General features: G+C 32.1%; 1 protein-coding gene and 3 long non-coding RNA genes across 4 annotated transcripts; all 4 read right to left on the bottom strand.

Annotated features, from left to right (window-relative positions):
• Positions 1 to 9,217: 9,217 nt before the first annotated feature.
• On the bottom strand, positions 9,218 to 31,580 carry LOC143057913 (uncharacterized). Its single transcript, XR_012972858.1, has 6 exons — positions 31,288 to 31,580; positions 26,540 to 26,728; positions 22,220 to 22,390; positions 20,837 to 20,946; positions 17,232 to 17,322; positions 9,218 to 9,592 (listed from the first exon to the last, which is right to left on the bottom strand). It is a non-coding gene; the product is annotated as an uncharacterized LOC143057913 (long non-coding RNA).
• Positions 31,581 to 33,901: 2,321 nt separating this feature from the next.
• Positions 33,902 to 35,076, bottom strand: LOC143055869 (uncharacterized). The gene is made up of 2 exons (XR_012972152.1): positions 34,858 to 35,076; positions 33,902 to 34,044 (listed from the first exon to the last, which is right to left on the bottom strand). It is a non-coding gene; the product is annotated as an uncharacterized LOC143055869 (long non-coding RNA).
• Positions 35,077 to 49,727: 14,651 nt separating this feature from the next.
• Positions 49,728 to 53,764, bottom strand: LOC143056609 (uncharacterized). The gene is made up of 2 exons (XM_076229722.1): positions 53,722 to 53,764; positions 49,728 to 51,942 (listed from the first exon to the last, which is right to left on the bottom strand). The coding sequence occupies exon 2, from the start codon at positions 51,938 to 51,940 to the stop codon at positions 49,928 to 49,930; it is 2,013 nt and encodes a 670-aa protein (XP_076085837.1). The 5' UTR covers positions 51,941 to 51,942; positions 53,722 to 53,764; the 3' UTR covers positions 49,728 to 49,927.
• Positions 53,765 to 67,417: 13,653 nt separating this feature from the next.
• On the bottom strand, positions 67,418 to 70,172 carry LOC143057914 (uncharacterized). Its single transcript, XR_012972859.1, has 4 exons — positions 70,050 to 70,172; positions 69,569 to 69,667; positions 68,419 to 68,618; positions 67,418 to 67,973 (listed from the first exon to the last, which is right to left on the bottom strand). It is a non-coding gene; the product is annotated as an uncharacterized LOC143057914 (long non-coding RNA).
• Positions 70,173 to 72,089: the final 1,917 nt, after the last annotated feature.

The following is a 72,089-nucleotide window of genomic DNA, read 5'->3' on the forward strand; positions in this document are numbered from 1 at the left end:
TTTTTTGGTTAATAGTATGAATGTGTATTGCCATGTTGTATGAACATGTAGTATGAATGACTTTTCTTATGCAAATTTTATAGAATAAATAATCAAAACAACAACTTATGCATCTTTATTAACAATATATACAGTAAAAAAATATGTGAACTCGTCATACACGCAGGGACGTAGACAAAAGAAATGAGCAGTGCCTTCTCCTATTATAAAAAAGTGCCCTGCCCTCCACTGGCACCCTGCCCCTTTTGAATTCTAGCTGGAGCACTGTTTAAAAGATTGTTTATTTCTTTGTGTAAGAAAAGTAGAGCACACCCGAATATTAAATCCAAACACTTGCAATTGGAATTTTCTAGGTCTGTTTGATTTCATATTTAAAGTAAAAAAAAATTTTAATCATCGTTTTACCTGTATAAAAAAGGATTTTGTGGATCGAAACAGTCAACAAACCTTTATTTTACTTTCAATGTTGACATTGTTTTCCATTTGATAGATAAACGCGACTAGTTTATGCGTAGCTCATCTTTAGCTAAGGGGTATATTTGTTCCACTTAACAGACATTCCACTCAAACCTTTGTTATTCTATACCATTTATTTCATTTCGAATATCTACCGTAATATTTATTCCAGAAGCAATAATAACGTTAATTGGCCCGATATCCTGGTACATTTGGGGGAAAAAACTGTGGTTGATTTGTACTTTTCATAACACGATCTAAACATTTAATTCTAAAAATAAATACTATCCTTTAAATATAACTGCGTAAAATGAACAGAAATGTGTTGTCGGGGAATTTAATTCTTTAATTAATTGCATGTTTTAGTCTTTACTTTATTTATATTACCCAGCAGTTGTGAACGGAATTAACGTGGTTAACATTTGACACACATTATTGCTCAAATAGACAAGGGCCAGTCTTTACAGTTACGTTTGAACTTTTGTCAATGTTGACGACCTTACTGCGACCTACAGTTAAAGAACAGTCATCAATGCGCTGCTCTATTGGTTTTAGTGTTTGTCATGACCATGTCATGAATAAGTACACATATCCTTTCTTTATGTTTGATTATGTGTGCATTTTCTCGTTTGAATTGTTTTACATTGTCATATCGGGGCCTTTTATAGCTGACTATGCGGTATGGGCTTCACTCATTGTTGAAGGCTGTACGGTGACCTATAGTTGTTAATGGCTGTGTCATTTTGGTCTCTTGTTGACAGTTGTCTCATTGGCAATCATACCACATCTTCTTTTTTATACTTGAAGGCAAATGTTTAGCAAAAGTAAATATGACGTATTCAAATGCATCAAGATTCTTTATCAAAAACGAAGAAGAAGCAGAAGAATTAGTTGTTAGTGGCTTTGAACTAGCTGTCAGTTAACTGCAAGTACTCTCAGATATGTACCTAATATATTTTTGTTGTTGTGATGTACAAGTACCCGGCCACGTCTACTTGTATTTTTGTCAATCTGATGAGTTAAGCTTTTTTCAACTGATTTTTATAGTTCGTTCTTATGTTGTACTGTTATACAACTGTTCCAGGTTAGGGGAGGGTTGGGATCCCGCCTACATGTTTAACCCCGCCACATTATGTATGTATGTGCCTGTCCCAAGTCATGAGCCTGTAATTCAGTGGTTGTCGTTTGTTTATGTGTTACATATTTGTTTTTCGTTCATTTTTTGAATATTAATAAAGCCGTTAATTTTCTCGAACTATTTAACATTGTCATTTCAGGGCCTTTTATAGCTGACTACGCGGTGTTGGCTTTTCTCATTATTGAAGGCCGTACGGTGACCAATACTGTGAAAGTACTTTTATTCGTGGGGTACCAATTTTCGTGGTTTTCGTGGATGACTTTATCAACGAATTTAAGTGTCCAACGAAATAAAACAATCATTGACTTGTCCAAATCAAGACATGGAGATTCCTATGTACGTTTGACTAGTGTTATGATCTAGATAATATATGACTAACGCCAAATTTGAGAATACTATAATAGCAGTCACAGGGCAAACGCACTATTAACTACAAGTGAATGCAGGATAATACCCATTTAATCTTTAATAACCTAAACTGTACATCTTTTCATCTTTTAATTCTCATTAAAAATATTTTTGATCGATGAAAGTCAGATTTCCGGTATTGATATGCTAATATGATAAAGTGTTAATTTTATATCCTCAGAGTTCTCGTACATAAGGGAAATAATAATTTCATACTGGGCTTGATTTTGATAAGAATTATTTTACAATTCAAGATACGTTTATGGCATTTGTTTATATTACTGTTTTCTCTAAGTGACATGTTTATGGCCTAATTTACACAGTTGATGGTCTTTAATCTGTTGATCACTTTATCTTGGGTTAATTAGTGTTGTCACTACGATTTATACGGGTCAATGTTTACTTTGCAATTTCCTCCAAGGTCAATGTTTACTTTGCAATGTCCTTCAATCAAGACTAATTGTAACCTTCGTTTGTAAAGGCTTTTGATCAATTATTAATTTTTTTTCTAGAAATCTTAAATCCACGAATTTTAAAACCCACGAACATGTAAATATTGCTGAAACCACGAAAATTGATACCCACGAATTAAAGTACTTTCACAGTAGTTGTTAATTGCTGTGTCATTTTGGTCTCTTGTGAAAGCTTTAAAGGGCCAAAAAATTACTAGTGTAAAAAAATGCATACAAGGAAAAACCAACAGTCTAACTTTTGTAAAAAACGAAAAACGAGAAACACTGGTGAACCGCACTAACAAACGATAACTTCTAAACAATAGGCTCCTTTTTTATTTAAAACAAGGTTGTTGATAGTTTGTATCATAATGATATTTTTACACTAATAAGTTGTAATGGTAAGTTGATACTAGGATAAGCATACATTATTTGAAAAATCCTTTAAAACATAAATATTAGGGACCAGCTTAACGTAGCACAATACAATTTTTTTTTTACTTCCAATCACTAACCTTTGAAATGCTATAACTTTCTCATGAATGCATAGAAAATAATAAAAGAGGTATATATAGATAGATAAAAGATTCTAATATGACGTGCTTCTTTAGCTTTGTAAACAACACTGTGATAAAATTCTCGATAAAATATACTTAGCGCAGACTCAGAGATATACATAATAATGGCTGTTACAATATACTTCCCACGTAAATCTACATGTATTAGAACCTATTTGCAGACCCTTTGCCGATTTTATTGTTTTAAAAAGTGCAATTAAAAAAAGACAAAATAACTTTTATTCTTATTCGTATGCATAATAAAAAGAAGTAATGCACAAGAGCTCGGTGAAATCACCAAAATAAAAATTAAATAAAATTCCGCGAAAGTCTATTAATCTTTTTGGCGCATTTAAGTCATTTCAAAACATGACGTCATACAAATGAAACCGCTAAAGTTGAAAGTTTTCTTTTACGTGAACCATCGGAATTCGTATGATATTGTATTAAAACTGATTTTTGAGGTAGGTTTTGTTTTATTTTCTATTCTATTGCATTATTTGCATATTTACTCATTTCAGCAAGTCAACATGGCGGCTCCTTAGTTACAAAATGTCTACTTCGGATTTGACGGAAGCTTACGAACAAAACATGTAAATTAAAAATGGCAAATGTTGGGTTTGAGAATTTAAAGAATTAAAAAGTTTTTTTCTAGCAGTTATTCACGAAATAACCTACGCAAGCTACATATTTATAAAGATATTTGAGCTTTATCTAACAGGGAGTAAAAAAGAACAGCCACACACACAGCATACCCACACTCGCTTCAGTTTTTTAATGACCGTATTTGTCCTATTAGAATCGAAATAATTCATGGAAGCCATAGATTGTTGAAAATTTACACATGGCCTGGGCCGTGATATTTGAATTTTATCCTGAGCGTTATTTCTTAATTAATCTTTTAAATGAATGCAATATTTTTTATTATGCAATTATTATCTAATCAACTATTATGTAATTAGTGGCAAAATCTGGGTAAGTTCACTTGAATGAATTTAGCTCTATCATCTCTTTAACTGTACAGAAAATTTAACGAAATCTTAATCAACTCATCATGGGCTTCAAAAAGTTGTCTCAGATTGTGTCTATGGTATTCTATTCTCTCATAAATCCCTACTTAGTATTAACATCCTTACCACATAAAAGAAGATAATGTTTAATGTATAAAATTGGTTTTATACATTCTATCTGAAATCTGAGACACACTTTTGTAGATAATGGCCATAGGAACAACATATAATAAAATCAACCCTCTAGGGATACCTAAGCAGAAGCTAATTTCATTTGAAAGTGGAAATTTGGTAAAAAATATTTTAGACACAGTTAACATTATAATTGGTTACATGATTGTTGCATAAAACTCACATTGCATTAATTTGAAAGAGTAATCTGTTAGCTATCCAAAAATACCACTTTTACAAATTTTCAAGCATTATTAAGAAAGTTACAGCATTTAAAAACTTTAGAGTTGGAGTTATAAAATCTTTGTATTGTGCTACCTTAAGACCGCCTCCGGCTGCGGGATTTTCGAATGTTTTGGTGGCCCTGGACTGTTTTTAGCCTTTTGGTCTGGTTGTTGGCTCTTTGATACATTCCCTGGTTCCATTATGTATTCTATATTTAAGAATCAAAAACAGTGTTAAAACATTCTCCCCAAAATCTTAACTCTGGTGGATCCTGGTCTCATTGCCAATCATTCGTCATCTCTTATATTCTTCTTTTGTTTATCTAATAAAAGCAATGCCAGTTAACCCTGTAAATTTGGACCTTTAAGGGATTGTTAAATAAGAAACATCTCTGTTTAATGCAAAAGTTTTGCCATAACAGTTGATTGAAGCGTATGCGTTTTTGAGTTCTTAAATTTTCTTTAGATATAAACCGATTCACAGATACTGAGTGGAATTCTTTGGCTTTAGGCGATTATTTAAAACATTTGGTCATTGCAATTTAAAATATGAGGTTTGAAATATTCCTCTGATGTTTGGCATCAGAATAACCGTAAATTACTACCGATATGTGGTTTGTGAGAATATTATTGAAGTACTAATAGTACCAGAAAGATACTTTTTATTCAGGTATGATAATTAGATCAAGCAAAGATCCGTTTGTTGGTTTTTTTTTTGGGTGGGTGGTTTGAGGGGCGCAAATGTGAAGAAGTATAATGAAATTACTGATCATGATTACTTGTAAACTTATCTAGCTTTTTTGAATAGATAAACGCGACAAGTTTATGCGTAGCTCATCTCTAGCTAAGGGGTCTATTTGTTCCGTCTAACGGAAGTTCCACTCAAAACATTGTTATAAACAATGTCATAATATCTGTTCCTGTTGGAACACATATTCTATGCCATTTATTTCGTTACAAATATATACTGTAATATTTATTCCTGAAGAAATAATATTCCAGAATATTATTTCAATTCGGAACTTATATATAGATAAAGATTGATTAAGTATATATCGACTACTACATCACTCAATAAAACACTGACAAACCATGCTGGCAAAGGATTTCGTCCGGTTTGAAGTGATAAATATTTTTTACCAGTGAAATGACACTGACTATCAATAATTAAAAGAAAAATTGTAACGATTGTAAGTTTTGTCATTACCCAGTCCGATAAGACAATGCAGTAAACACAAAACACAATATCATATTCTATTTCATAAATTTTATGCCAGGATATCCGATATGCTAGCAAATCATTTGTTTCATCATTATCATCGAAATCGGTGACACAGGCAAAAAGTTCCATGTCTATGAACGATAGTGCAGTGAATATTACAATAGTTATAAATAATCCTTTTGAAACGTTCCCTGCAATATAAAAGTCATGGTAAAATACACACAGAGTTATGATGGCTGCTGCATTACACAAAAATCCAAGTGTAGCTCGAATGATAAAAACCCTTCTCTTCCAAATATTTTGAAGCTTGTGATTTTCTCTATCTCTAATATCTTCTTTATCTGACATGCTCTACTTTCTGGACAGGTATAAAAGTTTAACAACATGAAACAGGAATGAACATCCAAAGATCAACGTAAAATTCAAACATCATTTAATTTTAAATATTTTGGCCTCGAGCATCACTTAAGAAACATGTATTGTCAAATTGCGCATCTGGTGCAGGACAATTGGTACCGTTAATGTTATTATAGTACATTTTTCTTTTAGTTAGAAACCGCATAACTGATTACTACATCAAAAATTTATGATAGAAAATATCCGGAATCACATAATTTTACTCATTCAATATGTCATGTGCGCTCTATCAGGTAAACTGTTCATACAGGTTAGTTTGTAACATGTAAACAAAATTTGATATGATAAGAATAAAACGTTACAAAGTATATGCAATGTTCACAACAGTTCAAGCAACGCTAATCGAGCTGATATCCAGGTTTTTTCGAGAAAAAAAAATAATGTTGATTTGTACTTTTCATTACCCGATCAAAACATTTAATTCTAAAGATAAACACTATATATATACTTTAAATACAAATGCGTAAAATGAACACAGTTGTGTTATCGGTAAATTTATCTCTGAAATATTTGGTCACTTGCAAAATGTATAATGGTTTTTAAGATTTCTGAAAACACTTGCATTAAACGTTTTGTTTGTCTGTGGGTTTTTTTCAAATTAAGATCAGTTTCTTTAATGTTATTGAAATCAATTTAAAGATTAAGATTATAAGGAATTATGATCTATTTTAAACAATTGCACCTCAGCAGTGTTTAAATACATAGAACGAATTTTGAAATATTATAAACATTGTAATTCATTTTCATCATGTTCTGCTATAGATTAATAAAAACATCTTGCAAAATTTATGGACTCAAATTAGCTTACCGTGCAAGAGCTGTATAGCTAGCCATGGTCTATAAAAACTCCCATCGTCATTTACTCAATAGATTAATATACACATCCACTATGTGTAGTATTTCTGTGTGTATCAATCTAATGAGATAAGCCATTTCAACTGCTTTTTATAGTTCGTTCTTATGTTGTACTGTAACACAACTGTCCCAGGTTAGGGGAGGGTTGGGATCACGCTAACATGTTTAACCCCGCCATATTCTGTATGTATGTGCCTGTCCCAAGCCAGGAGCCTGTAATTCAGTGGTTGTCGTTTGTTGATGTGTTACATATTTGTTTTTCTTTATTTTGTGTACATTAATTAGGCCGTTAGTTTTCTCGTATGAATTGTTTTACATTTTTCATTTCGGGGTCTTTGCTCATTGTTGCCGTACGGTGACCTATAGTTGTTAATTTTTGTTTCATTTGGTCTCTTGTGGAGAGTTGTCTCATTGGTAATCATACCACATCTCTACCTACTTTGATTTTTTACAGCATACTTCTGCTGTGTTGAAGACCAATTGGTGGCCTGGTGCTATTTGCAGCCTTTTGGTATGGTTGGTGTCTCTTTGACACTTTTCTTGTTTCTGTTCTCTATTCTCTATGTATTAAACAAAAAATATTTAATTACAACAGTTTGGATAGTTAAGTATAAACATGAGCTAATTAAAAGGGTAAAATTGTTGTTACTTGTGCACAATGAAGATGAATATCAATTAAAATCATAAATACAGATTATTTTATGAACATGTAGTCTAACACAACAACTTTAAGGTGGTACATAACACTGCAGGGAGATAACTCAATTGAATTTCCAATAAAGTGTGTGGTTCGATTTGTTTTTGTCAAAGAGTCAAAGTGAATAGATTAATTTAGTCTCAGCTTTACACCTTCTGAATAATATTGCCCCTTACATCGCTTATTTTGAAATAGCCCAATATCTTAAAAAGTTCCCGGGAAACGGGATTAAATTATACTCAGGAAAAAATGACAAGTTGTTTGATTTTGATTGCAAACATATCCTTCTCTTTTATCAATACATTTTAGTTTTGGGTCAGTACCAAAAACCTATGATAAAATTAATGTTGCTCGTTTAATTTTTCACACAATGTCGACAAAATACTCACTTTGACCCTTTTACTCAATATACCAAAGGGACATTGAAACTCAAAAGAAAAGTCGAAAATAAACTGACAACACCATTGCAAAAAACAAAGCAAAAAGATCAAAAGACAAAGACAATTAAACGGATTAATACAAGCTATGTACAGTTTGTCTAAAAAATCCAATAAATTCATTTATATTTACATGACAATATATTTTTTATTATGACGAATATATATACATATATAAAAAAACTAGGCTCTTTAACAAGAAAAATCCAAAATATTCTAAAAAAAAACAAACTATACGCTGTTTATAACATACAGAGTCTTATTATAATTTAGTTACATATCCGACAATTTGATTTAGTTATGACAATCCCTGTAATGAATACAAATATAAAGAAAATAGCATTAAAGTTTTATTTTAAAATGTTATTATACAAAATGAAACATAATGTTAACAAACGTACACGCTGTACCTGGTTAGATACTTAGTCATATGAGATTTAAAAAAAAAAAAAACTGTCATAAATTTCTTCAGTTGCAATTTTTATACTTATGAAGAACATCCTGGAAAATATTTACACTGTATAGCAAGTATCTTAAAATTCGCCAACTATATTCGGTGTTACCACAAAAAATGCTGAGGAGCCGACTCGTATGAAATCGCCAAAACGTACCGGTTAACCCAGTTGATCTATAATAATTCTTGTACATCAGTTTTATAAGTTATCATTAACGGTCAGTACAACAGAAATAATAAAGAACATTCTTCATTTAGTGGTAGATAAAACCCCGAGACAAAATCATATTTATATGAAAAATTGGTAATTTTCTTAGTTAATATGCCCAAGCCGTAGGTAACCGTATAGTTTTCATTTGGGTTTGCTTAAGACTAAGTCGAGTAAATACCAAAGAAATGTATGCCGAATTGGCCACAATCGGCTTGAAAATTTTATTAAAAAGCATGTTTGAACTGTAAAAACTTTTATGTTGATATCTTACTTGACTGAACTTTGTGAAATAAATCCATGTGAAAATGGTCGTTTCCTCACAATTATCAATAACAATTGTTACAGATTTGTTGAATTCGATCAATTCTAATGATGAAAATTCACTTCTAAACCATGCAATAAGAAACAGGGAAATCCTGCAATCGCGATAGTGAGTTACTTTTATCAATAAGATGTGGTCGTCCTGCACATGCATGCCACTGACCGACGTAAAGCAACAAACAATCAATCAATCAATACTTGTATATGGTCACCATGTATTATGTTCTATTGTTTAACAAAGGCTTTTAACAGTTGACATCATGCTAATGTTGTATACAAGTATTGATAAAGGTAGAATAGAATGATCAACATTATTAGCGAAAATGGTTTCACAAATATGTCTTGCATATGAAATTCAGTTTCTTATTACAGTCGAAATCATCCCATTTATATTGGTGTTCTGGCCATAGGTCGACACAAATAAAATGACGATTTCCTGGATCATAAAATTTTGGTTCTCCAGGTGCCCATCTTGTGTAGTTCATAGTTTTGGTTCTTCCACCGGAAGTAAACCACATGTATCTGTACCGATTTCTTTTCCCGCCAATCCATACACTCGTTCCTAAAACATGAACAAAACAAGCCATCTTCAACAACGTTATCGAAGTTATTTCTCGTGGTGTAAGGTAGATAACTCGTGATGCATTCAAAGGCTGAGGTTGGCTTAAAATCGATGATTGATTTTAAAAGAAACCATTTAGCTTTCTAAAAGTACAATCCATAGAATTCACAAGGTTGGACAAAAAGGACCATTGATACAAAATTAAGAGGGGGTAATCAATAACAAAAAAAACTATAAAAATAAACAACATGATATGGTTGATAGAAAAACAACGCTACGACAAAAAAAAACAGTAAAAAAAATAGATTTAAAAACTAAAGAATGAGCAAAAGATTAACCTTAGGCAAAACTGGGTGTGAACTCAGGTAGTTATGGTTGTCGGCTTCTGTTCCAATAGTAGAAACGTTCATGTTGATAAACTTGTTTATAACATAGGATAGCTATATTGTAGATTGATATCATACGATAGGGTGGTTGTATATAGATATAGGAAGATGTGGTATTAGTGCCAATGAGACAACTCTCCGTCCAAGTCACAATTTATCAAAGTAAACTATAATAGGTCAAGACACGGTCTTCCCCACAACAATTCTTTTTTACTCGGTCTTCAAATCTTCGTATCGTGCAAGGTCAGGGAAGGACATGTTTTGATTTTAAAAGATAACAGAATTTTTGCATATTCTATCTTCTGATCTCGTCTGAATAACGAAATTATGAACGGCCTTTTTTGGGCAGAGGTTAACAATTACTTAGCAAATACACTTTGAAATGTTAAAGACGTGTTTTTGATAGAAAGCGCCTTTTTTAGAAATTGACGTGAAAATGAAAGACATAAGTAATAACCAAAATATTTGTCTGTCATTTAATTTGTTATCACATACAACCAAAAAGCATATCTTATTTAGTACTGAGGAAGCTTTTGATTTCATCAAATTGCCGCAATCACGTTTTTTGCTAATAAAACAACCAATCACACGTCAAACAAATATATTTGCCCAAAATATAATCATCTGCAAAAAAAAAGATAATGTTTAGACGTTTATGTTAAACAAAATGTATGTATTCATTTTCAAGTTAAAAAGAACCCAAATCTTAGAAATACTTAAATGTTTAAAGGAAATAATTCATGTGAGATTACTGATAAGTGCGAAATTTAGGGAGGGAACCATTGATATTTCTATATGTATTTTAATTGCCAGTTATTTCTTTTTTATTCCTTTTACACATTTAGTGCAAATGCAGTTTTTAAGAATTGCCTTGTTCTGTAAATATTCCGCTATGAACATTTTAAGCTGCATTTGATTTGAAATGAGGGTAATCTGGTTATAAAGGTTCATGGGATTTGTAGTAAAAAAAAATCATCAAAGAACCAAAAAGTGCTTTTTGTTTTAATTCTTATAACATTAAAAATTTTCATTATTGACCTTTGAGCTTCATATAACAAAAATTCATCGTACGAACTATTGACGACCGGGAAAAACAAAAAGGATATTTTTTAAAAGATATGTATTATAGCCGTATGTTAGTTAGGTGCATTAAAGTCGTTGATTAAGCGTCTTTGAAGAATGTCACTAGGTCAACAGATAAGAATGTGTAAATACACCTGTGAAAGTCAAACAGCAGAGACGGTTATAAATAGCCAGAAGAACTAAACAAATTCTAAACAATTTAAATTTGTCATTAATAATTGAAAAGGGCAGCTGTAAGAAATATATTTCAATTCAAATACTATGCTTTTAAATTGATGCTTATAACTGAAAAAAATAGTGCCAATATAAATTCAAACTGCAGGTGTTTTATACAAATTTCCTTTAATTTAGTTTCGATACATGCTTATAATATGTGTACGAGTTAGAATACAGAATGGAAAAAGAGACAATTACATGACTGAAAGAGGGACGAAAGATACCAGAGGGACAGTCAAACTGATAAATCGAAAATATACTGACAACGCCTGGCTAAAAATGAAACAAGACAAACAGACACACAATAGAACACATGACACAACATTAAAATCTATAGAATTGCCAACACGAACGCCACCAAAAACTAGGGGGATCTCAAGTGCTTCGGAAGGGTAAGCAGATCCTGATTGATATGTGGAGCAGCATCTGACTGAAATTTTAATGCTGAACATGTGTATACGTGCATTTAGTCTGTGATCATGTTATAATGTGTTTGCTCTTTTGATTTTGCTATTCGATTGGGGACTTTCCGTTTTGAATTTTACTTAAAGTTCGGTATTTTTGTTAGTTTACCTTTGTTATACGATAAGTGATAATAAGTACACAATAGGAAGGTTGCAAATACAAATAAAAATGAAAATATACGTTAAAAGAACATACTATATGGCGGCTTTATGTGCATACGATAAATGTGTAAATATACTAGGAGAATATTGAGGTTTTGAGTACACATGGTAGGAAGTTTGTTAGTACATAAGAAGAAAATGGAGATTGGGAGGACATATGATAAAACGTTTATTAGTACACAAGAAGGATATGGAGATTGTGGGTATTATGAGTATTTGCTGGTTCAAAAGTGGGATATGGAGGTTGGAAGTATGATGACTATGGATAATTGACCCCTAACGAGAGGGATTGTGCCTGATATTCATATGATGTAGACATAATCTATCAATCAGTTTCATTGACGTCTGGAGCTGGCATGTCAGTAACTGCTAGTAGTCTGTTGTCATTGATGTACTAATGTCATTTTGTTTATTTTCTTTTGTTACCTCTTCTGACATCGGACTCGTTCTTCTCTTTAACTGAATTTTATTGTGCGTATTGTTATGCGTTTACTTTTCTACATTGGCTAGTGGTATAGGGGAGGGTTGAGATATCCAAAACATGTTTAACCCCGCCGCATTTTTGCGCCCGTCCCAAGTCAGGAGTCTCCGGCCTTTGTTAGCCTTACATGATTTTTAATTTTAGTTTCTTGTGTATAATTCGGAGTTCAGTATGGCGTCCATTATAACTGTACTAGTAGAGACATTTGTTAAGGGGACAGCTGAAGGACGCCTCCGTGTGCGGGAGTTTTTCGCTGCAATGAAGACCTATTGGAGACCTTCTGCTGTTGTTTGTTTTATGGTCGGGTTGTTGTCTCTCTGACACATTCCCCATTTCCATTCTCAATTTCATTTATAGGGAGTTTGTTGGTTCACAAGTAGAATATGAAAGTTGTGAGTATGACGAGTATGGATAGGGAGTTTGTTGGTTCACAAGAAGGATATTGAGGTTGTGAGTATTGTTAAAACATTTTATATGGAGTTTGTTAGTACACAAGGAGGATATAGATGTCGTAAGTACGTATAATAGGGAATTTGTAAGTACCCAAGAAGGATGTAAAGGTTGTGAGTACAGATGATAAGGAGTGGTTGAGTACACAAGTAGTTAAAGAGGCTGTAAGATAGACAAAATAAAGGTTTACAGGTCCAGGAAAATGAAATAGAGACAGCAATAGATGCTAGAGGAAGGTTGTAAATACACTATAGGGATAGGTTTGTTGTTTGAACGTTGAATTGAAATATGCTTGGGAAGATGTCATTACATTCGAAATGGAGGTTGTAATTACATGCATTACGATGGCTGCAAGTACGTTGATATGGCAAATCTAGGTACGTATGTATGTCATTACATACGAAAGAGAAGTCATGATTGAATGATATATGGAGATTGTTAAAAGATATATAGAAGATGTAAGTACGTATGAATGCACAAGACGATGCCACTAGGTACGTGTGTATGTCATTACATACGAAAAGGAGGTTGTAATTGCATGCTATATGGAGAATGTTAGAAGATAGATAGAAGATGTCAGTACGTATGTATGCACAATATGGTGCCACTAGGTATGTGTGTTTGTCATTACATACGAAAAGGAGGTTTAAATTGCATGCTATATGAAGGTTGTTAGAAGATATATAGAAGATGTAAGAACGTATGTATGCACAATATGGTGCCACTAGGTACGTGTGTATGTCATTACATACGAAAAGGAGGTTGCAATTGCATGCTATATGGAGGATGTTAGAAGATAGATAGAAGATGTAAGTACGTATGTATGCACAATATGATGACACTAGGTACGTGTGTTTGTCACTACATACGAAAGGGAGGTTTAAATTGCATGCTATATGGAGGTTGTTAGAAGATATATAGAAGATGTAATTACTTAGGCATGCACAAGACGATGTCACTAGAGGCAGTCAATACAAATGATATGAATGTTGAAGATACACGAACAGAATATGAAAGGATACATATACAAACGATACCGAGGTTGCACATACACAAAGGAACTATTATATATAATGAACTGATTGACATGATTTAATGTTGTAAATAAGCTGTTACTTTTAAATAGATGTGTCATTTGTTAACAAGTAAGACAGGTGTCAACAGATCAGTGAATGTCACACAGCAAGTTTTAAAAGTTGTTATAGAACACATGAGAAAGTTATACAATACCGTCTGTTTTCCTCAAACGTGACCTACCGAATTATCGCAAGGTTTGTTTATATATATATATATATATATATATACGAGCAACGCAACTATTTACAAATAGAAAAGATACAATATTATCACCTATCAGAATATCAGTATTTGTGAAAGAAAAATATTGTTCTCAAAGCAATAAGACGTATATATCATGAAAGACAACAATACTTTGTAAACTGATAAGTGGGTTATTGAACCAAAACAGATAGTTAAAAAAATAAAGATCAGCTGGAAAAATGTCATTACAGATACTATGAGTTGCTGAGACTTTGAAATATAAGAAGTTGGTTTAAAAAAGAGGTACAAAAGATACCAGAGGGACAGTTATGAAGTTGGTTTAAAAAAGAGGGACAAAAGATACCAGAGGGACAGTCAAACTCAAAAATCGAAAATAAACTGACAACGCCATGGCGAAAAATAAAAAAACACAGACAAACAATAGTACACATGACACAACATAGAAAACTAAAGAATAATTAACGCAAATCCCACCAAAAAAAGGGTGATCTCAGGTATCCAGAATGGTAAGCAGATCCTGCTGCACATGTTGCACCCGTCGTGTTGCTCATGTTATCACTAATCCGGTAAATATTCCGGTAAATAGTCTAAACCTGCCAGTCAACTGTTAACCGATTATTAATGTGATACATTATCCGTCAGTTATCAACCGATCAATTCGCTGTAATGTATTACTCGGTCAAATGTTTATCCCGTGTTATCCAACGTCTTTAAACTAAAGGCTCTAAGGAGCCTGTATCGCTTACCTGATATTTTATTTACAATTGATGCATGAAATAATGTAACCGTTATACTGTTGCTTTAGTTTCAGAGATATAAAATAAAAAGCTGCATTTTACCCCAATGTTCTATTTTATGCAATGTCTGCCACATTTTTTAAAACAGATACTTGATGATGGTTGTGGCCAATTTTGGTTTAATTTGTCTCAGTTGTTTCAGAGGAAATTATTTTAAAAGATCACAAAAATTTACGAAAAATTGTTAAAATTTTTCTTTTAAGGGCAATACCTCCTTATGGGGACAATTGATCATTCTGGTCATTTGACTTATTTGTTGATCTTACTTTGCTGAACATTATTACTGTTTAAAGTTTATCTTTATCTATAATAATATTCAAGATAATAACCAAACAGCAAACTTTCCTTAAAGTTACCAATTCAGGGGCAGCAACCCAACAACAGGTTGTCTGATTCGTCTGAAAATTTCAGGACAGATAGACCTCTAACAGATACCTAATCTTACTTAGTTTCAAATTTATTCTGAGTGTTGTAGTTCCCGAGATATAAGCCAAAAACTGCATTTTACCCCTATGTTCTATTTTAGCTATGCCCGCAAAGTTGGTTGGCAGACGTGGTGATCGGACACATTTTGTTTAACTAGATACCTTTATGATGATTGTAACAAAGGTTGATTTAATTTGTCTCAGTAGTTTCAGATAAGATGATTTTAATGTTGTCAAAAACTTACGAGAACGTCGCAAGTGAATGCATCATCGATTGATATTTACTGTGAACGTTTTGTGTATATTTAAATATATTCAGCTATGTTGAAAGGCGTGTATAATGTCAAATTACGGAAAATATAAATTGTATTGTCTCAAAGAAAACTTGTAAGATTTTCGCAACTATTTTTGATTAATATGTGCAAACTGGGTACTCGGTGCAATTTGGTTATTGTGACGTTATCTATAATAATTTTCAAGATAATATCCAATAATCGCAAAATTTCCTTAAAATAACCAATTCAGGGGCATTTTACCCCTATGTTCTAGTTTTAGTCATGGTGGCAATCATCGAAACATTGGTTGATTGGGCCAGGTGAACTATCAAAATAGGAGAAACAATAATTAAATAAAAGCTGTTCTGCATAGGAGTATCATACAGTAACGTCGTAAGCATCAATAAGGGAAAAGCTGTAGCAGTATTAAAAGATGTTGGTTGAGACTGCAAACGAGAAAAGTGGTGTAAAAAGACATGACACCATTAAAGTTTAATTCAGCAAGATCGAGTTGATGCGGATAAATTTGAAATGAATATCTTTAGACTTTATGATTGTTAATTTTTATAAGTATTTTCTTTTCTTTCTTTCTTCATTTTACAAGAGTCAATAACATAATGTACCTGCTAGTATTTGTAAGAGCCTATCCAGTAGTATTCCAATTGGTCTTTATAATGTTTTGGTAAACACTGTCATTCATAGATTAATATAGTTACATGCATTATAAGATTATATGTTTTTCCGATGAATAGATTTTAACCCTTTTACTACTTTTTTTAATTCTTTAATGGTTATATGTCAAACCTTCTTAATTCCCCTGGTATTTGATCAGACAATAATAAAAGGCTTTCAGCTTTTGAATAAATAAAACATGGCAATTTTTAGAGATGCATAAATACTATGATATATCACGTATATACTAATGAAACTACAATCCAGCAACAAAATCACCAAAAACCTTCTTTATGACACCTTAGCTTCAACAATGGATCTTTTTCTTAAGCAAATAGCAAGTTCTAAATTGTCTCATGTTTGCAAATAAATAAAAATTAGTCTAAACGAGTAAGGCAAAACTCTGATACATTTACAATCAACACTTTACATTTGTTAATATAAAGATCAGAAGATGTGTTATGATTGCCGACTGGATAACACTTTATCAGCGACCTAATGACATAGAAGTTAAAAAAGTTCAGAATAAAATAATTCAACATTTAGTTATCTTAAAACAAATGAAATTTTATACTTATTTATGAATAGTTATCAAATTATTACATTGCAAAAGAAATATAAACATGTTCCAATTACTTTGTTCATATTGTTTATACAGTGAAACCTGTTTAAACCGAACCTCTTCGGGACTTAAGATTTTTTTCGGTTTTGGCCGATAATCGGTTTTATCAGGTTCACAAAGCATGCAATTTGATATGACGGTGCTTAAGAACATATTTAGTTTAGACAGGTTTTCGGTTTATGCAGGATTCGGTTTAGTCAGGTTTCACTGTATTTGATTTACAAATATAGTGTGATTTTTCTAACTAAGGCGAAGAATGCTTCAGTAAAAAAGCGTGCGAATACTTCATTAAAAAATCGTGTGAATGCTTTATTAAAATGCAAACCTGTATGCAAACGACTGTAATCAGCCAGCCATACTGCTTCAGTTTCTGAATAAATATCTGCAAGTGATCCACTCTGCATGTGGCATTGCGCCTACAAAAAAAACACTCTTAATTCAATTTTTTTTTTAGAAATGCAAATATTTCGGTAAACAGGGGAAACTTACACATGTGAAGGACAAGACACTTACTAGTATCTTATTGATACACCGTGTCTTAGTCTTTTTTTTTTCGTTTACAGTTCACGAATTTCTCTAAAGTTTTGTTGTTTAGATTGTATATTAAAAAGGATTCACGAGATTTGAACACAAGCAAATTACTAATGCAAATTTTTGCATTTACGAAAATTCAGGACAGGGGGCTGTTTTCATATTATCAGGTATAAAGATTTATAGCTTCATAATGAGAAAATTCTAAATATTTGTGGTATTTGTGTACATTTTGTTTTTATTTGGGAGGGATGGGGAGGATTCTTCTGATTCAGTCGTTCTGTAAAGTAATTTGAATACCAGAGTCAGAATCTTGTTAATTTTTGCTTAATCAGAAAGATCCAAACAAAGATATTTAGCTGTATATTAAAATATTTTCTTTTCAATGAACTAAGATTTAACGTGTTAAATTATTTGCATCCACGCTTTTCTCGATTACCGTTCGTCATGATCCTTTAAACATATCAATTTGAAAGCAAATGTCATGTACTATTCCAGTTTTTAAAACAAAAATGAACGAACATAGAATAGCCAAATCATCCTTATTTTATGAAATATGTTCATGTAACTTTCGAAAGTTTAAAAAAAACGTAAAATCACAAAAATACTGAACTCCGAGGAAAATTCAAAACGGAAATTCTCTTATCCAATAGTAAAATCAAAAGCTTTGTACTTGTTTGGCTTTATACATTTTTCGATATGAGCGTCACTCATGAGTCTTATGTAGACGAAACGCGCGTCTGGCGTACTAAATTATAATCCTGGTACCTTTGATAACTATTTACACCACTGGGTCGATGCCACTGCTGGTGGGCGTTTCTTCCACGAGGGTATCACCAGCCCAGTAGTCAGCACTTCGGTGGTGACATGAATATCAATTATGTGGTCATTTTTTATAAATTTCCTGTATACAAAACTTTGTATTTATCGTAAAACTAAGGATTTTCTTATCCCAGGAATAGATTACCTTAGCCATATTTGGCACAACTTTTTGGAATTTTGGATCCTCAATGCTCTTCAACTTTTTACTTGTTTGGCTTTATACATTTTTCGATATGAGCGTCACTGATGAGTCTTATGTAGACGAAACGCGCGTCTGGCGTACTAAATTATAATCCTGGTACCTTTGATAACTAATTAAACACATCAAGCGAATGGACAACAACTGTAATATCCTGAATTGGTACATGCATTTTTGTTGGGTGTGAAATTGTGGATGAACCTGGTTTTAAAGCTAGCTAAACCTCTCACTTGTACGACAGTCGCATTAAATAACATTATATTAACATCGATGCGTGAACAAAACAAACAGATATACTAGGTAAAAATATTAAAAATATAGCAGTCAACATTTTGTCACAGTCCTGACTACTAGAGTATATATATATATATATATATATAAAGTATGTCCGAACTTAACCGCTGGCTATAAAACTTACGAAAGTCATGGCATCAAACCACTGCTATAAACTAGAATAACACTTAAAAAAATTGGTTAGTCCAAAACGTTGAACATCTAACAGTTGTTACCTTTGTAAAAAAAGACCAAGAAAATGCACGTTAAATTGTTGTTTGAATTTTCAAGATCTTTAAGACAGAGATTTCATCTTCAATTTGGAAACGATATAAAAAGAAGTAGTTGTGGTTTGATAGCCAATGAGGAAAATATTTATTCGAAACGAAAGAAATTGGATATTGAATGATTCTATACCAGTTTTAAAATCACAACCTTTAAAACGAATGTATAGGATTATCACGTGTGCATTGATCTTTTCTATATAGTTATCAAAGGTATCAGGATTATAATTTATTACGCCAGACGCGAGTTTCGTCTTCATGCGACTAATCAGTGGCGCTCAGATCAAAATAGTTATAAAGCCAAACAAGTGCAAAGTTGAAGAGCATTGAGGACCCAAAATTCCAAAAAAATGTGCCTAATTCAGCTAAGGTAATCTATTCCTGGGATAAGAAAATTCTATATTAAATCTGCTCTATGAGCAAAATCGCCAAACACATTAAGATGTAATATACCGTCTGGGGAAAATCATATAATTTGAAATTTAAAGCTGTAAAATTGTTAATACTTGGTATCTGACATTTGTCTTCGTACCATGAATGAGGAAATCAGTAGAATACATGTATGTGTTCCAATTAGGCCAGAGCCGTTGCCACTGGACTATTATTGCCTAAGTGGTATTATCCGCGAATTAACAAGTTCTTTGTCCCGATATGAATTAAATCATACATTTTCTTTCTCTAAATTTCGATTGCATAAATTTGGTAAATACTTTCTTTCTATAACGCAATGTTTACTTGAGTCAATTTTACTTTTCAGTTTTAGCCCTTTTGATATTTCATATTTAAACTTTGAGACAGGTATTTATAGCTATACAGGGATTTTCCTCTACTGTTCCATGTTTATGTAGTGATAATGATTCACAACACCCTTTCTTCTCCAATTTTGTTGTAATCATGAAAAATAAACGTGTTCGTTGTTCACAAGATTTCTGTATTAAAACACTATGTGTGAATTCTTAATTAACACTTTATGATTTTAGTATTTGCGTACCGCCTCTCTGAATTTATCTTCATCATGACTGCTTACTCCAAAAATATTGAAACCTAATATTTCCTTCGGTTTTAGTTTGTGTGATATATGACTTTTGAACAACGGTATAATACTGTTGCCTGTATTTCTGTATAACTTCCCAAACACGTGGTGAGCTATATGATCACAGGGGGGGGGGGGGGAATAAAAGATAAACTTCAACTATGCCTAAGTAAATTTGAACATTACTTTTATTTGATAATTTTTCAATCTATCAACAAATAATTCAACTTCAAAACTCGTACCTTTCTTTATTAAAATGTATAGTATAGCTTTTATAGTATTACATGATCTAGGATGAACGTTATTGATATTTGCAAAATTTAATCCTTTTCGCTTTATGTTTAAGTGACGTAAACATCATTAAAACAATTATAATCAAAGTAATATTAAGGATAAAAAAACAGTGTATGGCAGGCAGTAGATATTAGAAATAGAAAATATCAACGTTCAACTAAGTGTCTGTCCTTATCTTAAAAATAGGAAGTTCATTCTCGTTCGTAGCACACCTTACAGACCTTTAGATTTATCACTTAACGGTTCAAAATATAGAAACCTAACGAGATATATGTAGGAAGCGAACGGACTTTGATACCAGAAAAACAACAAATATAAAAAAGAAAATGTGGTATGAATGCCAATGAGACAACTCTACACGAAAAACCAAAATGACACAGAAATTAAAACTATCAGTCACTATACGGCCTTCAAAAATAAGCAAAGACTACAACAACATGCAAATCTTTGTAAATACCTGTTCAAATGTTTATCATATGTGGTTCTAGAATTACCTGTGCACTATTCCATGACAAACGTTGTCTACTAAAACAAAAGCATGCACCAAAGTCGTCACGTCGCATCCAGCCTCCGGCGCAGTTCATACGGGTATCATATGTCAATCCTATAAACAATTAACAATGATTATGCGAATATATATAATTTGCTAGTTTGTGGAAAGTAACATTACTACGTTTAGAATTATTGTTCTGGTAATTGTTGTATTGCTAAAAAAAATTACCTAACTAAACAACACAAAACAAAAAGTTGTCATTTGTTTAGCCTATCACATGTACATACGTTTATGCATTGCAGATATACATTAAACTGATGACAAGTTTTATAATTGCAGTCTAAATATAAGCGTTAAATTTAGATATTTTTTTCACCAATATTATGACCTCACTATGGAATTGATTCCAACGACGAAAGCGCAAAACATAAGATTGAAATTTATAGACTTGCAAGTTAAATAATGCTGTTTAACTTTTTGATTTGTATATGACCTGATAAAAGAAGATTGTTATCGAAATATTGACCTATGTACTGAATATTTGTATGACTCTAGTATTTAGAGTAACTCAAATATGTATGTTGATCTTTTGTGAAAAAAAAAATTTATACACATAATAATGTGTCGAACATACATGTGTTTAACGTTCAAGCAGTAAAAAGAAAGTTTCCAATTGATATTAAGTGATATCGATTTTAAATCTAAATTCGTTATTCTTTTGTCCAAAATTAAGGCACAGTATTTAGCCAATTATTTAACTCATTATTCATAAGATCACTGCCATGTAAATGAAGAATTATATATTTCAAATGATTTCGCGTAATGTTAGCACAAGAAATGTTTTAGATTCATTCAGAGAAATACTGGCAAATCATTAGTAGCGAAAGGTAAATAAAGAGATATGGTGTGATGGCAATAAGTAACTATCCCCATAGGCAAAACGGTGTAGATGTTAGCAACTGTAGGTCACCACATGGCCCTCAACAATGAGCAAATTCCATACCGCATAGCATGATATTAAAGGCACTGAAATAACAGTATGTAAAACAGTTCAAATGAGAAAATCGTAAACGCTTGACTCATTAACAAAATGAGTCAGTTGAAACACAAATATAACACACATTGACAAACGACAATTTCAGGGTTTACAGGGCAGAGAATAAAGGACAAAATAAAGAGAATAAGGGAAATAAAATTAGTAATTCAAAAACCGAGGCAAACAAATAAAAAAGACAAAAAATAACGTGTTAAAGAGCAGATAACAATTGCAGAAGAAAATAAAGAGCAGAAAAAACCTGCATCAATAGTAAATTAATACTGAAATAAAGACCCCCTTCCAGAAGGTTTTGTTTTATCTCTAAAGATTTTTAATTATGATAATAACCTGGACAACAGCTGGGTTGTAAGCAATTTATGTGATCAAAACTTTTTCCTGTGCAGTTTTTTCCGCCATATTGAGGATGTGGATTAGAACATTGCCGATGACGTAGACGGGTACCAACACCACACGTGACACTACATGGTTCCTGCATCCAAACACTCCATTTTCCATCAACTGGAAATATACACCGCGAATTTAGATATTTAACGAATTGCAAATTTTCTATAGGAATGTATGCAGACTTCGCCCAAGGGTATCACCAGCCCAGTAGTCAACACTTCGGTGTTGACATGAATATCAATAATGTGGTCATTTTCATAAATTTTCTGTTTACAAAACTTTAAATTTTTCGAAAAACTAAGGATATTCTTATCCCAGGCATAGATTACCTTAGTCGTATATGGCATAACTTTTTGGAATTTTGGATCCTGAATGCTCTTCAACTTTGTACTTGTTTGGCTTTATAACTATTTTGATCTGAGCAGCACTGGTGAGTCTTATGTAGACGAAACGCGTGTCTTGCGTACTAAATTATAATCCTGGTACCTTTAATAACTTTTTGCCAAAATCACGAAATTAAATATCCACGAATATGCAAGTTTTCCTCAAACCACGAAAATTAGTACCCACGAAAATAAATGAATCCAAAGTACAAGTTTACACCTGTAGGAATCTGCAAAACTTTACAAATCATCCAGGGTGCGGTATGAATCATTAATTCGTTTCAAAATCTAGATTTTTGATAATTTCGCTGTTTAAAAACAACATTCAAATACGATTTTACAGTAAATTGAAGATTTGTTGTTCACGGAAAAGATAAATAATAATTTTGGTACACGCGTTAAAAAAAAGATAACCAAAAGAGTACTTGTAGTTGACTGTAGTCAAATAAATAGTGTTCTTTAAATTAGAATGTTGTGAATTATATAAATCAACCACGGAAGCTTTGATGGTCCCATCTAAGCGTGCTCGCCTCAGTGTTGGAATAGTTCAATTGTGAATTAAAACTTTGAAAACTGGTTTGATTTAAGTATATGTCATTTAAGAGATAGGGCAAAAACTGGACGGCTCGTAGTAAGAAAACTGATTCTAGTTAGGTTGACATTGTCGGACTGTTTTCTAAACTTTCCTCATGTACTAACAAGTGAAAAATTCGACTCAGTATGTTGGTCAAGTAAAAGAAGGCCACGTCCACTTGTAGTTGTGTCCATCTGATGAGTTAAGCCTTTTTCAACTGATTTTTATAGGTCGTTCTTATGTTGTACTGTTCTACCACTGTCCCAGGTTAGAAGGTGGGATGGGATCCCGCTAACATGTTTAACCCCGCCACATTATGTATGTATGTATGTGCCTGTCCCAAGAAGGAGCCTCTAATTCAGTGGTTGTCGTTTGTTTATGTTCTACATATTTGTTTTTCGTTCATTTTTTGTACATAAATAAGGCCGTTTGTTTTCTCGGTTGAATTGTTTTACATTGTAACTTCGGGGCCTTTTATAGCTGACTATGTGGTATGAGCTTTTCTCATTGTTGAAGGCCGTACAGTGACCCAGTTGTTAATTTCTGTGACATGTTGGTCTCTGGTGGAGAGTTGTCTCATTGGCAATCATACCACATCTTCTTTTTTATATTCATGTTCATGCAATTTTAACATCTCCTCAGCGAATATGCATCGAAGCTGCCGTTTGATTTTAAACAGTCATCCATCATCTCCATCAGATAACCCCACAAAAATAAAATGTTTTGGGTTATCATTCAATTGATCTAAACGTTTTTTTTTTTTTACAAATCCGTAAAACTGGTACCTGAAACAACATGTTCGGTTTGGTTTGCTTTGGTTTTTTTTATTTGTTCATATTTAACTCTTGTTGCTTAAGTTCTTCATTAATCTGTCATTTTTATCAACAAATGACATTTATACACCTTATCGCTATTTGTCCGCCATTGCTGGATATCACACAGGTTCCCGTAAAATTTTTACGTCATAAAACAAAATGTCTGACGCCACAATGAAAAAGTGATTGTTGTATGCGTCAAAAGTTCAAGCGGCCGGGTCAGCCGGGATTAGCGATAAGTTGTATTGCTGCAACGTAAACACCTTAGTAATGTATCAAAAGAAACCAGGTCGCCAAAATTCATATAAAACTATCTTAAACTGCTTTTGTTGTAGAAAACAAAAGCGCATTGACTATAAGCAGAAAATATGTTAGTTATTGAAATGGTTCAAGTATTGTTTGTTCGTCATTATAATTATCTAACGGCTAAAATCAATAGATTCCTTTCATGATATTCATAATTACTGTTGCTACTGACACAAATCTGAGTACAGTGCGTCAGCATCGAGTTTTAATTCACTGATGTCCAAATACGACCACACCGCGTTATGTTTTTATATCATTTCTATTTAATATAATTTGTTTTTAAAAACAAAAAGTTAAAAAGAATTTTGTTTTTTTACAAGTCTTCAACTTGCGATAACGAAAAAAAAAATGTGACCAGATCAGTTTTTTTTTTTATTATGACAAACTGTAATAGACTATTTTATACAGTTACTAAATATTTCTGGAAGCAATGAAGGTGTGTGTGGTAGATATAAAAAAAATTGTTTTAATACTAAACATAACATTGCAGTTTTTTTCTTTCTATTCATAATTTTATGTTAAGATGTTTTGATTAATGAGGTTCACTTTGACATGCTGGTTCAAGTAGTGTTAGTTTGGGGGCCAGCCGAAGAACGCTGTTGTGGGAATTTCTACCTGCATTGAAGACCTATTGGTGACCTTCTGCTATTTTCTGTTCTATGGTCGGGTTGGTTGTTACTCTTTGACACATATCCCATTTCCATTCTCAATTGTATTCTCATTTTAACTGACATTGACTGTGCATCGCTTGAACCAAGTCAGGAATATGACAGTTATTGTCCATCATTCGTTTAGTGTGTGTTATCTTTTCATTTTGCCATTTGATTAGGGACTTTCCGTCTTGAATTTTCCTCGGAGTTCAATATTTTTCTGATTTTACTTTTCACTTTTTGAAGGTAAATTTCAAATTGTTGAAAATAGTTTCTGTTTTACACAATAATGGAACTAGCTTTATTAAATACATGAAGATAAAGTACTTTCGTTAAATTTGAAAAATTTGAAAAAAATATAAAAACATGTTATCATTCCCATTTCTGGGTAAATTCATCAAAAAAAGGAAACATAAATAACATAGCATCGTCGTTTTTTAAATTTTTCAGCAGCGACTAGTTTGATTAACAAATTGTGAAAAGTAAAATCACAAAGAAATACTGAGCTCCGAAGAAAATTCAAAGGAAAAGTCCCTAATCAAATGGCAAAATTAAAAGCTCAAACACATTAAACAAATGGACAACAATTGTCAAATTTCTGAATTGGTATAGGCATTTTTTAAAGTAGAAAATGGTGAGTTAAATCTGGTTTTATAGCTAGCTAGACCTCTCACTTGTATGAGTTATCCTTTCTTGCATTGTTGGTTTTAAAGATATTAACCCTGGATGTTTACTTTCTGGAATTGAATTCTAAGTTTGTACTTCTATGTAATGAAGTTTCTTGTTTAGTTTTAAATTGTCATGCTTACACAAATATTGTTACATGAGGATGTTCGTGGTAAATATATAAGTAAAGAATCATCTGAATAGTCTAAACAATAAATTATCATTAGTCATTGAACGCATGATCTTCTACTACCAAGCCGAGTACGTTACAACGAAACCACCTACATGTAATATAATGAAACTCAATTGTGAAAAATGAAGTTAATATCAAGCAATGACATATTTGTGCATGTGTGGTTGATTTTGACAATTACACGTTTTATCAAAATAGCAGGAAACATTGTTCTTTTGGTTCTTTTTCATGTATTTTGCATAGTAATGTTTTCGCTGTTCAAAATAGCAAATAGAGCGGTTCATTGAAACATTCAGTAGTGCACAAAAATATTATCAGCACATAGGGGATGGTGCTTTATCAAGATAACAAGGTCCTTGTAAATCATTAGATCAGGCAAAAAACTTCCAAGGATATTAAAAAACGGATTGGATTCGATATACAATTAATTGACCCCATCAAATATTAACATTATAGAAATCATATACCTCGCCAAGTGCTGTCTTGATTTATCGTGTTGTTTTGTTTCTTAATATAGAATATGTGTTTACGTAAGAGTGATAGTCTACAAAATTAAAGCGTGTTTTTTGTTGACGTCCGTATGTTGACCTCTTTATGTCTTTTGTTCTTTTGTTGTTGTTTGGTCGCTGTCTCCATGACGTACATGTTCACCTTAAACCTTTTTATTCTTACTTACCGGAACAGTGTTCACTAATACAATGTCTTTTTAAAATTTCAGTTTCATTATCTACACAATGAACATTTTGTGGGCATATACTGGTTCTGATCCCTTCCTGTACACCAATACCACATGTCTTTGAGCACGATCCCCATTGCCAGTCACTAAATTTAATTTCTATGCCATCAATATCTTTTAATGGAGCAGCTAAAAAAGTGTGAACGTTTGAAAGATATTTTTTTTTTATATATATTCTCAATTAAACATTTAGTTAATATTATGTTGTGTCCCTAAAAAAATACATATAAGTTTCCTGAAACATACAATCTTTGTTCTTTTGTGTTTGATGGCTAGTTGGATCCTGCGTTTTGCATTTTCGCCAGTCAGCTTTTTTTTCATCTGTCCTATACATATTTACCTATTCGCATCATTATTTTTTTTTATGTGTGCCAAAAAATATACTTTATAAAATATATTAGTTTTAGGTAAAAAAAAAATTGCGACAATAATTTGTAGTAAAAAAAATAAAATTAACGGTATCAATTTTCTTGCACCAGATGCGCATTTCGACAATACATGTCTCTTCAGTGATGCTCGTGGCCAAAATATTTGAAATCCAAAGCTTATATAAAAGATGAAGAGCTATAATCCAAAAGGTCCAAACAGTATAGCCAAATCCGTGAAAGGAATCAGAGCTTTGCATGAGGGAGATACATTCCTTAATTTATAATAATTTCTATCATTTAGTAACAGCAAATTTTAATAATACAAAAAAATCCGTATTTTCATGCCAGTACCGAAGTACTGGCTACTGGGCTGGTGATACCCTCGGGGACTAATAGTCCACCAGCAGAGGCATCGACCCAGTGATAGTAATAAAATTAACGGTATCAATTTTCTTGCACCAGATGCGCATTTCGACAATACATGTCTCTTCAGTGATGCTCGTGGCCAAAATATTTGAAATCCAAAGCTTATATAAAAGATGAAGAGCTATAATCCAAAAGGTCCAAACAGTTGTAGATTATATCTGAGACCTTTCCGTTTGCTAACTCTCCTCTACTCACCAATGAAGAAGGAAGGGAGATGATTTTCTTAAACCGTTAACATCAATACAATACTTATCACATAAAGGTCTAATTTACGATAATGGATAACACATTGATGCCATATCCATTTTGGTAGAGTAATTGTATGCAACATTCGTTTGTTTTGTCGACAAGTAATTTTAACTCTACCTCACATCCGGGACTTTGAGAACATAGTCCGTTTGAAAATACCATCAATAATTATTTGATTTCCTTGGTATGTTCGTAGTGAGGAAGATTTTTCTGTTAAAAGTTTATAAATTATTTCCCTCTACCAGTATTGTTTATTCGTATATACATATACCGTGAACACGTCACAAATACTATACACCCGTTGTCTCATTGCCAGTCATGTCAAATCTCCTTATTCTGACGTTATAATGAGAAAAAAGAAATTTCAAACCCTCTCACTGCCAGAACTACAAACAACTGTCATACAAGTGGGAGGTTTAGATAGCCACAAAACCCGATGTAATCCACCATTATTACATAACTAATGCCTGTACCAAGACAAGAATATGACAGTTGTTCTCCATTTGTTTGATGTTATTGAGCTTACGATTTTGCCATTCGTTAAGGGATTTTCTGTTTTGAATTTTCACTGGAGTTCGGTATTTTGTTTATTTTATTTGTTAAATGTGAATGGTTGCATTTCATGTGCATTGACATACAGTAGCTGTGTGCCTTTATATGGTTCTGCAAAATAAATGTTTCACATGGAACAAAATAGTCGACTAAAAAAGTTCCTGAGAACTTAGATTACGTATTCTTTCTCCATTAATTAATTTACAGGAACACTAAACACCATACAATGTGTTTCTATAATGACTGGAAATTACACATAGAGTAGTTCTTAAAGGTTATACTAAAAAAGATTCATGTATATCATGCTATTATTTACACCTGAGAGTATTTTAAAAAGTAAGTACGTGTAATTTCTTCAAAAGTTAACATAGATTCTGTGAAATGTTTGAAGATAAATGCATAAATATAAATGATAGAACTTACACGCATAAAGCATGTAAAAGTAAGAAGCAATTTTACATTCATAAGCAGCATTAATGGCATATAATTTTTTAACGTAAAACACGTTGATTCTTCAAACTTTAAACATCAATTATTCTCATAACATTCCTATGATTAATATAACATTCAGTTTTCCTTGCTCGAAAAAAAGTAAAAGTAACAAAAATACGAGGAAAATTCAAAACGGTAAAATCAAAAGTCAAAACACATCAATCGAATGTCCAACAACTGTCATATTCCTAACTTCGTACATGCATTTTCGTTTGTAGAAAATGGTTGATTACATCTGGTTTTATATTTTCCTAAACCTCTTATTGTTATGACAGTCGCATCAACTTCAATTATATTTTCAACGATGTGTGAATAAAACAAACAGACATAATAGGTAAAATGTCAAAAATATGGGTATAGCAGTTAAATTATTTCTTGCATTTCTTCTACATTATACAAGGAAAGTGTCTAACGCAATTATATTTATGGAAATTCTGTCACATAACTATCATTCAAGGAATTTATCCTACATGAAAATGATTCCTGGAATTTCTATTACATAGTTTTTATTCCAGGAACTTCTCTTACATGTATATCATCCCTGGAATTTTTATTACATACTTATTATTATTCCAAGAACTTCTCTTACATAGTTATCATTCCAGGAACTTCTCCTGTATGTATATCATTCCAGGAATTTTTATTACATACTTATTATTATTCCAGGAATTTTTATTATATACTTACTATTATTCCAGGAATTTTTATTACATACTTATTATTATTCCATGAACTTTTATAGAAGACAATATTTATATCGTGTATGATATTTCAAATTGTCTAACTTTGATCTAATCCTTGTGCATCTTCTTATTCTAATGCTTATTTCATCATACTTGAAAAATAAAACTAATTGGTTCTACAAATTATCACATGTAACAATCGTTACACTTTGTAAAACATATACTTAGAAATACTTGTGCAGTATAATCTTACATTTTTTGACAGTCCTTGTACTAATAATTTACTCGATAGATCTACTTAAATTATAGTTCAGTATTTTAATTACCTAAGTTAAGATAAGAGTCGATACTCTGTGCAATAATTTACGCAAGTATAAAGGTTATGTACTTTTCTGAATGTATGATACATTTAAACGCATCAGTTTATCAAAATAGTTTAGGTCTATTTTCTTAAATTGATTTTTTTTTATCCGTGAGGTCAAAATTTGATTTTGTGAATATGAATATTGAAGTTTCGAAATACTGCGTATGATTCGGATAGTTTAAAGTTTACAGCGCTTTCAATTCAAACATGTTTTAATGGAAAAAGGTTCTTAAAACATGAAACATGTAGGTTTACTTCTAACATAATTTCGATTTTTGTTAAGAATGTTCTTATTCATTTTCACAATAATAACTTTAAAATTTGAAAAAATCTACAGCTTAAAGTTGACTCTCCCTAGCCCTTTTTTATTGATTTGAGGATCTGGTAAATAATCAAAAATAATCTTGGCTTAACATCATTATGCATATAAGAATCTGCCATATTATGCATTTAAGTTAAAGCAAAGATTGTGAAATTCGCTTTAAGATCACCTCCAGTATTTGGTGTTTTTTTTTTTTTTTTTTTTGCTTAGTCTTTAGTTTTCTATATGTATGTTATGTCTTGTGTACTATAATTTGTGTCTCTATTTGTCTTGTTCTTTATAGCCATAGTTTTGTCAGTTTGTTTTCTACGAGTTTAATTGTCCCTCTGGTATCTTTCGGACATGACACTAGTGATAAAGCAATTCAAACGGTATTAGACCTAACTATTTGACAATTTTATGTCGATGCAATGACAGGTTTTTAAATTGATATTCGTGAACCATCAGCCGATTGTTAATAACTATATTGTAACTACTAGTATATTAGTAAGTTTGGCAAGAAAAATATATCAGAGGACGTATTCTTAATAATATTGTCATGAGCCTATGTCAACATTATAAAACTGTAACACAATTTGTAAATAATGACAAGGGCACATTTACATAATCAGTAAAGATTGTAGATTGTTACATATATTTTATCTACTAAATTAAGGTGAAAGGTTCTTTTTTCAATACGTTTATACATTACAAGTTTAGTTTCATCTCTTACCTTGCTACACAAAAAAAGACATACTTTTATTTACTTTTATTTTCCTGATTTCCTGACACCTGTCATATGAAAAAGGGTCATGATTGGTGGTTCACTATTGTTGTTATTTTTTTTTATATATTTTTTTTTTAAATCGTTTTTCCCTTTTTTTTTTATTTTGTCTCTTATTCTTTATTATTTTGTATTTTATTATCCCATTATTCTCTTTTCTTAATTTTGTTGATACATTTTTTTCTATTCTTTATATTTTCCACCTTTATTCTGCACTCGTTGCCCATTATGCTCTATTTTGTCAGCCCACTCTAGAAGACCCTCAGAAAATCGTACAAGATAAATAATTATATAAGTGCAGTTTACCATAATAGTACAGTGTATATATTAACTAATAATGTTTATATACATGTGTATTGTAAATACAGGTAAATTAAATATGTACCATTTTCAAAAGCTTATTTTTCTAACACTAAAAGGCAGCGTACAATTCCCAGAAAAAGGTTTATCAAATACGGAAATCACTTACCGAAAGGACCGTCCGCTGTAGATTTGTCATTCATGTACGGTGCAATGATCAAAAATAAAGATAAACTTAGCAATATGGATAAAGAACTGCCAAATATGATACCAGCCACACAGGATCTCCAGTTAACTTGTAGCAAAAACTGATATAGTCTTTGTCTCTTGACTGAAGCAGAATTAGATCTGTTGAAAAGAATATCGTTTTCCATTTCAACCGTATGTCACATACTACATTTGTGTTCACATACATGTAGGCGAAAGAGACACCTTTCATTTGACGTAAACAACATTAAAAGTGGTGCACTTGTGACTATTTAAAATAATAAATTGGTTCTCTCGTGTGATGTAATTAATACTTACAAGTAAGATCCGACATCCTTATTTACTTAGATTACACACTTACTAGCTTGTTATTAGGTTTTTCCCCTTTTCTGTAGTTGTATTTGTTCTGATTGTATTTTTTTCTTCTTGCGCCAGATTTGTTTCCTGCTATGTTTTGTGGTTTCGAAAGATGCCGCTTCAATTGCTTATGATATCGAACAGTAATTGCGCTTTTGAGACTGGCACTGTTTAGGCGAAGACTTTTTATTGTAAATGTTATCCCCCCAAATACTGTTTTATTTGTGGTGAGATCTCCTCCGTAACCTAAAAAAAAAAAGCGAAACATTAAATTTACCAAATTGCTCGCTTTATCCTCAGGATTTTTGTCCCCATTTAACGGGGGCGAGACGAAGACTCCATATGCGAGTTATTTCCCCATACCATTTGAAATAAGTGATATGCATTTGTAACTGGTAAACCATATATGATAAAGACCTAGGATCAGTCGATTTGAGGTCATTGGTCCAAAGAATAAAAAACTATATCAAGCCTAAAGGTCCAGGTCAAATTTAAAATTTTGACTTTTCTTTGTTCCTTGACCTCCTCTATCACTTTTGAAGACATGATGCAAAATGTTGTTTAGTTGAGATTAAGATATGATACGTTTGGTCTCAATAAATCCAATGACATTCCATAAAAGTTATTGGACCATTTAACCTTGACAAATATCAACCGGAAGTGATCTGGAGTAAACCGGAAGTAGATATTTTTGTACTTAGTTCATGGAAAAGTACCTAGAAAGTACATTATTTATCCAATACTACAGGCAAAGTATATAGAAACCATATATTTATTGAATCAGTGTAAATAAAGCTATCATGTGAGACCGGAAATGACATTTTTAAACCGTATGTTGACAATTATCTCCCTTATTTCAGGCAAAAGAAATAGAAACATTTATGTATTGAATCAGTATGAAGAAACCTATGCTTTGATGCCAAAAGTATTTTTAAGTCAAACCGAAAGTAGATTCTCATCAATAATTTATAAAATTGATTTGGAAAGACCTTCCATTGTTCTCTGAACAATTGGGTTTTAATTATTATCAAAATGTGTTAACGATTATGACAATTGTAAATCAAATGTATTATTTTTTTTATACAAGATGAAGGGAATTGTTCCATGAAACTTCATTTGAGTTCTGCAAATCTTACAAAATAAGTTTTCGAAAATTCTAAGTTTATATTTGGAAAATGCATTTGTATAACCTTATTTTCTTATTGTATTACGACTTTCACAATTTTTACTTCAGTCTGTTATCAATAATTTAAGACATTGATGTGAATTTCATGTTTAATTGGATACTCAGTGGCCGAGTGGTCTAAGTAGTTCAACTACTATATCACAATAGATATAGGAATATGTTGTATCAGTACCAATGAGACAAATCTCTATCCAAGTCACAATTTATAAAGTAAACCATTATAGGTCAAAGTACGGTCTACAACACGGATCATTGTCTCACACCGAACAGCAAGTTATAAAGGGCCCCAAAAAAATACTAATGTAAAACCATTCAAACGGGAAAACCAATGATCTAATCTATATAAAAAACGAAAAAAGTGAAACACTTATGAACCCCATCAACAAACTACTGGACATCAGATTCCTGTCAATATTCAGGTGGTGCGTTAAAGATGACAATGACCAACATGAATTAATAGAAGAATAATCAGTTACTGACATGATAGCTCCATACAGTCTGATCAGTTACTGACATGATAGCTCCATACAGTCTGATCGAAATATTATGTCTTCATCATACGAAAATAAAGCACAATCTCTCCTATAAGGTATTAGGTATCATGTGATCATAAATTTACGTTAAGAACAAAACTCGTATTTCTTTTAGTTCTGTTGTCAAATGTGTCCGATTCCTGATTATGCGTTTTATCTTTAAACAGGCTGGTCGATTTCTCGGTTGAACTATGTTTACTTTTTTTCATGTCGGCACCGTTCATGACCTATATTTGCTTATATAATACAGCATTTGGGCTCTGGTGAATAATTGTCTCAAATGATCGAAGGCTTCGGGGTAAACGGTACACATTTTATCTTCTGTTTTCTTTCCTCTATGCAGACGTTGGTAATGGATTCTCATACAATTGATAGGACAACCGAAACTTAATGCCATGTTTATTATAATCTGATAATATGATGGTCGTTCTGGGGTAAACAGAATACAAAATAATTGTCAAAAACCCAAACCTAGACCCTTTGTTATATATACCAGACGATTGAGATTTGAAATAAATTTATTCTATCATTTATTTTCATACATTTCGTCAATTGTTTCATTAAAAAGATTAAAAACACTTTCTCTTCCATGATGTCCGTCTTTGTGACTGGTTTGTTGTGATGTTGAATTATTGTTGGAAACCTGTAAAATAAGAAAATCATACGGACACTTAATATTATTGCAAATGTATTTTTTTTTCTAGATATTAAGAAGTGTTATTCCGATTTTGTCTGATTTATCTGTTCAACGTGACGGGTAATACATTTAGAAATTGACACATCACATCAGATTCATTTCTCTAGATTTTGCTGATTATGATTTGAAAAATTATTGATCAAACAATAAATCTTCTTTTGTAGGGGTCATCACACATTTTTTGAAATGATTTGAACTCATACCGTCTATATCAAGTTAAACTTCTGAAATACTTTTTTAAAAAAAAAATTCATTTCGTTTTTACGATTCTTCATTGTGTGTCTGTGTTTGCTGGTAAATAAGCTTGGAAATTATAAACGCCAAGTTAATCGCTGTTAAATTCTATGACTGATTAAAGATTTACTCCAGTGATATCTAAAAAGAAATGATGCTTTAAGTCGAAAAAGCAGGAGTTAAGAAATAAAATAAGCTTAAAATATTGATAAATTACAGAGCTCCTTTTCGAGATATTTGGGTTATTTAAATGGCGGGAAAAGGCTGACTCGGACTTTTACCATATGTTTGCATTGGTATTATTTTGGTATCATATCGAAAGAAAATAAATCTAGAATTTAATGAAACATTGGTAAAAGACCTTTCATGAGCCATTGAAGACGTATATGAAAAGATAATGTGTTATGATGCAAAATATTTTACCCTGTATCGTTTGAAATAAACAAAATGATTAATTAAAACGGTTAATACATCCGTTCAGTTTTAAACAACGACCGTCCTCTTAATTACAGCTGTAATACTTACTGACATGGTTAAGGTTAAATCAAATCTTTCTGATGGATTTGTTCGTAAGTACGACCACATGAATGCACAGATAGTCACCAAGAACACACATCCACAGAAGATACCAATGAATATAGGGTTGTTTCTAACAGTTGTTATATCTATAAAATCTTCAGTCTGTGTTGAGTTTGAAATTATGTTAACCACTTCAAATGTAGCTAAAATAGAAAGTTGAATGTTGAAAACAGTCATGTTAAGTTAACCATAGTTTTAAAATATACAAAAAATACCGTGTTATATACGTGTGCCAGTTACGTAACTTTTAAAGACATTTAAGTTCAGGTTTAAATGATAAAGTAATGTATAGTAAATGCAGGTGAAAACAAAGCCTTCGACATGACTTGTTTTATTAAATGTTGAGGCAGAGAAGACCATTGTATGATAACACATTTGTATTTAATCACTAGGTGTATAAAATTGCAGGTATTCAATAATGTACACAAGTTTTGGAATGTTTAGAGAATATATGCATACATGTACTTTATATCTTATTCAAAACAAAGTGCTTTTAAAACTAAATTTGTTGAACTATTACGAACAATAAAGATTCGTTAAACGATTTTTTTAATTTTGTTTTTCTTAAAATAATATCTTTATTGCACTTTTCTTTGCTGTTATGACAAATTACTCGACCTACAGTAGTTGGCCGAGTATCCCTTGAATTAGTCACTGGATAACCAGGGAATTTATTTAGTGAATTCATATTTATAGATAGTTTGTTAGTTTTACAATTCATGGTTATCTAATACATACATTTTGTCAAATATATTGTCCCATGATTACGGAAATGGTACAGTTTTGTCTGTTCAGTTTCTATAGATTAAAACTAAGATCATTGACCTTAATCTTATTGTTGAAAACCGTTAAACAGGTCGAGAACTCTAGATTTTCTGACGTCAAAATATATTTGCATAGTAATTTCCAAAACACAAGGCCAATATGACCTTGAAAAACTGACCAATCGACTCAATGAACTACAATGCATTGTGGGCTACTACGAGTAAACTACTACTTAAAACACGTGAAATTAGTGGGAAAACAGTCAATTAATATATTGTCTGGGACTCTCATGACCAAAGTTTTTATTCTGCAAATATATTTAATGTAAAATATATAACGTAATCTTCAATTTGCATGCTCAGATTAAAAAAATATTGTTTATTGGCTTCACGATTCGACTTTCTTTTTCGCCTTGCAAAAGTAGTTGAACCGGGTTTGTGCATTGTTATAAATTGAACCTGCATTAATTTCACGACATGACACAGTGAAATATCCAATGAAGTGACCACTGTCCAGTAAGAAAATCATTTGAGCTCTTTTAAACCTGTATAATGTCATTGCAAAATCATTTCTGCCTAGAAAAACACGAAACTTTCATTGAAAAACACTTCTTTCTGTACTGAATGTGTATTTTTTTTTTATCAGGACCTGAACTAATAGTAAGAACATCATAATATTCAGTATGCTAAAAAGAAGTGTTATGAAAGCGGCAGGGGCGGGTCCAGCCATTTTAAAAAGGGGGGTCCTAACCCTGGACAAAAGGGGAGGGGTTCCAACTACATGTCCCCATCCAAATGCACTGATCGTCCAAAAAAACAGGGGTCCATCCCCCGGAACCCCCGCCCCCCCCCCCCTGGATCCGCCACTGAGCGGGTACGGTATATAGCTCAATACATTTTTTATAGTTTAAATTCATCCATCGATAATATCCGTTTGTTGCTAATTTTATCACAAAATATACCTCAGAGGTTTTTCTATCGTTCGGCTGCTGTCCTGTTGACATATGTAAAATATCTCAATATTAAAAGTTTCTGGATCATAGTTGATGCCATATATTACCTTTTTTTTTTCTTCTTTCTAAAACGTGCTTTATATATAGAAATAAGAAGATAAGGTATGAGTGCCAAATGAGACATCTTTCCAACAAAGACATAATTTAGTAAAGTAAGCAGTCATAGGTCCAATGCTGAAAAGTAAGCTATTAATGACCCAAAAATTACTTGTGTAAAACAATCCAAACAAAAAAATAAACAAAAAAAAACACAAAAAAAAAAAAAAAACAAAAAAACAAAAAAAACGGCCCAATTAAATATATAAAAGGACAAGAAATCTATCCCATAAAAAAAAAAATATTGTATAGGAGCCTGTATTTCAGTGATTGTCGTTTGTTTATGTGTTACATATATATTTGTTTTTCGTTCATTTTTTTTATATAATTAAGACCGTTAGTTTTCTCGTTTGAATTGTTTTACATTGTCATATCAGGGACTTTTATAGCTGACTATGCGGTATGGGCTTTGCTCATTATTGAAGGCCGTACGGTGATCTATAAATGTAAATTTCTGTGTCATTTTGGTCTCTTGTGGACAGCTGTCTCATTGGCAATCATACCACATCTTCTTTTTTATTATAGATCCAATGCTGCAATTTTCACAAAACATATCAAATTTTCCACTTTGTCGCACATACATAATGATAAAAATCATTACAGCTTATTTCTTATGCATGTGGAGCAAAACTTTGGTTAGCTTGCTTGCTTGTTTGTATATTGTACAAAATATAAAATATATAAGTTAAACTATGCCTATATATATATATATATTGTTTAAAGATGTCAATCTTATTTCCAAAGCTTGTATAAACAACTATACAAACAAAGCAAGCAAGCCAACCAAAGTTTCACTTTGCAGGTTTAAGAAATCAGCTGTAATGATTTTATTCAGTTTGGCAAATGTCCGAGCCCGTTAAAAAACGAACAAACTGAAACTACAGTTGCTGACTTCACTACCTTAAAAAAAAAGGGAACAGTTTGGAATTCCCACATACTGAAATGTGACCAACAAAAATACTTATAAATTTTGTTAACACTGCCATGTATGTAAATATTTCTTCGCCTTTTTTACGAACACAAAATTCAAGGATCCCACATTTGCCTTTAATTATCTATACGAACATTGCTGTACTCTTGAATATCAGCACCGGCTGTTATCGACGGCTTACTTTACACCAGTAAGTTTTTCTCATGGGTAATTGTGTTTTTTCGCTGTTGTTTCGTTGCTTCTGGTGGACAAATACATGAAATCTCTGTGCCATCATCAAACATGTTAATGGCTATATATCGGGTAATTCAAACCCTTTTTTCTTCACATAGAAACAACTCTTCGTTAATCTGAGCATGGAAGTAATACTTTATATCACGAACTATAAATGAGGATACCCAAAATGAATAACTAAGCGAAATTGTGAATCCCGCATTGCACGAAAAAATGTGTTGTATTTCAGTAAATAACACGCGTTCTTGGTGATTGTAAACACGTAGTAGTCCATCATGCATTGTGACTCATTTAGTGGATTGGTCAAAAACCTAGGTAAAAATAAATTGCGTCACATGTAAATAAACAATTACATGTGCGAGAACATAAGTATGCTAATTTATGCATTTCCATATAAGGTAGTGGTCCTGACCTGTTAAAGCTGGTTGATCAATTGTCCAGATTAATTTATACGTTTTATTGATTCTCACGAACAACTTGAACTGAAGTTAAAAATTTTATTTGGTAAGTCTCGACATTCTAATTGAAAATTCATTGGATTCGTTAAGTGATATTGTGTATATGACCGTCTAAGAGCGTATTATTTCCTCTAAACTGGTTTCGGTTCTGTTCGATTTTTCAAACCTTCCATTTGATCATTCAAACCGGTGCCTAACTTGTTCGTTTATAAAACTGGTTTTTCGGTATGTTTAACAGTACCATATACGCGGAAATTGGTTTTGGTTTATAGAAACAATTGTACATTTAAAATGTACATGTAAAATAAAGGCAACAGTAGTTTACCGCTTTTCAGTAGTCATGAACCGACAAAGCAAAAACAAATCCGGGTTACAAACTAAAACCAGGGGAGACACATCATCTATGAGTTGAAAACAACGGAAACACAGAAATATTGAGTTGCAATAAAAAAAAACAAACACCAACATACATAGAAACGGACTTTTTGATAACGACTGCCATATTTTGACTAAAAACAGGATATTTTAATCAAAACATTGTGGGTTGAACCTGGTTGCATGGCTTGTTCAACCTCCACTTATATGGAGAAAAAACGTTTTATTAAATAGAATTATAAAAAAGATAAGTCAGTCTTTATTACATTTATTAAACATATAAATGAACTTACCTGGCACAGTTCCATTGAGAACTACATCTCTCTGTTGCATTTTGCTGTAAACATCAATAAGGTAATATATATATAAATATCTTAATATATAAAAATTAGAAATTAAAAGAAATGAAAAACAACTACATGCTGTTAAAAGTAAAATTACAAAAATACTGAACTCCGATGAAAATTTAAAATGGAAAGTCCCTAATCAAATAGCAAAATCAAAGGATACAACACATCAAACGAACGGACAACAACTGTCATATTCCTAAATTGGTAGAGGCATTTGCAAAAGGTATTAACAATTAATTAACCTACAACATATTTATTAGTTTTATATATGTAATTTGTTTGGTTTTTGTGTTTTAAAACTCGTTTGGTTTTATCACTCTTTAGAAAAGGAGGGAGTCGAGTTTTCTGTTTGTCTGTTTTGATCACATCTACGAACAATCTCCGGCGCAGAGTTCATATCCGTTCCATACATGCTCCGCAATACTGCACATCATATTGAGTGTAGTGTTACGAAGTATTGAACGGAACGGATACATGTATGATCTCTGCGCCGGAGATTGATCTACGAATAAAAATGTGTTATTTTATGAATACGAGGCTTTGTCTAGCAATTCTATCCTGTTTTGACCCGGGTACACGCGAAATCTATGTTCTCTACTACTGCGACATTTAAAACTGTTATTTATGTGATATTTTAAGACTAAACTAAGAATTATAAAATCTGAAGTGTTGACGTAAAATAAATTCCACGATTACGCACTCTTCAACGACCTCAGTACCTATATGAAGCCAATGTTTAGCTCAACTTATAGTAAAGTTGCAATATACTGTATAATCTTCACCCATTGCCCAAACAAAGACTCAATGCTTTACATATTTTCCAGTAGCGAGACAATTTGAAAGCAATAATTGACAATAGAAACGTCTGAAGAAAAAAAAACAAATTGCTGTCATTGCAACAATACACATAGATATGTATCCCAAATAAACTCATCATAGATACCAGGACTAAATTTTATATATACGCCAGACGCGCGTTTCGTCTACAAAAGACTCATCAGTGACGCTCGAATCCAAAAAGGTTTACAGCTAAGGTAATCTATGCATGAGGTAGAAAAGCCTTAGTATTTCAAAAATTTCAAAATTTTGTAAACAGTTGATTTGTAAATATAACAATATCAATGATAATTCATGTCAGCACAAAAAGTGCTGACTACTGGGCTTTTGATACCCTCGGGGAAATAAATCTCCACCAGCAGTGGCGTCGACCCAGTGGTTGTAAATAAACTCATCATAGATACCAGGACTAAATTTTATATATACGCCAGACGCGCGTTTCGTCTACAAAAGACTCATCAGTTACGCTCGAATCCAAAAAAGTTATAAAAAGCCAAATAAAGTACGATGATTTTGATTAAATACTGTAAAAATGAATATTGAATAAGAAATACAGGATCAGACAAAAATCTGTTGAAAAATTGTTATAAGTTTCTTATTCATTCCATAACAACATCTATAATAATCAACATACCTTTATTATATTTTTTCAAATCTTAAATGAAGAATTTCGTCACTTTTGAAAAGCCTTCAATTGCTGATACTTATATTAAATTTTACCATTTTTTTTTATAAGTTGACCGCCTTTATTTATTACCACCACTTAACACAAGAGAAGGCAGTGGCAGTCTACATATACTAACCTTTCGAAAGTGTTGATTATTCAAATACCAAGTTTATATATCCTCCGCTCCCGATGACAATGAAAATAGTTTGGCTCAATTTTGGTGTTTTTATCATAAACCTTACATTTAGTATCTATTTACTATTACACACTACCGAAAGTTAATCAACAAAAAATGAAAAAATACAATACGTCCTTTTCGAATGAATATGTAGGCATGTAACACGACGGGTGCCACATGTGGAGCAGGATCTGCTTACCCTTAGTTTTTGGTGGGGTTCGTGTTGTTTATTCTTTAGTTTTCTATGTTGTGTCATGTTTACTATTGTTTTTCTGTTTGTCTTTTTCATTTTTAGCCATGGCGTTGTCAGTTTGTTTTAGATTTATGAGTTTGACTGTCCCTTTGGTATCTTTCGTCCCTCTTTGCTTAACGTAGTGGTTCATTGCATCTGAATCTATTTTTTGTTTATGATTATTCATAAAGTGGTTCTTGATTTCATTTGAATATTTTTGGCTGTAAGTGTAAATATTTGAGAATTAGTAATGATCTGATAAACCCTTTTCAAATGGCAATTTCATTGGTTTCCTTGTATAAAATAACAGTATCTATAATATATTAAAAGGATAATAGTAGATACCAAAAAATATCGAAAAAGTAGAACAGATCACACCAGTTAGAAACACACAACTCCCTCTAAAATAGGTGGGTTAAAAAGAAAACACATCTAGACCAAATGTTGAATAGTAATGCACGCAATAACAAAAAGCCTGCCTTGTTATGCATGATGACCCCCTAATTGAACAAGGAAAGTAGTATCGTTTACACCAACCACAGACACACCTCCACAAATTGTAGTTGAAAAATAGCGAAAAAGTACACGAAGTAGCCTGGCACGCACTATGGTGGTGTTGAACTCTTTGTATGTGCCTATCTACACAATATATCGTAAGAGTAAGACCCACAGTGAAAAAAAACGTGCACACTCCTGCATAATGACACCAAACCTTAACTTGAAAAGTAAAACAGTCACACCAACCGAGAACTCCACCAGAAATAGGCTGGTTAAAACAATTGAAAAAGAACAAAGAGGCAGCCTGGCACAAAATATGGTAGGACCATATGTCTTAAGTACCGCATAAAAAAAAAGACAAGCATAGTCCTGCATGATGATCCCAAAGCTGATCAAGGACATTAAAGATGCTTCAGATGGAAAAACCGGTCAAAATGAGTTCGCTTCAACAAACCATGTCCTAGGTCAATTATTAACATTTGTGATCCAATACAGTTTGGTTGTATTTTCCATATGTACCGAAAAAGAACCTTTCTGACTAGTGTAAGTCCTACAAAAGCATAAGTATTCTGTTGTTTTTAAATCAGCAAATTTAGAAACAGTTTTTAAAATCTCGTTTGAAACGAGTATGTATAGACAATAACTGTTGAGTGTCTTTAAATATCAGCTGTGAAACCGGAGAAATAGTTCACCGAAGCTGGCATTACAACTGCGTTAAGCCTCGTATAAATACATATGACATTTTAAGGAACTCAATAGTAATTGTCGTTATCTTGTTATTGATTTGATACATTGCTTTTTTTTTTTGGAAAGAAAAAGTCGTATTTATTGCATTTTTTTTCGATCTAAAATAAAGTAGTTTATGTTTTTTACCTTTGAGGCATAGTAATATTTATAAATACAGATGATATGTTAAGGACTCAATGGCAATTGATTTTGCACATAGATTTTGTATTGAATGACAGAAAAAGTCAAATATATTGCATTTATTTTCGTTGAAAATATAGTAGTTATTGTTCTTTTTACCTCTTGTTTTTTTCCTTGGGGGGGGGGGGGGAGGGCTGGAATGTCTTTTTGAAGGTAAAATTAAATGAGTAGGTATTGCGTTTTTTTATTGTTTTGCAATAAAACATTTGTGAAATCTTACAAGAAAAAATAGAAAAGAAGGTATTATTGCCTTAATTTGGTAATTTATTGAATTATAAACTTTGAACCTTTAAGGAGGTGTATGTACCTGATAGGATGATATCGTTCCTTTTTACTAAACCTTTTCAACAACTGTCTACACCTACAGTTGAGCACGACTACGACAGGTAAGATGTGAGGGATCGTCTCAAAAAATAAAAATTGAAAATAATACTATTGATCACTATTATCTTTAGTTATTGATTGAAATTTATTTGATTGGCAATGATACAACTTTCTACCGAAGTCCAAATGACATGGATTTTTTTAATTCAGGATAAAGATGGGGATAAACTTAACGGAGAAAAAAAAAGAGAAAAAAAACCGCGATCTATGATCGACTTAAAGGGAATCAAATATGAAGACAAAGCATAATGTCAAAATGTCACATCATTTAAAATCTAAAATTTCTACAGTGTGAAGGCCGTACAAATTACCAACATTTCTAGGAATTTGTTCAGGCGCACAGAACATGCTAGTATATAACAAAAAACCGGCAAAGATTTGTCAAGGAAAAGAGAAACAGAGAAACAACTTCAGACCTGTTGACAACAAAATAAAATAAAGCAATGACAGTGTAACATATAAAACCAACGAGACTTGATCAACACGGACCCCATTAAATTATAGAATGCATTGCTATGCGATATCCGCTTCTTTTATGAAACCCTGAGATGATTTTCGAATTCTGTAGAATTGCTCTACGATAAAGGGAACACGGGCAATTATATGGGCCAATCAGTTCGTGAGGACGACCATATAAATAAATTAGGGATTACCTAAGTCATTGAAATCCCAACCCCTGCTTACCACTGTCCAAAAAGAATTTGCAATGACAAAGCTCTATAGTAACTAGCGTGTTGAATAATAAGTTCAATAGGTAGTTATGCGTATGTACTCCTTAAATCTTGATACATTTGAACGAGAAGTCAATTACATTCCCCCTATTCATGAAGGAAACACATCAACTTTAACAAGGTATCTTGAAGCGACGTAGCCTTTCGTTAATAAAAATGGCGATGTGATATTTTCCTTCCAATTTTGAAATCAATATGTTTTCACCCCTCCTGAAATTAAATATGCACATCGGTAGGTTCAGCTCGTTTGTAAAACAAAAACGTGACCGTGTTTACAAGTGTGTTACAGACGGACAGACAGTCCATTTGTGACGGGATTGCTTCCCTTAGAAAAACTTAGTAGATACTTAGTCAGCCGTAAGCGGTTGAGCTAAGGAAGTAATTCTTTAGTTCAGTCGGTTAGAGCGCTGCCTTGTAACACAGAGGTCCCGGGTTCGAGTCCCGGTTGGGAAAAGCAATTTTGTAATGAAATTCGTGCTCTCCGGTTCCATTGGCGCCCAAAAATAATAACCCACGGTTAGAAGAATTACCTAGCCAGGTTAAAATATAAATATAAAAAAGATGAAAATATCATCATTGAGGTTGGGGAAGTGTGACGGGATTACTTCCCTTAGAAAAACTTAGTAGATACTTAGTCAGCCGTAAGCGGTTGAGCTAAGGAATTTCTTCTATAGCTCAGTCGGTTACAGCGCTGCCTTGTAACACAGAGGTTCAGGGTTCGAGTCCCAGTGGAGACAAGCAATTTTGTAATGAAATTTGTGCTCTCCTGTTACAAATTAATTATGCTTTATAAATTCTCAGAAATTTTACACAATTTTACATATACACAATTATCGTGATTGGCATGTGGCATAACCATAAAACTGAAGAGAAAGCAGATCGCGCAGGATGCAGAATGATTGCAGTAATTTTTAAATCAATTTTATGTGAAATGTCGTGTAAATACATGTTATATCAATATTATATGAGAAAGAGAGAAGTAAATTTATTTACTTTTTTATATATCTTTTGTAGCTATATATAACCGCCAAATCGAATTTATATGTAATTATAATCATAAGTTTTTGTATTTGAGACGACCCCTTCATTTTACCTCTAAACTGTAGGTGTCATTAGTCGGTGACGAGAGTTGTTGAAAAGGTCTAATACTAGACTAGATGTTTTCCACACACACACAACATGAGACCGATCTTGGTAGATTTAAATTTCTTGAACTATTTTGTCATTTCTTCTTTTTATATCAGTGATGGGGTTGTCTGTCACGTATTTATATATTTCGCCAACACAAGTGTTGCATCTTATTTTTAGTGACAAATAAACATAAAGCTAAACAAATATTGTTTTGAACAATAGGAATGACAAACATAAACCAAGTGTCACGACGGATGTTGACTGTTATGGCATCATGCGCACATATTTAGAAAAATAAAAATGAGATGAATATATATCAGAGGCCCAAATGAGGTAGATGTAAGCAACTATAGATTACAGTATGAACTTCAACAGTGATCACATCTTTTAAATTTGGGATATGAAATAAAAGGCCCAAAAATGACAGAATGTTAAGCAATTAAAACGGGAAAAGCATTATTCTTATTTATGTACTAAACAATAATTGAAAAACAAAAACAGTCCGACGATAAAGAGTGCATAATTATTGGTAGCAGACATTCAATCAATTAAACTCTGGATATTTTCCGTACAAGTTTAAGTTGTGAAACAGTGTCGAAAGGTACACTTCCTGTCTTCTATGTTTACGGAGGACCCAAAGTGCCAGTTGGATATTCAAAATATAAAGCAAAAACCTACCTGAGACCGCTATTTATTTTGAATATCCAGTCCCCTTTGTCGTTACATTTTGACAATTCTTAGCTGAAAAATGACAATCTTAGCCCTCCGTAGATCTCGAAGATGGATTATTCTGGGAAATCCTTCTGATACAACATTTATATATACAGAGTCTATGATTTAGTTATGTGTATGGACATTGAAAGACTGGGGGGCTCACCGTCATTTAAGCGGTCTCAGTTAGTTGTTTACTATATATTTCTTTTTTCGGGCTTTCCATATATTTCTATTTCTATTTCTATTTGTTTCTAGAGTGATTGGTTTTTGTTTTGTTTTAAGAAATGTTAGATTTAAAATTACATTTTTGATGTCGTTTTATTGATAAAAAATCTATATTAGATAAAGACAAATATGCAAATTACTTAAGCATTGATAAGAGTTTATATTCGAGGACAATGAGGGTTTAAGACAACTTGAAGGGGTCGTAAAACGATTTCCTACGTATCTTTTCACTCCTTTCAACTATGAAAATTATTCTTTTAATGTTATAAAATACTATTTTGTTTTAAGATTTTTATCTTAGTAAAAGGCTTCGGATATCAGACAGGCTCAAACAGAATGTGGCGGAATTAAATGTGTTTATGAGTGTTCAACACTTCCCTTTACTTTTGACAGTGGTGGAATAGCGCAATGTACAAACATACTAAAAAATGAATAAAAAGGCAACATGAGATGTGGCTAAAGGATAGCATCGTCAAAAAAAGAAAGAGTGGCCATAGAAAATGAGTGATAATATTTTGAAAAGAGTTTCCCGTATGAAATTGAAATAGTTAAATTCAAAGAAGGCCAGTTATTTCTGTTTAAAGGTGATTTAAACAAAGTAAGTTCTTTTGGAAAAATATGCTGTTCCCATGGAAACTCGTTTTGTTTCTTAGGCAATAAATGTGCATACCATTTAAATATTAGAAATGCAGTCTACAAATTCTTTAATTTCATAGAACATAGCTTCAGGTGTGTTGAGCGTTATTACATTAGGTCACAATAATCTTCCTAAATAAGGAAATTCATTCATCCTATTTTCAAACATCCAAACTTCTTTTCCCTTTCATTAACTTGAAATCTTCCGATGCAAGATTTTTTTTTTATCCAAAGCTGTATTTGGCAAAACTTTTAGGAATTTTGGTCCTCAATGCTCTTCAACTTCGTACTTTATTAAGCCTTTTAAACATTTTTTGATTCGAGCGTCACTGATCAGTCTTTATTATAGACGAAACGCGCGTCTGGCGTAAATATAAATTTTTAATCCTGGTATCTATGATGAGTTTAATGATATATGTTTTTAAGCAAATTAAATAAAAAAAGAAGTGTTATGGAATGTCTGATGCAATGTTTTTCAATATTGCTTGTTCTCATAAATGATGTTTCAGTGAATTGGGAAAAAAACGGTGTCAAGGTAGAAAAATAGATTCGAAAATTGCAAAGTTTTATACAGGTGTTAAAGCTGTAATGATCACACATTAGAGCGAATAACCACTTTGAAGAATAGTTATATATTATTTTATATAAAATGTATATGTATATGTATTTACTGTGTGACATATTCTGAAATATTTTGTTTTGAATATTTTTCAAAGTTTTCGTATATCAAACAAACATTTTTGGTAGTATTGAACTGTTTATAAATAATATGGAAGTACATCTTACCTAAAACTGTAGTGTTTCATAGTATTTATATTTTATTAAAAAAGTCTTGCTTTGATACTGATTGAATAATAATATGTACACTGCTCTCAACTCCCTACATGTAATTTCTGTTGTGTATATATTCATGTATATCATCTAATTGTAACAAGACATGTTGTATCAACAGGTTCATATTATAAACAAATATTTACTCACCATATCTTTGATATTAATCCTTATTGGGAATCAAAATCATTAATCCATTTTTTTTATGAATGAACTACACATCCCTTTAACAAAGCGCACGTGGTAAATGATCACTCGACCAGAAATTTAATGTAATTGAAATTAACATAACAAAAGACTTGATGTACGATAAAATTGAAACTGCTTAATAAATACAGGTAGCCTTTGTGAGAAATAAATGAAGATAAAAAACATACTTTATATTCAAATAATTATATATGGTGAGAGTTATAGATATAATATAGATCGATATTGATTGCAGGTACATGTACATTTGTACAAGGATAGATAAGTTTTATAAAGGTTGATGTTAATAATTTATAGTGGGAGTTTTTTTTTCTCATTTGCTTTTTCCCCGACAAATGAGACTGTAAAAATTGGGGCCCCCTTAGTTGCTTCCCTGGGCAACTGAGGGTTGATGTAACAGGTGATTGTTAATAAAATATGTTTAATATTAAAAAAAAAAAAAAAAAAAAAAAGTCTTGCTTAAAATTCTATGTGCTGATGGATGTGTAGGTTATGAATAAAAAAATGGCCTTCAAATAGACACTGGTATAAACGTGCACAAATTTTTGAAGGTATAATTTTCAGATATATTTCGAAACAATGTAACCGTATCGTCTAATTTCCGTCAATGCTTTATAGATATAAATAGATGTGATTTGAGTGCCACAAACACCACTCCCTATAAAAGGGAACATTTGTAAAAGTAGAGCATTGTAGATAAAAAGTACAGACTTAAACACGGAGCCTTGGCTCATACCGAACAGGAATCTATAAAAGGTCATGGATCGAACCATTACTCCCAAGCGTTAGAGGCGAATTTCAAAAATGTGCCAGGTAGCAATATTCTTTTTGGTTGGCAACAGTAGTGTACCGCTGTTCGAAAGTCATAAATGGATTGCGAAAAAAACAAACCTGGGTTACAAAATAAAACTAAGGGAAACGCATCAAATATAAGACAAGAACTACGACACAACAGAAACACAACATTAAGATGTAACACACACAGAAAGGAACTATAATATAACAATGGCCATTTTCCTGACTTGGTACAGGACATTTTAAGAAAAAAATGGTTGGTTGAACCTGGTTATATGGCAATGTTAAGTATAACATTGAAATGACAACATTACATGACAGGACTACAATACAAATAAATGGCAGAACATATAGGACAGAGAAACACACGAAAAATAACTAATAAAAAGGTACCATGTTTAAAATTTAATACGTCAGACATGCGTCTCGGCCACACGAGACTAATCAGTGACGCTCAGATGAAAAAAGTTCGAAAGCTAAAACATGCACAAAGTTGAAGATCACCGAGGACCAAAAGTTCCAAAAAGTTGTGACCAACACGGCTAGGTGTTCTGCATGGGAAAAGAACAGTCTATTTGAGTGCATCATCAACATACAACATATATACTATAACCTTGTCATTTTACAATTAAACAACAAACTAATTAAATCTAGATCAAGTTAAAAATTCAATACCCGACGATAAAAAATCTCTCAAACTAATATCATCAAATAAATCAAATAAGGGTTAAAGACGGTTGCTTTTCATTGCTCACATTTATTTCATACATTGCAGTCTCTTGCTATTAAGTATCCAAATACGAAGCATGCTTTGTCATTTCTGCTTTTGTCTTTGAATTTTATACCTAAAAGTAATGTGATTATTTTTATTGAAATTTCCACTATGCAAAATATATACGTAAATCAAAACAAACTATTTGTATTTTACAACTAATTCTTAATTTTGTATTCAAGAAATATGTACACGATTGCAGTGTCCATTCGAATTTATTTCTCTATTCCAAAACCTGCACATTGAAATCAACATCTGCATCTTTAATAAACATTTCTTACGTAAAAAGTAAATTCATGGAAAAACGCATATCGACATAACACATGCATCTTTAATCAACACTTCTTTAATAAAAAAATAGAAATCAATTGAGAAAACGTACATTGAAATCAACACATCCATTTTTAATTAACACTTCTTACATAAGAAATATAAATAAATTACATAAAATTTTGTAATATTTAACTAGTTTGTTTTGTTGTCGGCAACTGGTTCATTGACGTTTAATCGGGCTCAATTTCTCAGCAAGCATTTGTCAAATTCTCCAAACAAAACTTGTTTAAATGTATCAGAGAACAAATGTCCATAGATAATATCTAATTATAATGATCTTGAAATCTGATAATGTACTCTGAACCTTCAAACGTTCTTCCTGATATGAGACCATTCAGTGTAACTGTTAGTTTTTATTTAGATATAACATAACTTGGTAGATTTAAAATATTTATATAACAACGTAATTAAGATATAGATATATAGTATTGAAAAAAGAAATTATACATCGTTCATTAAATGGGATAAAAATAATATGCCGGTATCTTAAGCTTTGAATAATACATTTCAATGTTGCCAACTGACACATTTCATTTCTATTATAAAACCTGTTCCAGTAAGCGAAATCAATATCAAATTAGATGCAGGCTAAACATCTTGTAATTTCATATTATGAGCGAACCATCATTGGTTCGGCGTAGACAAAAATAACACGAATGAAATAATTTATAATCTACTCATAGATGTGTTAAACTGATCATCGTTTTTTTTTTATAAGAAATGTCCATAATCGGTATAAATTTGGTATAAGATTCAGATCAAAATAAAAGAATTTGTATTTCTCCCTTAATTTTTCAGACTTGCGAGAATAAGAACTAGCTTTTTGTTTTTCGCCAACCATTTTCAAGGCTGTTGCTATACAGTTAAAATTTTCAGCAAGGGAATAATAATCAGGGTTAAAATGTTCATCTTTACTGGCTTTTATCATATCTTGTACTGATGTTATACACTCTGAATCTTGTTTTAAATGATAAAGACACAAGAAACGTAGAAAATATATATAAACAGGTGGAGTAATGTAGGCCTGAAATGTAGCCTGTATCCCAAGTTCTGAAGGGAAAACTTTAGATCCCAAATAAAATGATATCTCATCAATAGCATGCCGTCTGTACAGATATCTGTTTTTGTACAAGCTGTGTTCTATATCTGCCTTCTCAACCTCATGCATATTTATGCTGTTTAATCGGTTCTTACCTTGAAATAGTTTATTGGATGAACAATTTACTGACGCATGGGATATAAGGCAGAGTGCTGCTTCATACTGACAGAAATAGAAAAAGTATGTAGCTAAATACAGCCAACCACAAACAGAATCTGCATTTGTTCCAAGGATAAAATACGGTAAATATTTTTTCCGTAATGTGTAAATCCTTTTGTTTGTTTTGTAATCTGTTATATCCATAGTTTTCCCAACATGTTGACAAAATCTAGTAAAAACTGTGGATATTTCAAAGCTGTTAGACATAAAATTAACGAATCGCTGAAGTATAAGACGTCCTCTGTCTTTTGTTTTATTCGAATGTAGACTTTCGAGATTTTGCAAAAGACTTACCATCCCTGCAAACCGAAGAATAGCACTCGAATTTAATGTATTCAATGTATTCATTTTGCATAAAAGTATTTCTATTTTCGAAAACTTTGAAACAAAAGTTTTCCCGAACAAATTTGACAACGTCTTGCAATTTCTGAAACATATTAATCCCTTCAAACACAAATCATTAAGACAATTTATCAGCTCCAGCTGTTGATCTTTGTTGAATCTATGTGCAAACATGTTATTTTCAATTATGAAATAATGAGGGAGAAATTCGTACTGGATACAATATATCAGGCGTTTTATACATTTAATAAAATAGGGCCACAAATTTTCTGGCTGCCAAACTGAAGGGACACATTCCTCAGAAACCCAAAACATTATGTTTTTCAAAAAATATGAACATAACAGCTCGTTTATACCTATTTTCGTGTTGATCATTTCCTTTAATACAAGTTTCATAAGAGCATAGCATAAAAGTTGCGTGTGTGAAAACGAATATATTAGATGCTTCTCTGCCACAGAAAATGAAATTCTCCATTCTAAATGTTCGTTTTGTGACTCTTTACAACCGACTGGTACCAATAGAATTCCATAACTGGATACATGTGACACCAAACTCGGCGGAGGCCAGAAGCGAGCCCTTCGTATCCACGGCTGGGCTTGTTGTATCCATTCCGGGCATCTAAAAGTAGGAAGAACGTCTAAAGTACGATTGTCTGAAACACAAGGACCATGTAAATCAGCTTTTGTAAATTGTCTTGCAACTGACAAAAACCAAAATCTTACATCACCACTCTCTATACGATACTTTCCTTCGTGCATCACGCACAATAGTTTGATAAGGGCAGAGTATTGATGACTTTGTCCTTTAAGTTGTGTAAAGCCTGGACTACAGTCTTCTGTGTCCATAAAAAACCTGTTTGGAATCGTCAGGTCGTCATTTGACTCTTCATTTACAATTACAAACGGAAGTAGAAGCATTGCATCAAAATCGCTACCCATTTCTAAACCTTCTGCCTTACTTCCACTACTTATAAATGTAACATCGTTTCTTTCCATAAAGCAATCTAACGAAGCGTAGTACTGTCGTCTTAACTTGACCACCTCCTCTGTGCCTATGCTTTCACATAAGCAGTGGTACAATGTTTTGGATACTTCTATGTCTGCTGTCATTGCTGTAAAATAAGTTTAGAAACATCATCACGAATAGAGTCTCCCAAATACTTATACTTGACTTTAATCATACTTATTCCATCCGTTTAGAGTAGCTTCATATAGTTGTACATCGATTTTCAATGCATTGGTGCAACATTCTTGGTCAAGTAGGAAGTGGATTCTAAATTATGCATATTAATTATATCTAATTGAAAAAACGACTGATTTGTTAGTCCCTTTTCGACAAGCTACTATGTTTAACTGTTTAAACTATTGCATCTATGATTTTTTATATATTTTTTTCCTGGAGTTTATTCATTGATATACCCTATTTCCATGTTTTGCTATCAACATACATATCATATATCCCGGAAAGCAAGAACCGCAAACGAAACACTTATACATCGATTAAAAAATAGAAATCGAGCATAAATCGCTTCTTTGACTTTTTTCTTCTGATCGTTAATTATTTATAAAAAAAATTTATAAAACACTTCTTGCAATTGCCTTTATAACTTCCGCCTAATGACCATTGAAATAGAAATGTAGCAATAGAAATGCACAAATTATAAGGGTTTTTGCTCTATTATTCACACAGTTAGATCTTTCATATATTTTTTAAGACTTTTTGGAATACCAACAACATTGTATTGAATATGATAACATTATCTATATTCTTATTCAATATTATGATATTCGATACTGATTTAGAAATTAAAAATATACAATACAAAGACATGACCAAAAAATCGATGTAGTAATATATTTGAAAAATATTTGAGGATCTTATGGTCACAAATTGACGTCTCTTCTTCAAATTGGAGTCAGAGCTGACCTAACTGTCAAATATCGAGGTAAGATTTTTGTATTCTTAATCGACGTTCACTTTGACTTCATGAATAAGAACCAAGCCCGATCGGAGAGTTTAACAATATTTGATTTACTTCTGTTTTTAAATTCATATACTAGTTTGTCAGCTATGTTGTGTGCCGCGTTAAATTTTACAAACAGAATGTTGTTCATTCATTCATTCATTCATTCATTCATTCATTCATTCATTCATTCATTCATTCATTCATTCATTCATTCATTCATTCATTCATTCCTTAACCTTGAATGTTATTTGCGCTGTTGGGTGTTAAGTTACGAATCAAAGAAAAGATTAAAGAATTTTGTTAATTTCATAACAGTTCATTTTTAATCTAATTGATGTGTGTCATTTGAAAGGTTGTTTGATCTTTTCTCTCAGAATCATAAAAAAATCATTTGTAATACTGTAGCAACACAAATTAAAAATTCACTTAAAAAAAAACGAAATTCTAAATTCTGTAATATGAATGCACCATTGTTTAACTTACCAAGATAATTATTATACCATTGTTATTACAAAAAAGTCATCCGAATTAGAGACTGAATGTAAAAAAAGGGTTCAATTAGACGGCATCGAAATTAAATTTACTATATGATGACTGTAGATTTTACTCTTATTTGAACAACAGATGGTACGTCGATCTATCAGATAACAACAAATATATTTCTAATTCAATTGAAAAAGGGGGAAGAAAGATACCAGAGGGACAGTCAAAGTCATAAATCAAAAACAAACTGACAACGCCTGTCTAGAAATGAAAGAAGACAAACAGACAAACAATAGAACAAATGACACACCATAGAAAACTAAAGAATAAGCAACACGAACCCCACCAAAACGTTGATTTTTAAATTAATGCAATCATTTTGCCTCGAACTTCTTTCAGTTTTTAAGACAGGAAATCAGTGTTAAATATAGTTGTACTCACTATTTTGCTGAATAGCTTATAATTAAGCCTAACAATATGAACTCATTTCAGAAAACAAAATAATAGATGTAGGGGTCTTTTATACCTTTTATATCTTTTAATATTATTCAACACCATCAGTCATTCGCAATTGACTTGCATACCAATTGCCTGATTATGGTTGATATGTGTCTTTAAATACTTTTGTTTCGTGCAACTGATTTTATAATATGTAATATTTAATTAGGCAGTTGACAATACGAAGGTAAACAGATTAAAGAAATTTGTGTGTGTCATACACTAATGAAAATATTACCCTAAAAAACGGGAATTTGCCTTTAATACTTACAGTCAATACGGAATAGATTGTTAATTTAGAGTATGTAAAATACATACACACGTTTAAGTGTAAATGTGTTACATTATAAAATCTGAAAAACATTTTCACATTATTATAAAAGCTTGACGATAAAAAAAAATGATCAATACTAAAATTTTAAAAAAACTGATTCGGTTTTCATCGATTGTGATATGTCTACATGAGAATATCACAGGATTTAAAATTCCAAAGAAGAACACGACGAATTGTGCATGCGAAGTCGTATCTGCTCACCTTTTGGGATAACTTAAGATCGTATTTGTCCGAGTTTTTAAGTACTGTATAATTCTACTATTTATGTTCTTGTTTTGTTTGCTGCCATGTTGTTGTCAGTGTCTCTTGTACTTGATTTTTGATGTTTCATCTTCATCTGCCTCTTTATATGATTGCTTATCGATCATCCAACTGTCGTTATCACTCATATCACACTTCTAATAAAATTACATATCATGGCTTTTTGAAGTCATATACGTTGATCTAGCAATATTGCCGACGTTAATAAAAGAGGGACGAAAGATGCCAGAGGGACAGCCAAACTCATAAATCGAAAATAAACTGACAACACCCTGGTATGTATTAATACACATAATGATCAATTAGATTCAGATCCAGATCCAGAAATTACATATAATAGTCTGCTTTCTGGACTTATTATTTTCTTATATCACAATATTTGTCAACTATACTTGTAAATATGACTGTAACAGTTACTTTATTGCTTAGTAGGAGAAAATACCAAGCTTAGGGTTCAGCTTGCGGTTAAAACATTTAAAAACTATATTTGCATTGGTGTTATTGTGATGTGAAGTGTTATGTTACTTCTTTTTTTTACATTATCACTGCATGGTAGCAGTAACACAAAAGTAAGAGCATGAAGATTGGTTACATCTGTTATATCATGTGTGAACTTTTATGGTAGGCGGAAGCCCATATCAAAATGGCAAATGACGTATAAAACCAGTATTTTGAAGTTTTTAAAAACAGTGCAAATTCAAGAAGAAATCTTCTCCGATCAAGAATTCAGGAAACAGCAAACTTTAAACATCTTTGCAGAAGTCAATTGGTCAACCTTAACGGTAAGATAAGCATATTTGATAAGATAGAACAAATATATTGTAATTGTTTTATATCTGACTGGTTAAACTTGTTTTGAATCATCCTAACAAAGCGACAGTAATTAAACAAAGCTTTATTTTAGATTATCCTGTTTTCCAAGTTTGAATAAGCTTCCATTGACTATTAATGCGTTAAAAATGTTGTACCCGCAGGAAAATAGAAGTTTATATTGTCTTTTATAGACAGTAAGATACCAAGATTATTCTTGATACTTATACTATGCTATTGGTGCAATTAAACGTTTACTTCATACGTTCACTAGTATCGTAAAAATAGTGCACATTTACGCTAAGTTCCATATTCATTATCGTTTTACTTAAAACATTTTGCAGTATAAAGTGAACAACCATAAAATTGAGAAAGGTAATGGGTAATATGTCAGAGAAACAACAAACCGACCAAAGAGCAGATAACAGCCGAAGGCCACCAGCGGGTCTTTAATGCATTAAGAAAATTACGCTACGGAGGTGGTCTTCAGCTGTCCCCGAAATAAATTGTGTACTATTTCAGTTACATTGGACGTCATACTAAACTCCAAAACTATAAATGAGCTCAAATCTAAACAGAAACATGACTAACAAACAACCATGCATTGTTTCAAAACATTTTTTTCATTTGTACCTAGATCGACTTGCATTCTTTCTGTTTCGAAGCCATGTACAAATACACTTTGTATTTTATGATAATGTCTGCTTGTTATATATTGTTTGAACTTTAAATTATATTATCAAAAGAGGTATTATATATAGTATGATATCCATATGACTAATTTTTCCAGCATATTATAGAATTTTTATTACTTTTGTTTTCTTCTGTGTAATATTGATATTGCTCAAAAGAGGGGCGACAGATACCAAAGGGACATTCAAACTCATGCATGTAGATCGAAAATAAACTGACAACCCCATGGCTAAAAAAGAAAAAGACAAAAACTGACAAATAAAAATGCACAAGACGCAACATTGAAAACTAAAGATTTACCTACACGAACCCTACAAAATGGGCTTCACTAGTATATATTTGTTTGGGGGCCAGCTGAGGGGCGCTTCCGGGTGCGGGAATTTCTCGCTGCATTGAAGACCTGTTGGTGACCTTCTGCTGTTGTTTTTTTCTATGGTCGGGTTGTTGTCTCTTTGGCACATTCCCCATTTCCATTCTCAATTTTATTCATCTCAGCAATATATATCCTTACGATATTTTCTTACTTCTTTTTTGTAGCACAATGCAACAAACAGACGAAGCAGCCAATGCAACGATCAAAGGTAATATTCTTTACATATCAAGTGCATGTGGTATGATTGCAAATGAGACAACAATCCGTCAAAGTTCAAACGATTGGATATAAGTAATAGAAAAGCTTCTAAAATGAAAAACCAACCATAATGTATAGTCGTGTCTCAAATTAGAAAACTAAGTTTCTTTTGTTAAACTAATTATACTTAACTTATATTTAATCAAATATGACAATAGGATATATAAATTTAATTTTTCAACTTTCTAAATATAAAGGGATTATCGGTTTTGACACCACGATCAAAAGACACTCATAGCTAGCAAGTAACAACATATTTTCGGTATGACCTTTTTCATCTTGTTTTTTATTTCAGCTATATTTGATCGAGTTGACATAACTTTAAATTCAACACAGACTGAAGAAGTTTTAGACGTTATTGCTTTTAATGAAAACAACCCTAGCATTATTAGTGTTTTCATTTGGTGTGTGTTCCTGACTGTTTTCTGTGTATTCCTGTGGTGTTTCTTTCAACAAATCAATCAGACAGATTTGCTTTTAGTTTTACAATGTCAGTAAGTATGACTGCTTTATTAAAAGGAAGGATTGTTTTTAAGGCATTAATCATTTGTTGTGTGTGCTTAGGGGTGACGTGGGGAGGGGGAGGGGGTAAATAAATAAGTGATTCTAATTTCTTTGATTATTGAGAATGAATGTAAAACAATCTCCCATTGAAAAGAAGGAAAATAAAAAAAATACTACTATTTTAGTTCAATAAAATAATTATTGTCATTGTATAATTCTAACAAAGCAGTTTGTTTTACTTAACTTCAAAATCTTTTTACAACATGCTCGGAATACCGTTGTTCTCTACAATAATATTGATCTTTGCCTTATTGGAATGGACTGAATTTGAAAGGGCTTTTTCGATCTTTTATAAAAAAAATATTGATTTATTTAATAAACCATGGCGTTAATGCCTCAAAATCGTTTTACAGGTAGCACACGCACAGATCTATAAGGAATTTTCAGTATAATGAAAAGATGTGCAAAATAAGAACTTCCACCAAATTATTCGATACAGATAGGGCGACTTCATGAAAATCGTAAAAAAGGAAACGAAAATGAAAAATTGTGTAGTAACACCTTCAAAAATTACTGGTGGTATCATATTTGATTGCTTTACATCTAATCAGCGCTATCATGACATGAACGAACCTGATATTTTGTGTTAATTTCTAATTGTATGACCCGTAACCTGGATATAAAGTACTTATTTTTTTATAGTTTATTAATGTACGTTTTTTGATTGAGTTAAGCCTGCCAATTGATATTTTACCGTTTGTTTTTCTATATTGTGATGTTATGCTATTGTTTCAGAAAAAGGGGGAAGGTTTGGATCCATTAAAACGTTTAATCCCGCTGCAAATGTTTGCACCTGTCCTAAGTCAGGAATCTGATGTACAGTAGTTGTCGTTTGTTTATGTAATTTATACTTGTTTCTCGTTTCTCGTTTTTTTATTTTATATAGATTAGACCGTTGGTTTTCCCGTTTGAATGGTTTTACACTAGTAATTTTGGGGCCCTTTATAGCCGTTGTTCGGTGTTAGCCAAGGCTCTGTGTTGAAGGCCGTACATTGACCTATAATGGTTTACTTTTTTTTAAATTTTTATTTGGATGGAGAGTTGTCTCATTGGCACTCACACCGCATCTTCCTATATCTATGACAATTAAGAATTGTGTTTCTTAAAGAGATGCGAAATGTACCAAAGGGACAGGAGAAAATAAACTAACAACGACATGGCCATAAAAGATATACGACACAAAACAGTACACAAGACAAAACATAGAAATTTGTAAACAAAGCATTACGAATCAAACCAAAACCTGGGATTGATCATAGGTGCGCCAGAAGAGTAAACAGGTCCTGTTTTTAAATATATAAAAAAGAAAATTTTATTTCCAAAGAAGTTATGTTAACAATTTTTATTTATTCTACATGATTCAAACAACAATTCAACATCGATACAACCGAACCATAAAGATGGACAACATGGTAGAGAAAGTGCTTTTAATCTTTTAAATGAAACAATGTCGGAAAGTTATGAAAAAGAATGATACAAAAAACTATTACCGTCGAATATAAGTCATTCAATAGCACATTGTCGTTATGCTTTTGTCTGATATATGATAAGTTTCTGTTGTCCGTAATTTGATTGTACAAAGATATCATGAAAAAGTATGCATGGATAAAATAAAAACCAGAAAATGACCTGTTCATTGTATTACCTTACAACTTTTACAGCTTCATAAGATCGGTAATTTGATACAACTTACTAAAACTTACAAAACTTACTACTGGACATTATAAAAGAGTGCATCCCTCACCTGTATCATACGGATATCTGCATCAGGGCGAGACAGTAAAATAGTCTTTGCATTACACACAAAAGCTGCTGTGTAAGCTGTAAATCTGATTTCTGGTCTGGTTTCAGCAGAAAGTTGATGAACCATGGGCAGAGTTTCCCTAGGTTCATGTTCTTTTTGACACCTTTCTCGCTAACAATATATTTTTCGCAACTTTCAATTTCGTTTGCCAACTAACAACTAACTAAAGTCAGAAACATGACAGTTGTCTTCTACTCAAATGAGGTGTTTGAGCTTTTGATTTTGCCACTTCCTCAGGGACATTCCGTTTAGAATTTTCATCGTAGTTCGGAATTTTTGTTATTTTCTTTTTCATTATTAGTATCTCTATTGTTATTTTATACAGAAATGTGTAATATCACAGATGTGGTATGATTATCAATGAGATAACAATCCACTAGAGACCCTATGACGTAAATGTAGGTTAATATAGGTCACCAAACGGCCTTCAACAAAAAGTAAAACGTATATCGTATATTAAGCTATCAACGGTCACAACATTACAAAGTGTTAGAGAATTCCCCGAGAAAACAAAAGTCATTTATATGACAAAATCATAAACAAAGAACAAATATGACAGAAAGCAACCGTACATTAAAACCTCAGTTATGAGCACAGATAAAATGTTTAGTTTCGAAAATAAGAAAGAAGATGTGGTATGATTGCCAATGAGACAACTCTCCACAAGAGACCACCATGACACAGAAATTAACAACTATAGGTCACCGTTCGGTCGTCAACAACGAGCAAAGCCCCAACCGCATGGTCAGCTTTAAAAGGCCTCGAAATGACAATGTAAAAGAATTCATACTAGAAAACTAATGGCCTAATTTATGTTATAAAAATGAAACAAAAAAATGTAACACATAAACAAACGACAACCACTGAATTGCAGGTTCCTGACTCGGAACAGGCACATACATACATAATGTGGCAGGGTTAAACATGTTAGAGGGATCCCAACCCTCCCCTAACCTTGGACAGTTGTATAACAGTACAACATAAGAACGAACTATAAAAATCAGTTGAAACCCTTATGAGAAATGTCTTCCTGTCAATCGTTTGAGCCAACTTATCAAATATGACATCTGATTAAGTACCATTTACGTCCAGATCCTCAATGTATTATGGTGAATAAGTTAAAAGCGCCACCAACGTCAGTGAAAAAGAGATAACATAAACTCATAAAACCAATGAAAAGCGAAATGAGGCATTAAGGATTCAAAAGATGATATTTTACAATTCATGCAAGACATAATTACGTCAATATGAGTTTACTCTGTACAAATACTAGATATAAAGAGATGTGATATGAGTGCCAATGAGACAACTTTCCATCCAATTCGCAATTTGAAACGAAAACCATTTTTGGTCAAAGTACGGTCTTCGACACGGAGCCTTGGCCCACACCGACCAATAAGCTATAAATTGCCCAATACTAGTGTACAACCATTCAAATGGGATGAATTGAGTGGCATACACGCAGTATTGATTTTGTCAAACATATAATTTATCATATCTGGATAATCTGTTTAAAAAAACAATCAAATGACGTATACGTTAGACTTTACATTGAATTGTTGTTTGCTCAAGTTCTAATGGCAAATTTTTAATTTAAAGTCATAGAAAGATAGTATATAAACACTAAAACGTCATAACTATTTGAAGTAAGTGTATACCAGTATTATAAAAAGAAATGATCGATTCGAAAAATATGTTATATTTTGATTAAGTATGACTATTGTGCAACAGGAAAGTTTTAGAAAGGTCCACTGTTGTACTAATTAATTGAGATTTTTCTCATGTTAATAAGGAATACCTTGTTAATTATTGTTTGTCATAAAACATTTAATTGCGAATAGAAATTGGGAATATGTCAAAGAGACAACAACCCGACTAAAGAGCAGACAACAGCCGAAGTCCACCAATGGGTCCCCAACACAGCGAGAAAATCCTGCACCCGACGGCCCCTTAACAAATTGTGTACTAGTTCAGTGAAAATGGATATCATACTACACTTCAAAACATACGAATGAACATAAATAATTAAAAAAACATGCAAGACTAACAACGCCAGAGGCTCCTGACTTGGGACAGGCGCAAAAATGTGACAGGGTTAAACATGTTTAAGTGATATATCAAATCTCCCCCTGTACATATAGCCAATGTGGAATAGAGAAGCACATAGCACAACGTGTGTATACAAGACGCAATAGTATATATACATCATTTTTTATTGATCCTTTAAATCACTATATACTGGAATAATGTTGTATACCAGTATTTTTGTCGACAAGTCCGGATGATCAAAGCATTTCTGTGGTTCGTGTTAATTGGTTAATTTTAAGATGAAGTTGGATTAGAAAAAAATCTTAATTATATAATATCTGTTAGAAGAATTTAAATGTCGGTTGGTATTAGGTGACAGACAGAAAACGGCAGTTTACAGATGTTCATAATTAAGGTTTTAAAAAGTCAAAACATTATCAAAGGTACCAGGATTATAATTTAATACGCCAGACACGCGTTTCGTCTACAAAAGACTCATCAGTGACGCTCTTATCAAACTAGCTATAAATCCAAACAAGTACGAAGTTCAAGAGCATTAAGGACCCAAAATTCCAAAAAGTTGTACCAAATACGTTTAAGGTAATCTATGCCTTGCATAATGAAATTCTTAGTACAGTCAAACCTGAGTAAACTGGACCCTGAATAAACCGGTTTCCTGTCCATTCCGGCCGAAAATTAAATTCCCATTGTTTTCTCTTCAAAGTATTTGTTAAAATACTCTTGATAAACCAGACCCTGTGTATTCCGAATTCCGGTCTTATTATGCAGTCCCAATACTCTGAATTACATTAATTATTACCTGTCAAAACCGGTTGGTCTAATTAATTTCATTAATCGATATGCAATCAAAACATATTTGTTTATACAATATGGCTTTTCAGGATAATCAGTACAGTAGTCTATTACTTATTAAAACAAATCTTAATAATATTTCAAAGTCATCCCGGTTAACGCACATTAATTCATATTCTGAGGAGAGTTGAACTCTTTATGATAATTTATATCATTTACGACAACACAAAATCATAAAGTATAATCTTTCGTTTGAATACCAAAAAGAACAATGTACGAGTTCATTGTATACTATAGAATATATAAAAAAGAAGATGTGGTATGATTGCCAATGACACAACTATCCACATAAGACCAAAATGACACAGATATTAACAACTATAGGTCACCGTACGGCCTTCAACAATAAGCAAAGCCCATACCGCATAGTGAGCTATAAAAGGCCCCGATAAGACAATGTAAAACAATTCAAACGAGAAAACTAACGGCCTTATTTATGTAAAAAAATGAACGAAAAACAAATATGTAACACATAAACAAACGACAACCACTGAATTACAGGCTCCTGACTTGGGACAGGCACATACATAAATAATGTGGCGGGGTTGACATGTTAGCGGGATCCCAACCCTCCCCCCTTACCTGGGACAGTGGTATAACAGTACAACATAAGAACGAACTATAAAAATCAGTTGAAAAAGGCTTAACTCATCAGATGGACAAAAATACAAGTGGACGTGGCCCGGTACTAATACATCCCGACACAAAAAGACACAATAAACTGATCTGAGAGTACTCGCAGTTATCTGACAGCTAGTTCAAAGCCACTAACAACTAATAAAAAAATCATGCTACTAAGACTAAACTATCAACATACTAGGAATATTTAGTTAGCTTTTAATCCCCTGATAACAAAATCAATATTTATACCAATAAAAACAATATTCAATGATCTTATTACAGTGTTGAATAGGTAACCTTTTAGAATAAGTTAATTTAAAGGAGCGACAAGTTTACATTGATCATTTCTAAAGGAGTAGGGGCATTAAGCCTAGTTTTGGCCCAAGAAAATAAAATGTATGATAACCATTTCAAATTGGCACATAGTGTTTAGAAATGCATCGGGTCAAGAAATATAAATGAAAAACATAAAGATTTTTATCCGATGTCGTCACAATTACGTCATAATATGTACTGTTTTCACAAAAACGATGAAAGATACAGAATTTATGCAGTTTTCTATCTGTATTTCCGTTGTGGAAACATCCCGCGCAGCCAAGAAACAACAAAATAATTTAACAGAAGCTTTATTATAACAATTGGCATAATCTCACCAAATATAAAGTTGTTTCTTGGGTGCGCACATACTTTTTCAATCAAAAATATACTTAAAATTTTATGAAAAAACAAGGAAAATCACTAAATTTAACATAATATGCAAATAAAGTCATGATTTGTTGCTATGGTGACTTGTTCGATGTCAATTTTTTTTTTCTTAGTACCTTATACCTTAGTCAAGTTTTCAGTTATTTAGGAATATTTATGATAACTTTTAAATTTGCAGTAATTCTTGGGCCAAATAAGGGCCTTATTGCCCCAACTCCTTTCCGGGCACGGTTAACAACATTTCCGTAAAAATGAGGATGTGCTATCCAGTTTGAAATAAGTTTTCTACAGGTACAACCAAACTTCAAAACCAAATCTTTATATCTATGGAACAATTTAGTAAAGGTTTTAAGTAATTTATGGTAACGATATCCCTGGTTTAATAATTTACCAGTAATACATATGTTGCGTTCGTTAAAATCAAAAAAAGTTAAAATCAAAAAAAAGCCTGCCAATTTCAAATTATAAAATATAACATATGTACACTTCATAAACATTACAAATATTCACTATACAGGCATTGCAATTATACACTAGAAATATAACAAATGTACACTTATATAAACATTGCAAATTTTACACTTTATAAACACAACAATTATACACTAAAGAAACCTGACAATAATTATTGTACAGATAAAGTTAAAAGCTTTTTTTCTGCCCATCTTTTTGTGTGGGTATCTTATAAATTATTTACTATGTTGAAATTAAGGTACAGAACTGTTAGTTGCTTCTAACATTAGGTGGATTTATTCTTGTAACTAATTGTAAATCCAAGGTTACAAGTGGACTTGTTTTTTAGACTACTATTGCCCCGGAATAGATGGTTGATTTTGAAAACAGGGACCCTAAGTCTGTTACCTGGACGACTAAGGTAATTGTATACAGAAAATATTTTGGAATAAAAAGTTTATGTGTTAAAAAAAAAACTTTTTTATTTACCTTCATTGTTTGTAATCTTCTTTATCAATTTGACCTGGTTCTGAATAGCTTTAAAAGCTACGTAGTTGTCACAAATTATACTGTACAAATCGAGAACGTTTATTGGTATCTTCTGTGGTTGTGCATTCTTGACGGCTTTCTGTGCATTCCTGTGGTCTTATTGCTAAACAAATCCAGTAGAAAGATTTGCCTTAACTTTAAACATGTCTGTACAAAGAAAGGCAATAGTAGTATAACGCTGTTCAAAAGTCATAAATCGGTCTAGATAAAAACAAATCCGGGCCACAAACTTAATACAGAGGAAAACACACCAATTATAAGGGGGAAACAAAGGAAAAGAGAAACACTGCAATTACAACAAAAACAAACGTCAATTCAACATCCAAAAAACGAACTATAGGATAACAACTGACATATTCCTGGCTTGGTACATGTGCTTAAATAAGAGGACGGGTCGTTGTTTTAGACACTGACGATTTCTCTCATGTATTAAGGAGAAGGGGGAATGAATACATATACAATATAAGGTCAATGAAAGAAAATCGTAACTTTTTTATATGAGACTGAGAACCTGGGTAGAACCTCGCCCTTCCCTAGTTTTGCGCTGAGTACAAAAATGTGACATTGACCTAATATTGTTTTTATACTGCAACTTAAACTAACACATTGATAGCTTTTTAAATCGTAACACAAATGTCAAACTTTCTTTCATCCCTTAATGAAGCCCTGATTGTAGAGAAAGTGTTCCGTGATGAAATTGACATTATACAAAGTATAACTGAGGTTACTATATTCAGGAAATAAACACAACTAGATGCAGTATAAATTAAATAATTCCAACTTGTTAAAAAAATATTCCGAAAGGAAATAAACAAAAAAATATTGTTTCCATTGCAATTTGGAAAATAATAAAAATAGCATAGAGTTCAATAAAAACAATGTTGTCACTGTATGTTATTGATAAAGAATAGTTTGGTTTTATCAAAGTACAAAACTAAATTTTACCGTAGAAAACTGAACGGAAGTAATTACCGCTTTTTAATCTATAGTAATCTCCTCTCTGTTATATAGAAAAAAAGTAAAATCACAAAAATACTGAACTCAGAGGAAAATCCAATCGGAATGTTCATAATCACATGGTAAAATCAAATGACAAAACACATCAAAAACGAATGGACAAGAACTGTCATATTCCTGACTTGGTACAGCTAAACCTCTCCTTTTGATGACAGTCTCATCAAATTCCGTTTTATTTACAATGATGCGTGAACCAAACAGAGATAATAAACAGTTGTTGCTGTTATATGTGTATCATTGTTGTGCAGTGTTTGCAACCTGTAAAACGTCTAAATTCAGTTGAAATACTTGACCTGGATTCAAAATAAAATGCAGTGAAAAACAAAATGTGTGATGAATGCAAAATAAAATGCAATCGAAAACAAGATAACAAACAAAACTGATCATTTTAACAATCATGAAATATCTGAACTCGATAAATGAAAACAATGATTATTTGAAGCATGTGCTAAAACAACTTTTTTTCCTTTTTCCTTTTAAAAAAATATGTCGAGCTTTAGAGAAAATATTTTTCACAATAAATGACCATATGACAACAATTCGGAATTCTTAATGAATACTTTTATAGTAATTATTTGTTTTCAGAACTCAAAATGATCTGGGAGGATGAAACTTGAAGAATTCCACAACGGCAATACACAGTTGGAAACGTCTCTAATACGAATATAAGCTATCTCAAAGAATTTCTTAATATTCTAAGGTTTGGGGAATGGACGAATACACAATTTGTATGCAACTACATGTACAGGTTGAAATGAAGTAAAGTGTACCAAAGGAACATAGTTCCTTCATCAAGTGAAATAAAACTTACAGAGACATGGCAAACACAAAAACCGACAAATTAAGCGAAACAAGTCCGCAAGACATTAACTAGAAAAAAAAGTAAAATCCCAAAAATACTGAACTCCGATCGCGAGGAAAACTAAAAACGGAAATTTTCGAATCAAATGGAAAAATCAAAAAGTCAAACACATCAAACGAATGGACAACAACTGTCATATTCCTGACTTAGAAAACTTAAGATTCAACAACACAAACCCATCCAAAAAACCATGTGTGATTCAAAATGAATATATAGTGCTTGCTACACAACCGACACCATTCGTTTTGCATACAAGTACAATTTAAAACAATTCCATTGATATCCGTTATTTTACCATCTAAAAATATACAAAGTAATATCCGTTATTTTACCATCTAAAAATATACGAAGTAATATCCGTTATTTTACCATCTAAAAAATATACGAAGTAATGTCCGTTATTTTACCATCTAAAATATACGAAGCAATATCCGTTATTTTACCATCTAAAAATATACGAAGTAATATCCGTTATTTTACCATCTAAAAATATACGAAGTAATATCCGTTATTTTACCATCTAAAAATATACGAAGTAATTGTGGTCACGACATTTGATATATATTCGGGTTCATTTTCGGCATAGATATTAAATTATGGTTAACCAAACCATTATGGCGTCCAAAAATTTGTTGGATGTATTATCGTCAATTCACCAATGGCTTCTTTGTTTTCATCAAATGTATCAAGGAAGTCAATCAATGATAGGAATGAATTTATCAGAAATAACAGGTTTGAAATCGGTCGCTCTTGCATATAATATCTAGGGAAGACAAATAATCCAGATGTATATGTATATACGTTAGCCATCATTCATTTTAATGGAATTAGTTAAACGTAAATAAAATTAATATAAGTAGATGTGATAACGGATGTACAACCTGTACAACCTAAATTGTACATTTATCAGTAAAAAACAGATTCGAATAGATAACTGGTTAAATAAAGAGCGTCGTTTGACTATGTTGATTTTTGTGGTACGAAACCTTGCCTTGTCGGAATGCAGACATGAAATATGATGCCGTGTTAGCCTCACGATCTAACCATTCAACAACCCTTCCAACGATTCTTTTATAGTCATAAGAGTGAATTGCTGCACTAGATTTTTTGTTTTAAATTTCTACCATCGTCAAGTTTCACCCCTTTACAACCTAGTCAGATTTATTCTGATTTTTTTTTTATTCTCAATGGTTAAGAGATTTAATTTGTTAATATTTGTGCATGAGGTTTAACTGATTGGTTATTCTATTTGATGGTGTTTGCTTGTTTGTTTATTTTGGGTTTGGGTTTTTTTTTAGGAGAAGGGGTTACACAACACAGGTATATTTTTGTCAACTGTGTCACTCGTAGTTGGTAATAAAGTGCTTTGATATTGTAAAATCATTTCAGTTAGGATTGTAGGCTTTCAGGATTTTAAATAAAATCGTTAACGAATTGAAGTTCTTGTACTTTGTTTAATATCAATTTAGTGACGACATACAGGGTGTGTTTGGATATAAGCCTGAGGTTTATACACAAAATATCAAACCATAGGTACCTATGGGTAACCATAGGGCGCCTCAGGCGTATATCCAAACACACCCTTAAATACAAAACAATTGTAACACTAAGCTGCATACATGGTTATTATGATATATTTACAGTTTTTGATAATAAGATAATTCGTTTACATGTCTGTATTCACACATATTGGCGCATGCGGGCATTTAATCATAATTAGCAGACAGCAAAAACCGGTCTTTTTGCACGCCTGCGTAACTACCCACATGCGTCAACATGTATTTGAATAATGAACATTCGAGCACGTATTATGAAACGCTGTGGATTTTTTTGCTTTCATTATAGACGATCGAAATCTAATAACTTTATTGTTTCATTCTCTTTCAGACACCTCTATGATTGTTTCATTTAAAAGTTTAAAAGCACTTTCTCTACCATGTTGTCCTTCCTTATAGTTGGTTTGTTTTGCAGTTGAATTATTGTGTGAAACCTGTAAAATAAAACAGATTGAATTATACTTTGTGCTTTTTTTGTTAACAGTTCAAATTTTCAGCGGTAAGTGTAATTATCGCAGTCCAGATAAATCAACTCCATTTAAAGGCACAAATACGTTTTAATTTTATTTTTTTTTTAAACCTGAGCAAGTTTGTTTTTTTATTTCTTTATTTTTCATTATTTGTTTTCTCTTCAACCTAATGCTGTCTAGAGTACTCTGTGAAATTGATACTAGAAACATGTGATCATTTTTAAGATCCAACATTTGTGTTTGTCGGTACGTACATTTGTGGGTGTTAATTTGCTGTTGTCAGTCAGTTGTAGTCATTAGTGCCTTTATAAATCAACCCTTATTAGATATGTGTTACAAAAACGTACCAAACTACCGTTCTTTGGTCCCTCTAAACAACGTCAACCCCTCTTAACTACTTTGTACTTACCGATAATGAGAAACTAAGGTCAAACCTTTCTGATGGATTCGTTCGAAAGAAAAACCATAGGAATATGCTGAAACCCGTCAAAAACACACACCCGCAAAAGATACCAACAAATATCGGGTTGTTTTCAAAAGCTATAATGTCAAAAAAATCTTCATTCTGTGTTGAATTAAAGGTATTGATATCGTCTGTGTAAAATGTAACTGAAATGAAAACAAGATATTGAAGAAAAAAATACATACTTTGTTATTTATATTAACAATTACATATTAACGTCTCTTGTTTAACCGTAGCATAATCGAATACTAGTATCAAAATATTTCACTACAATGATAAATTAGAATTTGATAAAATTTACATTAGTTCCAGAAATTAGAATCCATTAAGATTTACATTTTTTTAAACTAAGCAGACAACTACAACAAATAATTTAAACTTCACCAGGGCCATTTAAATTTCTATAATAATAATTGATCAATCAGTCAATGGATACAAGCACTTCAGCTTTATTGTTATACATACTTCTGTTTTCGACTTATGAGTTTGACTATATTTTTGGTGACTTTTGCCTTGGCATGTATTTTGATGTTGTTTCTTAAATGTATTGTTTATGGCTTTGAATACAAATTAAAGAATAGGTCTGCGCGCCGCGCTTAAAAATGCCACTGAAATCTTATGGCTGAAAAAGAGCTGAATTGTTTTTGGTTGTACTTTTCGGTATCCACACGAAAAATTTGCTATTGTCGTGTTTATTTGTCAGATGTTCGAGTAAATAAAGATAGAATACGTTTTCAAAGAAATTCTAGTGTGAATATTGTTTTTTATTTAACCCTATGAATTGAATACATTCAGGGGAAATAGCCTCTTAAGCTCAGAACACCTTTTAGCAATTACGGAAATTATAAAATCGTTTCATATAACCGTGCGTACGACTGTATTAGTGTCAATCTACTCATAATGATGTTAAATTCTTCAATAAACTATCGGCGGTATATAAATGTTGTCTGTACGACAAAGTGTTATCGTCTTCGTCTCCTTATGTTTGACGAATACATCGTTTACTTATCTCTATCAGTAAAAATCAAGACAAAATTACTTTTTATATTTTTCAAGATTTTAAAATTGCATTTTGGAAACATGTGAAGAACATTACCTTCCAGAGTACCGTTGGCTGCTTCGTCTATTTGTTGCATTTTAAAGGAAGAACGAATAATATTGTTGTTGTTGTTGACTACTTCAAAATCAAAATATTCTATAATAGAAAAAGAAGAAAACTATGTACAATTAAAAAGTTGAGCCGATGTTAGACACGATAAAAGTAGCCGTTATACATACACCATATGAATTTGTTTGAAATAGTTTTGTTAATCAAAATTGTTTTCTGTTTTGATTAAGTTTTTCAAGAAAAAATACATTTAAGTCAATAGATATAACCAATATTATATGAACATAAAAGAAAGAATTGAGGAACGAAAATAAAGATCAATTAAAGTCATTATTTCGGTTTGAATCGAATGGTAACATGCTACAAGCCATATTTAGAATACCATTGATAGTGTAATTGCTGATAAATATCAAATCAACATTTTTGAAATTTCTTTAAAACGTTCTTTATCGAACTGTAAACAACATACCTTCTATATTCTTTTCGTGATTAACGAGTTTCTGTAGACTGGCACTGTGCTTCAAAAGACTCAATATACTGAATATTTAATGAAACAATCTGCAATGTGTATAGTAGTCAGCCACCCACGTTTTATTACTACAAAATAAAACTGTGAGAAAATGGGCGTCGAAAAACATGTTCTTAACTTCAAATAGGTGTTGAGGTTTGACAAATATTAACAAGTTTACCATATATTAAACTTTAATTAACAAGAATTCTAATTAACACATTGCCATTTATAGGCATTGGCTTGGCTGAGGTTTGACTGAACCAGATGCGAGTTTCGACAATAAATGTCTTCTCAGTAATGCACAATAAGATGAACATTCGCATTTAGGAAATGGTATGCATATCTAATTCAATACAAAGATCCGAATCCAAGTAATCGATTAAGAAGACAAACAAAACCTGTGTGAATTGCCTGAACTTCAAAGGAGCGAGAACAATTGTATCAATACCATAAACATCTCCAGCTTCATATAAAAAATACGATGTTTTAAATTCACCATCCGCCATGTAAATACGCATCATATCATCAGAAAGACAAAGTCAAAATAAAAGTGAAGCGACTTAGTCTGCTAAAAGTACCATTCTTGTTTCTTAAGATTTAAGAGAGGTTTAGGAATTAATGGTATACACATCATATTAGAGTAGGTAGTTACTCAACCGTGTGACTCTCCCGAAATTAATGTAATTAATTTAGACACAGTTACGTGGAGACATTTGGCGGGCCGCGTGAAATGAGATTTTTATCATTAGTGTGTTTGTCGGTTTCTAGAAGAGGATGCTGCTCTATTTTGGTTCGTTGATATTTAAACGTACATTAAACAGATCTATGATTGTATAGGATTTTTTTATGAATAAGCCTTGAGTGTCTCTTGAATCTATATTAATTTTGTTATGTTTATTAGTTAAGATTAAATACTAGTATTTCATCAAGTTTAAAATCAGTTTTCAAATGGTTAAAAGCAAACTTAAACGGTATTTGAAGGCTTTATCTAGGGGATGGGAAAAACATAAATGTCATGGCACGACAAATCTTTGGCATCATTTGGGTTTTTAAAAATATGAGGCATAAATCATCATAGGTTTTATGATTCTAAATTGTATATAGAAACTCACCGGCTTCATACGACCTTCATACTCAAGGAGTGCTTTCTTTGATATTTAGAAGTGTAGGATGGAATTCATGTGTCAAGTCTTTGACGTGTCGAACGTTTAACGAACACGTGTTTCAAAAAAACAATAGAAAATACTTAAGGCAGCAGTGATAACGAGGTCAGCTGCATAACATCGCTGAACATGTTCATGAACCAATGTTCTCCTATTGTATCAATAACTGGTTATATTTGCTGCACTTAAAAAAAATATCATCCCTTGCTCTTCAAAGAAAAGTAATATCGATGGGGTCTTCAAGGTACTTATGATTATGAAAACTCGCTAACTAGTCTTTAATTTGAAAAAATTTTTACCCAATATGTGTCATACCAGTAAACAAGTGTATGTATTAGCATTAACAATTAGGATATTTTATTAAGTATGATTTGCACCGTCATGTACGAAGTTCACACGCAACATTTTTTTAAGTTATGATTTATTGGATCGTATTGTGAAGCAAATGAATACTTTTCTATTTACTTATGGGATATCACAATTCGTTTGATTTGTTGGAGCTTTCTGTCATTTTTCGTCGAGAATTTCCTTTTAAAATTTTCCTCGGAGATCGTTTTTTTTTCTCGAATACACGAGCGAATGCTTGCGCTTATCTGAATTTGAGTAACCGTAGCCAGTTGATGCCCAAATTTTGTTGCTTTGTTAGTAAAATAAAAATCTTGATTAAAATCAAAACACGAAAGAATTGCATGAAACCTAAAGAAGAGACATCGCATGCATCCAAAATAAAATCTCCTAGTATGCATCACATAAGTGATTAATTTTATGTCATCCCCGCCAAATAGACAAAGCATATAACTATATATCAAATTTAAAGCGTTATTATCCATTACTC

Source organism: Mytilus galloprovincialis, chromosome 13, assembly GCF_965363235.1.
Source record: "Mytilus galloprovincialis chromosome 13, xbMytGall1.hap1.1, whole genome shotgun sequence".
In the NCBI taxonomy this organism is placed as follows: domain Eukaryota; kingdom Metazoa; phylum Mollusca; class Bivalvia; order Mytilida; family Mytilidae; genus Mytilus; species Mytilus galloprovincialis.

Bases quoted from the DNA above. Each gene is read 5' to 3' on its own strand.
- LOC143056609 (XM_076229722.1), bottom strand. From the start codon at position 51,940: ATGACAGCAGACATAGAAGTATCCAAAACATTGTACCACTGCTTATGT.